Source organism: Heloderma suspectum, chromosome 6 (assembly GCF_057233095.1).
Source record: "Heloderma suspectum isolate Gila_16-S chromosome 6, 16-S_ref, whole genome shotgun sequence".
NCBI lineage: Eukaryota > Metazoa > Chordata > Lepidosauria > Squamata > Helodermatidae > Heloderma > Heloderma suspectum.
In genome coordinates this window covers 112,214,392-112,266,533 of record NC_139463.1, presented here as the reverse complement: position 1 = coordinate 112,266,533, position 52,142 = coordinate 112,214,392, and the positions used below count along the sequence as shown (strand labels likewise).

General features: G+C 43.8%; 2 protein-coding genes across 2 annotated transcripts; both read left to right on the top strand.

Moving 5' to 3' along the window:
* Positions 1-19,570: 19,570 nt before the first annotated feature.
* Positions 19,571-30,706, top strand: LOC146342552 (vomeronasal type-2 receptor 26-like). Its single transcript, XM_084807893.1, has 3 exons — positions 19,571-19,773; positions 23,488-23,779; positions 29,783-30,706. Exons 1-3 carry the CDS (start codon positions 19,571-19,573, stop codon positions 30,704-30,706), a joined length of 1,419 nt encoding a protein of 472 aa, XP_084664019.1.
* Positions 30,707-30,796: 90 nt separating this feature from the next.
* On the top strand, positions 30,797-45,436 carry LOC146342551 (vomeronasal type-2 receptor 26-like). The gene is made up of 6 exons (XM_084807892.1): positions 30,797-30,856; positions 32,490-32,714; positions 34,455-34,513; positions 36,255-36,291; positions 39,318-39,444; positions 44,502-45,436. The coding sequence occupies exons 1-6, from the start codon at positions 30,797-30,799 to the stop codon at positions 45,434-45,436; spliced, it is 1,443 nt and encodes a 480-aa protein (XP_084664018.1).
* Positions 45,437-52,142: the final 6,706 nt, after the last annotated feature.

The following is a 52,142-nucleotide window of genomic DNA, read 5'->3' as shown; positions in this document are numbered from 1 at the left end:
CAGATCCCCCAATGACCTCTCCCAGCGGCTTCATATAGATGTTAAACAACATTGGAGACAAGATGGTACCCTGTGGCACCCCATAGATCAATTGCCAAGGGGATGAGGAATAGTCACCCAATGTTACTCTCCGAAATTCACCCGATAGGTAGGACCAGAACCACTGTAGCACAGTGCCTCCAATACCCATCCCACGGAGTCCATCCAGCCAGGAGGCTACCGTGGCCAATGGCATCAAAAGCCAATGAGAGATCGAGCAGAATAAACAGGGTTGCACTCCCCCTGTCCCTCTCTCGATAAAGGTCATCCATCAGGGTGACCAAGGCTGATTCACTCCCATAACCAGGATGAAACCCAGTTTGAAATGGGTCTAGATAATCAGTATCCTCCAAGAGTGCCTGCAGCTGGTCCACAATTAGCCTCTCAAGCACCTTCCCTAGAAAAGGGGTATTTGTGACTGGGCGGTAGTTGTCTAATAATGTTGGGTCCACAGTGGGCTTCTTCAGGAGTGGCCGCACTACTGTGTCCTTAAGGACAGCAGGGACCACCCCTTCCCATAGGGAAGCATTTATCGCTCCCTGGACCCACCCAGTCATACCCCCTCAGCTAGCTTTTATTAGGCAGGAGGGACAGCGATCAAGAAGGCATGTGGTGGGTCACATTATTGCAAGCATTTTGTCCACATCATCAGACCATAACTACCTGAAATGATCCCACAAAATCGGTCAGATGGTGGCATCAGACTCCTCGACTGGAACTGAACTGACAACAGCATCAAGATCGCTACGAGACAAGCGAGTTTGTCCTCAAAGTGTGATGCAAAAAGGTCACAGCGGGTCCTCGATGGGGCCAGGGCCCAATTTACTGGGGAAGATGTTAACAACCGCTGGACCACCTGGAAGAGCTCTGCTGGATGGCTACTTGAAGATGCAAGGGAGGCAGCAAAATTTACCTTCTTTGCTGCCTGTGCTGCCATGATGCAGTAGGCACGATTATGCACTCTACAGCACACCCGGTCGTCTTTACTTCGGGTCTTGAGCCATTTGCTCTCTAGCTGATGTCCAGCCACAATTCCATGAATTAGAAAGAAAGAGGAAGTTTAAAAAGCAATTTAAAGGTCATAGAGAGAAGCAGAGAAGCACTCTCTACTGAGAGTGATAAAGCTTGATTATGTGAATGAAAGAGTGTCAAATATAAAATAATAAAAAGTATTGTATATAAAACAGTATCAAAGAAAATAGCCTAAAAGAATTCCACCATGCATAGGTGTACAGCACGTACAGTCCAGTCTCTCTACACACACGTCCATTCTGTGTCAATTTCAGTTTCCCGCAGTTTCTCATTTTCCAATCTTAAATTCAGGTTCTCCTAACTTTGAGATTTTTTTTAAGTTCACATGGAAATTTGTTTGCATTTTTGTGTGCCTGTCTCCTGTAGTGCGTTTGACACCGGAAGAACTGACGCTGAGTTAGAGGTATGAATTGACACATTGTCCCATCTGCTAGTTGAATGTATGGAGCCTGGTGTAGCTTCACATAGTAAGTAGATTTTTTCATGCTTTAGCTACCCAAAGGGGGCCTCTCACATGAGCTCTTTGGTATCAAGCAAGTGCAGCTCCATATGTCAACAACCCTTTCAGCTGCGAGGCCTATGCCAAGCTCCCTCCTCCTGAAGTTACAGGTGTCAGGCCTTGATTCTCACAGAGGAGCTCAGAACCTCCCCTTCCCATGCTGTAATGTTGGGGCACTGTTCTCAGTGTGAGGGTGACTGATTTCCCAGCCTGCAATGCTACGAGCATCTTCATGAAGCAGGGAGGGAACTATATCAGCCTGTGCTAAGAGCAGACCAGTGTGCTCTTGGGTTACCGGCCTCGAGAAACGTGTGGCTCTAAGAACAACTTCTCATCTCTCTTGGGACCTAGAGAGAAACCCAGCTATAACAGCTTCATCAGCTAATGAGAGGCAGAGCTTTCTTTTCGTAATTATTCTGTGTTTATTCTCTATCAATAAATGGTCATCCTTTTGCGCAAGGGGCTTTGTTTCATCTTGGCAATCGAAAGTAATGTATTTTGACTGACCCCTGACAGAATCAGGACCCCAGATCAATACATCTCCGAATGCATACGTTTTTGTATGCAATGTTGCCTAATATAATGTATTTTAATGTTACTTTCACTAATGTACACATTTTGGTTTGGATATTTTGATGGGAGAATTCCATTGCGAAATTCAGAGGAGTGAAAATTTCAAAGGAGAAGTGAGTTTTGCTTCATGTATGTGTTTGGAAGTCGAGAATTACATAAGTTCATATTAAAATGTGAACCAAATGAATGTCTCTCCCATCCCTAGTTCTAAGTTGTACAGGGAACCTGCATGAGTACATAAGGCTCCCTACTTCAGGGGTTATCCCTCTAAATTTTGGAGGCTGACTAGGACAATGACCAGGGGGTTGGAGCCAGCATGCTTGGCCTCTCTCACCCCCCCCCCAGTATGTTCATTAAAAACACCTGTAGAATGTCTGATTGTTGTTGTTGTTCTTGTTGTTGTTGATCACATTTATATCCCCCCCTTTTTCCTCCTTTAGGAACCCAAGGCGGCATACATGGTCCTTCTCCTCCTCTTCCTCCTCCATTTTATACTCACAACAACAAACCTTGTGAGGTGGGCTGGGCTGACAGTCTGTGACTGGCCCAAAGTCACCCAGTGAGCTTCCATGGATGAGTGGGGACTCAAACCCGGATCTCCCGACTCCCAGTCCAACACTCTAGCCACTATACCACACTGGCTCTCTATGAATACTATAGGGCTACTATTTATCTGTTCTGGAAGGGGAAGCCTGAATGGCAATTTTCAATCCCTGCTCTTCTTACAGAGGTTGGATCTCTATAGCAAGGATACTAGGTTTTGCAACTAGCCTACGAATAAAGATGTATAGGAATTCATGGCAGCAATTGAAAAGTTGTAAGTGTCTTCACAGGACCACCCACTAATATTGGGTTGCTTCCGGACTAAGTCAGTGACACTTATCCTGTTGAAAACTGTGGCACCACATCACAAACTTTCCAAATGGATTTCAATGTGACCTAAGTGTGACTGAGCCATAGGATTCAGTGAAGCCAAAGACTATAGCAGAAAGCAACATTTAATTATAAAGAATAATAAGGAAGGTGAAAAAGAACATATACTATGTAACCCAGCAGTACTGACAGATGCACAAAATGGTAGTTCATTATGGGAAAGTTCCCTATTTAAAAAAATACAATTCAACAAAAACTGGGCTATGTTTTGAGGCAGTGGGACTATTTCCCAGAGGCCTTTACCATGTGGTAAAATAATGTATTTATGATACAGCCCATTATGTACCAATTGCTCCCCAGAAGCAATGTCATTATGCCATGCCAACAATCACCCATTTTTTAAACATCAGGTTGACTAACAGGATGAATTCTGGTCAATTCCAGACACTCTTGAATGGAACGGATTGTCTGGATCAATTCTGAATGGGCTTCAGGTCTGGCTTTGTAATGCAAACTGCCTTGATCACTCTGTGGGATGACCTCTGCCGGGAGAGGGGCAGGGGGAGTGAGACCCTGCTGATTCTCTTGGACCTCTCAGTGGCTTAACATACCATCGACCATCCTTCTGGATAGGCCTTTGGAGCTGGGTTTTGGTAGTACTACATTGCTGTCATTCTACTCCTAGTTGGATAGCCGGTTCTAGAAAGCGGTGCTGGGGGTTATTATTCTGCCTCTTGGCTATTATGCTAAGGGATTCCATGGGACTTAATTTTATCTTGCAGGCCATTCAACAAGGCTGTTCAGCATCTACATGAAACTGTTCAGGGAGGTTTTCCAGAGAGACAGGTTGAAGTGTCACCAATACACAGATGACACCCAGCTCTCTCTCTCTCCTCTCCAAGTGAGGAAATGATTGTTCTGTACCAGTGCCTAGCAGCAGTAATGGACTGAGTGAGGCCCAAAACAGGGCAGCATGTTGCATACTCTGCCCTAGGCACTGAAGACAGGAAGATCCCTTTTTATGCCATATAAAGTAGTAAGGCTCAGTCACAATAGTCATGAATATTGGAGAGGGTGATAATGTGCATGGGAGACTAGAATACAGGAAAAGAAGACAATTTCAATGGTGGAACAGGGACACTCCAGTTGAGTTTTGAATGCCAATGCACTTTTACTACATCAGGAAGACATGTATATAGAGACTTTCAGGTTCTCCCATGAGTAATGCTGAAACCTCCCTCTTGTTTGTGGATGATGCTATTTTGGCTATGTAAGAATAGGCACTGGAGAATGAGTTCACTATCCGTATATATATATATATATTAAAAGAACCCGTTGCATATGAAGTGCTCTCTTGAATCAAGTGTATGATTTTGGGCCTTCAGCAACCCAGTTCTTAACTGTAGTTACCAGTTAGAAGCAAAATCTAAAATCACAACATTCTCCTCTTTCATATATTGACAGTCACGCCCTTGTTCTCTGTGCAATGACAATTGCCATTCTGGTTGTCGCAAGACCAAGAAGGAAGGGAAGCCATTTTGCTGCTATGATTGCCTTCCCTGTCCACATACTTGATATGGTGTTGTGCTACCTCTCTTACCTGTTTGATTTGAAATCTTCCCTTCTGGACAGGGAAGGCAATCATAGCAGCAAAATGGCTTCCCTTCCTTCTTGGTCTTGCGACAACCAGAATGGCAATTGTCATTGCACAGAGAACAAGGGCGTGACTGTCAATATATGAAAGAGGAGAATGTTGTGATTTTAGATTTTGCTTCTAACTGGTAACTACAGTATATATATATATATACGGATATATATATATATCCGTATATATATATATATTAAAAGAACCCGTTGCATATGAAGTGCTCTCTTGAATCAAGTGTATGATTTTGGGCCTTCAGCAACCCAGTTCTTAACTGTAGTTACCAGTTAGAAGCAAAATCTAAAATCACAACATTCTCCTCTTTCATATATTGACAGTCACGCCCTTGTTCTCTGTGCAATGACAATTGCCATTCTGGTTGTCGCAAGACCAAGAAGGAAGGGAAGCCATTTTGCTGCTATGATTGCCTTCCCTGTCCAGAAGGGAAGATTTCAAATCAAACAGGTAAGAGAGGTAGCACAACACCATATCAAGTATGTTAGTCATGCTCCCAAATGGACTGTGACATGTCTCATCAGGGTATGTAGGCACTAAGTTCCCCAACATTTTAAAGGTTTCTCTTCACAAGTGAGTGCTGGTAGAGGTTGGGATGATGGAGAAATCTGCAATGGAATCAAATGACTTCAGATTTCTATGAATCTGACCCACAGATACCATAGTGGCCCAGCTTTTCTCAAGACACACAGATTCTGCAGTCTTGCAGACAGTTTTTGTTAGTTTGTTTTGTTTTTAACTTTCTGGAATTTTACACAAATGTATTTGTAGAAAAGAACATCCATAATAAACCAGCTGAAAATGTGCATTTCCCCATAGGCCAAAGCATAATAAAGGGCATTTGGGGGAGGGGGGGGGATTCCGCATTTGCACAAGTGCAAAGTTTGGTGAATTGGAAAAAAATACAATTCCTTCAATGAGTGGAGAATGGAAGATGGGACCTGGCAATCCAGGAAATGCAGACAGAATGGATTTTACAAAATCTGTCCATCCCTAGAGGAAATTGCTGAATAGAAGACATGGTAATATGTCTTCTTCATGCGTACATAGCATATTAATTAACAAAGCAAATGAACAGACACAAGATGACAACATATTTCATAAGACTGCATAGAACCATGTCCCATGAAAATAATTGGAAGCAAATTGAGGATTTTTACAGTGCTACAATTCCCCACACACCCTGGCGTAGCTTGAATCTGCTTTTTCTATGGCTCTTTATAGTATTCACTGCCATGATCATCAATCCTACTGCTCTTCTTCTGTGTCATTGTTTCTTCTGCCTTCTTGTGTGATCCTAGCTAATTCAGGATCACATAATAAACAAGGTGATGCAACCCTGTTCTGTTACCAATCAGAACAGGCTACAAACCATAACGGCTGAGAACAAACAATGTCAACACAGGTTATTTTTTAAGAGGAGGGTTTCACACTGCCAAGTCAACTGTTGACTCTCTCCTATGCTGTGAAATCCCTATCCCATATAATTTGCTATTTCAGTGAAGAGACATCTGGAAAAGCTGCTGGTTATATGGGCAACAGAGGGATCCCTTTGAATATGAGCAAAGTACAATGGATGAACTTTGTTCATATTCAAAGAGAAGCTATATGTCAGGGGTAGACAGTGGGGTACCCTCAAGAAGTGGGGTGCCCTCAAGAACTCCCATAATCCCCTGCCAACATGGTCAGTAGTCAATAATTATTGTAGTTGTAGTCCAAAACACCACTTCATGGATCACTGCCTTGTTGTGGCGAAGGGGCTTGCATAACTCAGTGAAGCCATAAGCTATGCCGTGCAGGGCCACCCAAGATGGACAGGTCATGGCAGAGAGTTCTGCCAAAATGTGGTCCGCTGGAGAAGGAAATGGCAACCCACTCCAGTATTCTTGCCAAGAAACCCATGGAACGTATCACAAGGCCAAAAGATATGACTCCGGAAGATGAGCCCCTCAGCTCGGAAGGTGTCCAATATACTACTGGGGAAGAGCAGAGGGAATTTCCAAGTAGCGCCACAAAGAGTGAAGCGGCTGGGCCAAAGCCGAACGGACACTCAGCTGTGGATGTGTCTGGTGGTGAAAAGAAAATCTGATGCTGTAAAGAACAATAATGTTTAGGAACCTGGAATGTCAGATCAATGAATCAAGGTAAGCTGGAGGTGGTCAAACATGAGATGACAAGATTGAACATTGACATCTTGGGAATCAGCGAACTAAAATGGACAAGCATGGGCGAATTTAATTCAGGTGACCATCATATCTAATACTGTGGGCAAGAATCCCTTAGAAGAAATGGAATAGCACTCATAGTCAACAAAAGGGTTGGAAAACCAGTACTGGGGTACAACCTCAAAAATGATAGAATGATTTCAGTACGAATCCAAGGCAAACCATTCGACTTCACAGTATTCAAGCCTATGCCCCAACCACTGAAGCCAAACAAGCTGAGGTTGATTGGTTCTATGAGGACCTACAACACCTTCTAGAACTAACACACAAAAAAAGATGTCCTTTTCATCATAGGGGATTGGAATGCCAAAGTAGGAAGTCAAGAAATCACCAGGATAACAGGCAAGCATGGCCTTGGTGTACAAAATGAAGAAGGACATTGTTCAAGAGGCAGCAACTCAATCCATCCCAAAGAAAAAGAAATGCAAGAAAGCCAAGTGGCTGTCTGAGGAGGCTTTACAAATAGCTGAGGAAAGAAGGGAAGCAAAAAAGAAGGGAGAAAGGGGAAGATATACCCAACTGAATGCAGAGTTCCAGAGAATAGCAAGGAGAGACAAGAAGGCCTTCTTAAATGAACAATGCAAAGAAATCGAGGAAAACAACAGAATGGGAAAGACTAGAGATCTCTTCAAGAAAATTGGAGATCTCAAGGGAACGTTTTGTGCAAAGACGGGCATGATAAAGGACAAAGAAGGCAGGGACCTCACAGAAGCAGATGAGATTAAGAAGAGGTGGCAAGAATACACAGAAGAACTATACAGGAAAGATCTGAATGTCCCTGATAGCCATGATAGTGCGGTCACTGAACTTGAGCCGGACATCCTCGAGAGTGAAGTCAAGTGGGCCTTAGGAAGCATTAGTAACAACAAAGCTAGCGGAGATGACAGTATTCCAGCCGAGCTATTTAAAATCCTAAAAGATGATGCTGTTAAAGTGCTGCATTCAATATGCCAACAAATCTGGAACACTCAACAGTGGCCACAAGACTGGAAAAGGTCAGTTTACATTCCAATTCCAAAGAAGGGCAACGCCAAAGAGTGTTCAAACTACCGCACAATTGCGCTCATTTCACATGCCAGCAAGGTGATGCTCAAAATCCTACAAGCTAGGCTTCAGCAGCATGTGAACCGAGAACTACCGGAAGTACAAGCTGGGTTTAGAAGAGGCAGAGGAACTAGAGATCAAATCGACAACATTCGCTGCATCATGGAGAAAGCAAGAGAATTCCAGAAAAACGTCTATTTCTGCTTCATTGACTACACTAAAGCCTTTGATTGTGTGGATCACAACAAACAGTGGCAAATTCTTAAAGTGATGGGAGTACCAGACCACCTTACCTGTCTCCTGAGAAACCTGTATGAGGGTCAAGAAGCAACAGTAAGAACCAGACATGGAACAACCGATTGGTAAAAATTGGGAAAGGAGTACGACAAGGCTGCATATTGCTGCCCTGCTTATTTAACTTATATGCAGACAACATCATGAGAAATGCTGGATTGGATGAATCACAGGTTGGAATTAAGATTGCTGGGAGAATTATCAACAACCTCAGATACACAGACGATACCACCCTAATGGCAGAAAGTGAAGAGGATCTAAAGAGCCTCTTGTTGAGGGTGAAACTGGAGAGTGCAAATGCTGGTTGGAAATTCAACATTAAAAAAACTCAGATACTGGCATCTGGCCCCATCACTTCCTGGCATATAGAAGGGGAAGAAATTGAAGCAGAGACAGATTTTATTTTCTTGGGCTCCAAGGTCACCGTAGACGGTCACTGTAGTGATGAGATTAAGAGACGCTTGCTCCTTGGGAGGAAAGCTATGGCAAACCTAGACAGCATAGTAAGAAGCAGAGACATCACCTTTCCGACAAAGGTCCGTCTAATCAAAGCTATGGTTTTCCCAGGAGTAACGTATGGCTGTGAGAGCTGGATTATAAGGAAGGCTGAGCGTCGAAGAATGGATGCTTTCGAACTGTGGTGCTGGAGAAGACTCTTACGAGTCCCCTGGACTGCAAGGAGGTCAAATCAGTCCATCCTAAAGTAAGTCAACCCTGACTGCTCATTGGAAGGACAGATACTGAAGCTGAAGCTCCAATATTTTGGCCACCTAATGCGAAGAGAAAACTCCCTGGGAAAGACACCGATGCTGGGAAAGACTGAAGGCAAAAGGAGAAGGGGAGGGCAGAGGATGAGATGGCTAGATAGCATCACTGATGCAATGAATATGCACTTGAGCATGCTCCGGGAGAGTGAAGGACAGGAAGGCCTGGTGTGCTGTGGTCCATGGGGTCACGAAGAGTCGGACATGACTGAATGACTGAACAAGTCCAAAACATCTGGAGGGCATCATGTTGCCTATTCCATACTAGGGATGGGTGGATTCCCTGACTTCTGCTCTGTGGGGAATCCACTCAGGGGTTGAAGCAATCCATTCCTCCCCTCGGAATCCTCCGGAGCCAGCTCCTCTCTGTGCTGATTCCTTGGAGCCTCACTCTGGATCCATATCACTTGCTATATGGTGCTGGTGGCCAGCATTACCGTATCTGTTTGAGGAATGAATACAACCATAAATGGCGTAGTGGATGCAATTTGCGGCCATAAAACCCTTAGTTTAAATTAAATGCTGTTTTAAAATGCTGTTTTAATGTTTTAATATAATTTTAATTACAGTATTGTTTAATTTATATTTTAGCTTTTGTATATTTTCATATGTTTGAATTGTATATGTTTTAATTTTTGTAAGTCGCCTTGTGTCCCAGTACTGGGAAAAAGGCGGGGTATAAATATAATTATGATGATGATGATGATAACAACAACAATAACAACAACAACAACAGCAACAACAGCAACCATTTACCTCGTTTAGGTCCGCAAAGGAATTTTCCGCCATCCCAACCCCATACTAAGCATTAAAGACAGGGAAATCCAGTTTTATGCTAAACAAAGTATTATGGCTCAGTGATAATATTCAGACTAGTTGGAGATGGTGATGATTTGTGAGTGATTGTTTAATCCAGCAAAAGAATGCAATTTCAATGGTTGGGTAGTGATTCCCGTAATTGAATCTGGTCATAAATCTTAGGCTAATTATTGACCTTAAAGAGGATTAGTCCTTGAAAATCCAATGGTAGGGTAGTAAACATCTCTTTCCCCCAGATTTTGACATTTCTCTGTTTTGCAAGACTTTGACCTAATAGCTGTCACTAAAAGCTTCCTAATGAAAAAGTGTTGTTACTAGGCTGGGAAGATATGTATACATAAAACACATATTCTTTTCCAGATATGAATGACTGTTTCCAGTGCCCAGAAGACCAGTATCCAAATGAGCTTCAGGATGAATGTATTCCAAAGGGTCTGAGTTTTTTGTCTTATGAAGAACCATTGGGGATCAGTTTGGCCAGTTTTGCTCTTTGCTTTTGTTTCGGAACAACATGGGTGCTTTGGATCTTTATTAAGTACCGGGACACTCCCATAGTCAAAGCCAACAACCGGAACCTCACCTACATTCTCCTCATCTCCATCATGCTCGCCTTCCTCTGCATTTTGCTCTTCATAGGCCAGCCTGAGAAAGTCATCTGTCTCCTTAGACAAACTGCCTTTGGCGTCATCTTCTCAGTGGCCGTTTCTTGTGTGTTGGCCAAAACGGTCATTGTGGTTCTAGCTTTCATGGCCACAAAACCAGGTTCCAACATGAGGAAATGGGTAGGGAAACGAATGGCCAATTCATTAATTCTTTTCTGCTCCCTTATTCAAGCCACTATTTGTATTGTATGGCTGTCAACCTCTCCCCCATTCCCAGATGTCGACATGCATTCACTAACTGAAAAAATGGTCTTAGAATGTAATGAAGGGTCGGTCACCATGCTTTGCTGTTCTTTGGGCTTCATGGGTTTCCTGGCCATCATCAGCTTCACTGTGGCTTTCCAAGCCAGGAAACTGCCAGACAGTTTCAACGAAGCCAAGTTCATCACCTTCAGCATGCTGGTCTTTTGCAGTGTCTGGGTGTCCTTTGTTCCCACCTACCTGAGCACCAAGGGGAAATATACAGTTGCTGTGGAGATATTCTCCATCTTGGCCTCCACTGCTGGATTACTGGGCTGTATCTTCTTCCCCAAATGCTATATTATTTTGCTGAGACCTGAATTAAACAGCAGAGACCAGCTAATGGGGAAAAAAAAGAAATCAAACAAACTCAAACATATGCTAATCTCTTAAATCTAGATTTGGCTATGCCGAAGACCCAATGTAAATAATGACAATTCAGTTAGTAGTGATTACCTTGCTCCAGTTGTTTAAGTGAAAGATAGTGATGTAGCTTCTTTGGGATGTGTGCTTTCCACTGTAGTATACATTGCCTCATTAAGGAAATGTTTATGGAAACAGTGGATGTAATTCAGGAGTGAAACTTCATTAATACATTGTTGAATTACATAAATTTTTCTTCATTTCTTCTAAGAAATACATATTTTTTGAGACATAGTCCCAAGATGTTTATATTTAGAACCAAAAAGTGCTGAACCTTTAAGAACACTCCCTTGGAATGTTTGCAAAAGGCATGTGGGTGTTTGCAGTATACTTACACCTGCTGACTTGACCATCCCTTCACTTGCTTGACATGGACTACTTACTTTCAGTGTTGGAAAGGTGCCAAGGTTTGAAGTGACTGCCTTCTCTCTCTCTCCTGGGGTTTGGACTGGGAAGCACATTCACAGAGTCCCTCACACATATGATCCACCCAGTTTGCATGCCATAGTGGCAAATGGTGGGTTCATTAACACATAATGTGTGGGAATCCACAGTGTGTGAGAGCTGCTTCCACTTGTCATAAGCAAGTTATGAATGCCCCATTAGTAGTTTGTTATTGTGATGTCCAAAAACTGACTGTCTGGGGTATTGATGGTTTAAATAACCCAGAGTTAACCTAACAAGAAATCATAGGTTAACTCTGGGTTGTTTATTTGAATAGGGATGGGTGAACCCCACCCACCCCAGCATCTGGTCCATGAGAGCAGGCTGCCTCCTGGAAACCCAGGTCACTTGGTGTCCAATGGATTTCCCTAAACCCCTGGTGTGTCTGCTGGATTTCTCAGGGCAGCTCTCCAGCATTATAAGGCATGATAGGCTAATGGCAGCTGCCATTAGACTATGGTTGGAAAAAAATATGGCCATAATTGGCATATTTTGTTGCATTTGCAGCTGTGAAGCATTTACTTCTACATAAATTACAGCTGTTGCAATACTATATGCTCTTACCTGAGAGTAAGCTGCATTGGCTTCTGGACCTGCTTGTGTGTGTGTGTGTGTGTGTGTGTGTGGAGAGAGAGAGAGAGAGAGAGAGAGAGAGAGAGAGACTGTCAATGTGATGGAAAGTTTGCTTATCACCCAGTTAACGTATATCAAGAGCTATAGGTAAACTAAACAACCAGCTGAGGTGCCCAAATTTTTGGCGTACCTTAGCTATGCATATTGCCTGTCAGGAGAGCTGATGCTTGAATTTCTAAGGCACTGCCTAGGTACCTGTGGATAGTATAAAAGTAAGAGTACCTAGTCTTACCCCTGAATCAAAATTATACCTGTTTCTTGATCAGAGACCATTCTTGGTTCCACCATTAAGAGAGGCTCCGTTGTTGTGTACACAAGACAGACAGGGCCTTTTCGGTAGCAATACCCTGACTCTGGAACGTCTTCTTGAGAGGAGTCAATTTGCCTTCATCCCTACTGAGCTTTAGATGGTACTGTTTTGCTGGGGCTTTGCTAAATCTTAATATTGTTTTGTCTTGTTTAAAATGCAAATGTAGTAAATAAATGCTAACAAATGTTCTGTTTCTGTTTTTATTTCCTTGTGATTGTATTATATTGTTGCATAATTGCTTTAAACAATCACATGCCATGCCACCTTAAAAAGGAAAAGAGAAGAACACTGATTTAGGACTTCTCTTTCTTTACTTCTGAAATTAAGCTTTTATTAAAAAATAAAAGCTCTTTTCTATTCATTTCACAGATTGTAGGCCTTCTTTAATGTTTAAACATGCATAGGATTGTGCCCTTAAAGTCAGATGAGAGGTGTTGGGAGCAGGTACATGGGCTTAGAATTTCCCACTTGTTTCCCATAGCACTGTTTTGACTATTTTTTCAGTGCCTCTGATTTCTGCTCCCAGTTTACGGTGTCCATTTGGCACCACAGAACATAAAATAAGATCAAAGTCAAACCTCCAAATTTTACCAGTTTTATTTAGGGCACAATCCTATGCATGTTTCAGCAGAAAAAAGTCCTACATTTCCCACCATGGCTAGTTTGGGAATGCTGGGAGTTGTAGGACGTTTTTCCTGTCTAAGCATACATAGGATTGTGCCCTTCTTTACTGAAAATTATTGGTAAGCCTCCTTTAAGGGTTGAGTATTCTGCAGTGGGATACACAATAAAAACCACAAATTTCAGGCACAGCCCCTATGTAATTACTGCAAATATTATGAACTATAATGTACTGCTTTGGTGGGGGGGGGGGACTGTGGAGGCAGCAAAGACTTCCTTTAGCTAGGTCAGCAAAATACCTTAGGCAGTGCCCGAGGATATGCTAAAGCAGTTGGCCCTAATACAGGTGGCCTCTCATACAATGGATTTGGGTTGAATAAAGTTGTCTCTGTAACCTGTTATATCTTTCCCACATTTTTGGAGCTTCCTTTTTTCTTGTCTTGTCTTGTCTTTTCATTTCTTTTCTTGTTGTTTCTTAATCAGTATGTCTTGCGGCCAGTGTAACTGTTTTACTTTTATGATGATGAATAAAAACATTGTGGGCTTCTGAACTAACCAATATATAAAGAGAATACTTGGAATACTCAGTAGCAACTGAAGTTTACATTTGATTTTGAAGTATTTCAGTTATGAAAAAGATCTCTCTTGAGAATTTTATGCACCTTTAGAAACAGTAGATCCTATTTTGTTTTCAAAGGCCTCTTTTTTCTGCTTGCCTTTCCTAGTTGTCTGTCTCACTGAGAAGCAGAACAGTCCACTAGAGAAGTGTGTTAAATATGTTTTCTTCTAGTATGTCATAAAGAACCCCAAACTTGGAGTCGATGGTCATTTCCTCTGTAATTAGCATATTAGTCTGGCTTGCACCTCGCGCTGCTCCAAGTCCCTGGGGGTTCTGGTGGCCTCTAGCAACCCTCTGAACAAAGACTGAAGGGTATTACGCCTGTAGGGATGTACCAAAGGGACTTATTTTGTCCCGCAGCTTGCTTCGCGGTGGGGGGGAGGCGCTTTGCTTCTCCCCCCGAAATTCAGGCTGGGGGGGAGGCGCCCTGCCTCGCCCGGCCGAAATTCAGGCCGGGGAGAAGCGCCCTGTCTCCCCGGCCGCGAAACACAAAAGTAAAAAAAAAAAAAAAACATGATAGGCTACGTAACGATTTACGCAGCCTATCACGGCTAGATTTCCAAAGTCAGCCGTGATAGGCTATGTAAATTGTTACGTAGCCTATCACAGGTGACTTTGAAAAAAAAAAAAGCGCATACGCAAATGGCGGCTATTTGCGTTGCCCTTATTTTTGCCGTAGTCTACATAAATCTTTACGTAGACTACCCGGGACCAAATAAGGAACGCAAATGGCGGCGCCCATGGGCACCGACATTTGCGTACGCGCTTTTTTTTTTCTCAAAGTCACCCGTGATAGGCTACGTAATGATTTACGTAGCCTATCACGGCTGACTTTGGAAATCTAGCCATGATAGGCTGCGTAAATCGTTACATAGCCTATCCCGGGTGTTTGTTTGTTTTTTCACTGAATTTCGGGGGGAGAACCGAAGCGCCTCCCCCCCACCGCGAAGCAAGATGCGGGACCAGGTAAGTGACTTTCGTACATCACTAGATCATCCCAGTGTGTAGGACATGGAATCATGGGCTCATGTGACAGGAAGCCAGATTCCGGCTGAACATCAGGAGAAATGTCAATGGAACCAATTCCCTAGGGAGGTGGTGGGCTCTCCCACACTGGAGGCATTCAAGACAAGGCTGGACAGCCATCTGTCAGGGATGCTCTGACTTGGATTCCTGTATTGAGCAGGGGGTTGGACTTGATGGTCTTGTAGGCCCCTTCCCACCCTACTATTCTATGATTTGTGCCCCACAAAGTTACATAAAATCAATAGTGAGTAATCAGATATGTGCTGGAGAAACTGTGGCTTAAGTGAATCACATGAACATATGTGGATCTTCTGCCCAATCGTTCTGGAATGAAGTAATAGAGTGGCTGAGTAACATAACAAGTCAAACGGTAATTGCAAGTGAAACACTATTACGGTTCTCATTGTTTGCAGCAGGGGAGAATGGGGGACTGCATTATAAAGAATTGTTTGGCAATGCTTGTAGGAGATGTGAGGAGATGTGAGAACTGAGATTGTGAGAACTTGGGGAAAATGCTCAAGGTCTCTCATTCCAGAATATGCTCAGTTGCGCTGGTGGAGAAATTAACCAGCCATTTTCATGTAGCTGGAGGAGAAATAAAAGAAGACAACTTTGTACCAACTTGGTACCCATTTTTATTTTTTTCTGAAAACTGAATGTTGAAGATGAACCTTGAACGAATCATGTGGTAAATTCTAATCTGATATAGAAACGGACCAAACAATAAGAGATACAATATTTTAATTATGTTATTTACAGGTATATTGACAATTTCTGTATGTGACTATGGGATGTATGGTTATAATTATTTCTTAGTTTTTGGGATTGTGAGGGAGGGCTTGATGTACTTGTTACTGAAAATAATAATAATAATAATAATAATAATAATAATAATAATAATATTCAAGCCACAGTTTGTTATGTCATGCAAACATATTGTGTGTGGGTTTTTTTTAAAAAAGGACATTGATTGGAGGTCACGTCATGCAAAAAGATTGTTTGGACAAGAGTCCAAAGTATTCAGTAGCAAGGACCCAGAAGGTACTAGTCCTCCAGCTGTGATCAGAACCAAGCAAAAACTGCCACACCGAGTTCACAAAACTCAGAGGTGTTTTTCAGTTTACACAAATACTTTTGCATCACGGCTGTCATGATCAAAGCACAAAAAAGATGCAGGAAGATTCTCAAGTACTAAGGCTTTCTTCACATGGAGCTTTTATCCAGCGATTGATAGGGATGGCGGAGAATTCCGCCACGGATTTCAGTGTGGCCAAATGCACTGGCATTTGGCCCCCCGAAAACTGTGGTGGAACGGCCTCCCATCCCCGCCCCCCCCCACAGATTCTCCCCCGGGATGAAGCTTACCTGCAGCAGATGTTTCAGTGGCAGCAGCGGCTGGTCTTTTGACTGCCTGCCACGGCCACCATTTGCATCTGCTGTTTGCCGTGATAGGCTCCGTAAGTATTTACGTCGCCTATCATGGAAAGCCTGCCCCCCAAGAGCGTACGCAAATGGCGAGGGCTACGGCAGCTGCCATTTGTGTTCCCTTTTTTTCACCGTAATATCTTACATAAATATTTACGAAGGCTAAAATGGCAGGAAAAAAAGGAACGCAAATGGCGCCCACTATGCTATTTGCATTCCTCTCTTTTTTTTCGCCATAATAGCCTACGTAAATATTTATGTAGGATAAAACAGCGAAAAATAGGGAATGCAAATGGCAGCGGCCATAGCCGCCATTTAGGTACGCTGTTTTTTTTTGCTTGCCATCATAGGCTACATAAATACTAACGTAGCCTGTCACCGCAGCCTGGCTGGAGGCAAATGGCAGCCGCTATGGCGGTTGCCATTTGCGTCCACAGCAGCCCATCCGCGGCTGGAACTCCGGCTGTGGACGGCCCTGGCTAGCTGCTCCACAGAGCCGCTGTGGAGCGGAGTCAGCCAGGCCGGATTCCGGGGGGTAGGAACAGATCGCCTCCCCCCGTCGAGGATTCTAGGGGGAGGGACGGAGCACCTCCCCCCCACTGTGAATCACATCTGCGAAAAAGTAAGTGACTTTCATACATCCCTAACGATTGAGATGGCTCTCTCACAGAAGTTTGTGGGTTCTTCACATGACACTGTGAACCTCCAGAGCATCTCCTGCACTAAATGCCCTTTGTTGCTTTTTAAAAATAGATCACCGATAATGAGCGATGAAATTACCACATTGTGTTCTGCTTGAGTTCCCTCCATGAAAAGAGGAAATGTGGCAAGAAGAGGAGCGAGATCCATGAAAGATAATCAAAGACTCAGATATGGGAGAAGGAGGGGAAAAGTGGAGCGGGAAATGGAAGTGCATGAAAATGGCAGTCGTTATGATCATGCATTTAAAACGGAAGCAGAAAGCCCTGTTTTAAATGCAGGATTTTAGGCTGGTATAGAGATGCCCTAAGAATGGCTGCTCCTGACTGAAAACAGTGAGGTTTTTCAAACTATTCCCAGAACCATCAAAAATAGAAAAGCGTCTGTGACAGGCTCTCCATCATGAGCAGCTGTACCAGAGTCATTCCGAAACTTGTGACACTATTTGCAAATGACATCTCCTACTCTTATATTCCTTAATCAGCACGGGGAATCATGTCAGGGCTGGTTTCTTCCATGTTTGATTAATTTTACATTTTGCTGACCTGGAGGCTTTTTGAATATATGGAGCTTTGGTTGGTTTGGTGATGTCAGATTTAGCCTTGCGTACATGACCGGAAGCTGCTGAGTAACCTCCTTTGATAAAGTTTCCCACCTTTGGGCTAAAGTCAAACTTCTCTTAGGGCACAATGCGATGCATGTTTAGATAGAAAACAGGCCTACAACTCCCAGCATGCCCCATCCAGCATGGCTCACAGGGGCATGCGAGGAGTTGTAGGACTTCTTTTCTGTCTAAACAAGCATAGGATTGTGCCCTTAAGGGCATGGCTGCCAGTAACATGGAGGATGTAGGGTCTACTCTGCCATGAACAGCCTGTCAACAATTGTTTGTTTATTTAGCTGTAGGTACCTCATGTTGCATGCTTCTGTGTATCTGAATATGACCATGAAACCCTGGGGAAATGAACAGTAAACCAAAGCATATGACAAGAGTGACAAAAGTGATGGAAAGCACTTCAGATTAAAAATAAATAAATAAATAAATAAATAAAGTGGGGGAAGCTGAAACTGATAGTCATCCAAGTACACCAGAACCTGGAGTGATTAGCTCCAGATCCTCATCCAACTCCTTTAACAGATCCTCATCTTTAACAGATCCTCACCTTTAGCAGATCCTCATCCTCATCCTTTAACAGATCCTGATCTTTAACAGATCCTCATCCTCATACATTAATAGATCCTCATCTTTAACAGATCCTCATCTTTAACAGATCCTCATCTTTAACAGGATCCTCAGCCTCATGCTCATCATTAACACATCCTCATCCTTTAACAGATCCTCATCTAACTCCTTTCACAGATCCTCATCTTTAACAGATCCTTAACCTCATCCTTTAAAAGATCCTCATTATTAAGAGACCCTCATCTTTAACAAGATCCTCATCTTTAAAAGGTTCCGCATCCTCATCCTTCAACACATCCTCATCTTTAACAGCTACATGGCAGGCAGGTACAATATAGTTCTCTCCATTTACCTATTGAATTTGGCCAATGCGGATGGGTGAGAATTTTATTTTGGTTCTGTTTTGAAAGTAATTTACCAAAAATTCAGAAATTTCGTAATACTTGAAATGGAAATAACTTAAGATTTATTTATTTTTTTAAATGAATGAAGGAAGAAGCGAAATTGAGATATTAGTCCACCAACTCAGAGGGACTTTCTTCTTTAATCTTTGTTTTCATGCCACACTCCCCCATACATCCCCACACACCAGTAATTTGCGCATGGCTGCAGTTGGTGGATTTTAGGGTTTGAGTAAAAATTAAAGTCTGCCCACCCGTGGAATCAAGATGGAATAAACATAAGTTGGAAAAGAATGAGATACTGAGAGACAAACTGACATTGACTGATTCATCTGTCCATATTCATGATGAATATATTTGGACACTGGCATGGTGGAGCTGACTGAACAGAAAGGACAGAAGACTTCATGAGTCAGTATTATAAAATGGGAAAACTTTGACAACTCTCTGATAATTTACATTTTCCATGTGAATATCAAAGTATTCTTAATTTGAAAATTGGCTTAATTTGGAACGTGCAATTATTATTTTTTTATTCCACCTCTGTAAATACAGGCAGTGTAATCTGTTTGTTTTCTTGTACACTTCTCCCTAAAGACTTGTATGTGTTTTTTTGTCTGTTTTTTTCTGGTGGCCTAATTTTGCTGTGGGACATGCATGACAAACCAGAGTGCCTCTTGCTATCCCACTGAAGAAGACTTCTGCTACATTGTGAGCAACTTGTTATATTCTAAAATATTTTAGAGAACATGTAACTCAAAGTAGATGATTATCTCCCCCATAATTATCAAAATCACCATGATAATTCAACGCTTTCTTAAATTCCCTAAGTAGTCACACTGATCATGAGGAAAATTACAAACTCAGAGTAAAAAAGGCTATTAATATCCTGTGTACCATTGAGACCTGGGGACCAAGGCAGGCAGAGCTACTTATGCTGCTATTGTCTTTATTATTGTCTTTATTCAAGTCAGGGACACTCAGATGTCAATGTGGGAAAAGGCAACTTGGCGTAAAGAAGGAAGACTATCTTATGAGACAGTAATATCTGTGGTGGTGATGATGGTTGTCTTGGTGGTACTGCCTCAGTTGCAATGTAAGATTACTCGTGGTAAATGCACCATTCGTGAGCCTCTTCCTATTCTTCACAAGTATCATCAGGCAGGAGACGTCATCACTGGTGGCATTATTTCTCAGATCTACATGTTTTCCAGTCCAAGTACCTTTGAAAAGCAGCCCTCTCACGAACTCTTTGATGACCTTCTGTGAGTAGTTGATATTTTTTAATCATATAATGCATCAGTCCAGATAATATTCTCAGACAATTTGCCCCAAGTGGTTTTTGCTTCACTGGCCTGGGAAATATCTGACATTGCACCTCTTGAAGTATGTTGATATTATCTTAATATCATGTTTCTTCTTATCTTCTTATCTTTTGTTCATTTTATCTTTTGTTCACTGCTCTGGAATCTGATTTGATGAGGAGCAGTATGCAAATGTGGTAAATCAATAAAATCGTTACTATTGTTGTTATTTTTGATGATGATGATGATGATGATAATTGAACTGTTCAGTGTTACCAGCATGCACTCATGTATTCATGTCATGTCATGTCAGGGTCTGCTCTTCCACTCCTTCTTCTGAATGGAGTACCAAGTGTCATTTGCTTTTCCTGCCTATCAGACAGATCTGCCGAATAAGAACTTTCTGCACTGTCTCAGACATAAAGATTGGTGCATGTAGGGATGGGTGAGAATTCCATTTCATTTCAGTTTGATTAGTTCTCCACATTCAGGACATAAATAACTTGAGTTGTGTGTTTTTTAAAAAAAAATGAATGTGGGAGAAAGGGAAAGGGACAGATTTGTGCATGGAAGCTCAATGACACTCCAACAAATATTCCATTCAACGGGTAGCTACACCTCCCTGGTGCTGGTGTTTTCAAAGTATGAAGGGGGAGGGAGATACTTTTTTATGTTTTGTAGAAGATGGACTTCATGTGTACCAAATGTCAGCATTTTAAGTCATATGGAACTACCGCATCAATTGGATGCCCCTGTGCTTCCATTAGTGATGGCTGAGCGTATTATTGCTATGTGTGGCATGCAGGCCACTTTCCAAGCGGTCAGAAGTTCCAGGTGTTCCGTCACTCACTCACGGTTCAGTTCCCTGAGAGATGTGTCACTGCTGGGTTACGGAGTTTCTGTGATATAAAATTTATTAAAACCCTATTCAGGTGTCATGATTCAATGAGTCCATGAGTAAGAGGGAAAGGACCACATGAACTGGCCCATGCCCAATATCCTCAAATGTCCCACCCCCTCCATCCTCAATCTTCCCATGGTGAAGAGGAAAATCTGCAGAATTTAACATGACTTTGTGTGATCAGGAAACCTAATAAACCAAAGTTTCTGCTCCCATGGAAACTCCTACTTGCATTCCAGTGAACACAGGTAAAAGCCCCAGAAATACATCCCTGCTCAACATGGGAAGTTCAAGGGCATGGGGGGTGGGCCTGGCATCCCTCTTCCTGTTGTGCACATATCACTTTCAGGCACAACACCTGGGCCCTGTTTCCACAACAATGGAAGGAGAAGGAAAGAGTGGCTTACTCACATTTTTCTAGGACCTGCTTTTGTCCAGGCAGGGCTCCAGAGGAGTGTGCATTGCCCCATTTTAAGTTGCTTCTCCTAACATACTTCCAGGTGGGGGGGGGTGTATGAGGCGAACGTCATTTGAGTGGCAGGGGCTGCTCTCCCCCTCCAGGCTTTTCCCTCCTTTCTCCAAAATTCTCCCTAACGAAGGTGCAAATTAGAAGTAATTACTTCAAATGTGTGCAGGAGAAGCCTCCTAATGAACCCCAATCTTTCTAAACTGTTGCTGTGCTAGACCCCTGTGTTGGGGAAGAAGAATTCCTTCCGATGTGCACAACTGACAGAGCAGCCTCCAAATGAGCCCCAGTCTTTCCATCCTCTTGCTGCCCTTGAGCGCTGTAATGGGGGTGGTGAAAATGATTTGCTTCCTTTGTGGGCATTTGGGAGACAAGCCTCATTGAGCACAATGTTGCTTGTGAGCAAAGGGATGGATGCACCTGATCTCGTCTGATCTCAGAATCTAAGCAGGATCAGCCCTGGTCAGTCCTTGGATGGGAGACCACCTGGCAATCAGGCTTCCTGCATTGAGCAGGGGTTTGGACGCAATGGTCTTGTTGGCCCCTTCCAACCCTACAATTCTATGATTCTATGAGTAGATACTAACTGGTTTGTGCTGGGAATCACAGGGATTGTTGTTCAGTCCTTCAGTCGTGTCCGACTCTTCGTGACCCCATGGATCATAGCACGCCAGGCCTTCCTGTCCTGCGCTCTCTCCCGGAGTGTGCTCAAGTTCATATTCATTACATCGGTGATGCTATCTAGCCATCTCATCCTCTGCCATCCCCTTCTCCTTTTGCCTTCAGTCTTTCCCAGCATCAGGGTCTTTTCCAGAGAGTTTTCTCTTCACATTAGGTGGCCAAAATATTTGAGCTTCAGCTTCAGTATCTGTCCTTCCAATGAGCACTCAGGGTTGATTTCCTTTAGGATGGACTGATTTCACCTCCTTGCAGTCCAGGGGACTCGTAAGAGTCTTCTCCAGCACCACAGTTCGAAAGCATCAATTCTTCGGCGCTCAGCCTTCCTTATAGTCCAGCTCTCACAGCCATACATTACTACTGGGAAAACCATAGCTTTGATTAGACAGACCTTTGTCGGCAAGGTGATGTCTCTGCTTCTTACTAAGCTGTCTAGGTTTGCCATAGCTAATCACAGGGATAGGAGACAGGAAACACGCATTGACTGAGGTCATGGTGCAAGGCACAGCATACATAGAGCTTGTGTGGCAGCTTTCATAGCTGAGGTCAAAGCGGGTGTGGGGCACACAGGAACTATATCAGGGAGTACTCGACTGGAGGAAAAGAATCGGACTTCAGATGTCCCAGGAAATCTGTTCCCCCACTCCCAATAAGGTTCGGGGTGGCTGCTGGATGGCCACAATGTCATCTTTCCTAATGGCCTCAACATGCAGCCAGCTTGGAGTAAATTGCTTGTGGAAACACTGCCCTGAATAGGGCTAAACACACACACACACACACACACACACACACACACACACAGGCTGAGCAAAAGATGGAGAATCAAGGTATTAAGACTCCAACAGATTCCTCCTCTTCTTCAACAGATTCCTAGGGGAACCTATAGTGCCATAGGATTTCCTGAATAGAGGAAAGCTAGCAATCTGCCTCCTTTTCAGACCTGGTTACAGCACAGACCAATTTCCCCCTACACACACAGACCTCACTCACCCCCTCGACTTGTCTAGTGGGGAGAAGATAGATGAGTTATCTCCACATCCTAGTTCCCATGTTAGCAGCCGTCAGCTGTATTTTGCCATCTCTTGGAAGGCATTTCTTCAGAAACCCATACTGATAGCTGCACTGCCAAAAGTCAAGAAATACAGAGTAGCAAGGGATCATGCAACGTCCTCTTGGCCTCCCATAACATTGGTATACAAAAAGTTGGATCCAGAGAAGCTTCCTCTGTTGGAAGAACATGCTTTCTCTCACGGAAAATGCCTTCTTCAAAAGAAGAATGCACCTTCCTCTGATGGGGTAAGCTCATGTGTTGAAGGAAAATTTGCTGGATCCAACCCAGAATGCTTTTGTCTGCACCAGATATAGCTTACATATTCCTAAATCCAAGACTTTTAGTTTGACACACAAGGTTTTGAACGTTGTGAATCATGGTTCTGAGCATGCTATCTCATATTTATCAAATGCACTTCCAGCCAGGTATGTTTGCCAATGTTTCTTCACAATTCACAGTTAGCAAAACAGATATTATCTGCCTACACTGAGTAGTATGGAAGTCTGGCTCCAACATCTAGAGTATGCCATATATTCCAAAGCAAAGTCTCCATGACACGCCTTTTAACTTTCACTCTAGGGTATTGACTCACAACTACCAGCATGTCCTGGCCTTGGCCTTTGCAGTAAAGGAGATCAATGAAAATCCACAGATCTTGCCCAACATCACTTTGGGCTTCAACATCTATAATAGCCTTTTCCTTGCAAGCTGGACTATTCTTGCCTCAATGGAACTTCTTTCCACATGGAACAGATTCATCCCTAACTACAAATGTGACATCCACAGCAATCTAGTAGGACTCATTGGGGGACCTCACTCAGAAGTCTGCCTTCACATGGCAACCACCCTGGGCATCTACAAGATTCCACAGGTAAGTTGTATGAATGGACGTGGAAGTTGAGCAAACCACATTTCTCTGGCCTTTTACATGTGGTCATGTGGATTGAAGACAGAAAGTGGCAAGCCTGTTTACAACTCTCTATGATATGTTGCTTATGAAGAACTTAACAAATATATATTTTTTTTTAAGTTGATGTCTCTGTATAACAAGTATGAATTCAGGCTAAGTGATATATTTGTAATACAAGGGTTAAATGGCCTGTGGAAATGTTGAGATGCTGTCCATTCATCAATTCTTGATCCAAGTGAGGCAAGAAACTATTCTTACTACTATTTAATTTTTTTTTTTTTTTTAAAAACACTTTTAATTTAATGTGTAGTGTTAAGGGCTTTCCATGTTCACCCCTTCTCCAGAATGCTGGGAAATGGTTATTTGGGCAATATACATATGGTATGCTATGCTATGCTGTAGTTTGTTCCAGCTTCAACACTGCCTTGGATGACAGTCAGTGGCAGAGTGGTGGACAAATCTCTTCCTGATTTGTCTGTCCACTGGATTAAAGACATGGAGTCTCAGCAGCTGAAGCTACTGTCCCATGTCACAAGCATGCAGCTGGCATGAGCTCCTTTTCAAACACAGTAAAAGGGCAGACTGAAGAATGCAAGTAGCTCCAATGATTCAAAATCACCATGTATACTTGTGAAAAAGTCCCATTGGACTCAATGGGATTTATGTCTAAGTAAACAGGGTTTGTGTGGCAGATTTAGGTCCTTAGCACAAAATTCATTAACAGAAATGTGAAAGGGAAAGAGTTCCTTGATCCATATTTGATCTAAAATAGTTATTGCCTAAGTATGGATTTTGGAATGTTACTTATGGCCCACACAGCTACCTTTGCTTTTAATACCATGCAGCAGGGAGTTCTGTGACACCTTAAAGAGTAAGAGATTTATTACGGCATAAAGCTTTCAGACACAGTCCATGTCATCAGAAGATCTTTTTAGAGTCAAAAGCATTCCTGAATCACGCCATACCCAAATGAGTGACCTGGTTCACACATAACTTGCCAGTTACTTGTAAAATGGAAGAGTAGCTTCAGTTGCATGATAGCTTCAGTTAAATAGACTTCCTGAGTCTATTCCAGTGAACAGACAAATTTGGGACTTGGGACCACCGTGTGGATGTGAGTGTGACAGCCATCCAGCTCTAAGGGCAGTGATTCAGCTGGAACTAACCAAAGCAGAGGATTCTATGTTGTGTTCAGTCGTTCAGTCATGTCCGACTCTTCGTGACGCCATGGACCACAGCACGCCAGGCCTTCCTGTCCTCCGCTCTCTCCCGGAGTGTGCTCAGCTCAAGTCCATTTTCATTGCATTGGTGATGCTATCTAGCCATCTCATCCTCTGCTGTCCCCTTCTCCTTTTGCCTTCAATCTTTCCCAGCATCAGGGTGTATTCCAGTGACTTTTCTCTTCGCATTAGGTGGTGAAAATATTTCAGCTTCAGTTTCAGGATCTGTCCTTCCAATGAGCAGTCAGGGTTGATTTCCTTTAGGATGGACTGATTTGACCTCCTTGCAGTCCATGGGACTCGTAAGAGTCTTCTCCAGCACCACAGTTTGAAAGCATCGATTCTTCAGCGGCGGCACTCAGCCTTCCTCATAGTCCAGCTCTCACAGCCATATGTTGCTACCGGGAAAACCATACCTTTGATTAGACGGACCTTTGTTGGCAAGGTGATGTCTCTGCTTCTTACTATGATGTCTAGGTTTTCCATAGCTTTCCTCCCAAGGAGCAAGCGTAGGGATGTAAAAAACACCTCCCTGGCTCTGCGCCGGGCACCTCAGGATTTGTCTAACCCCCTTTTAAAGCCATCCAAGTGGCAGCCATCACTATGTCTCATGGTGGCAAACTCCATAGTTTAAGGATGTGCTTTCACTGCTTTGTGAAGAAGTTCTTCCTTCTATCTGTCCTGAATCTCCCACCAATCAGCTTCATGGGATGACCTCGGGTTCTAGTATTCTGAGAAAGGGAGAACAAAGTCTCCCTATCCACATTCTCCTCACCATGCATAACTGCTGTACACCTATATCGTGTCTCCCCTCACCCTCCATTAAAATGGAGGGGAGGGAGTCCAGTGGTGATATGTTCCCTAAAGGTGGGTTATTCCTTAAAATAAAATGTGTCTCTAGTAGGGATGGATGGATGCGACCCCCCCATCCGGGTCCTCCGGGTGCCCACCAAGCCACTGCCCCCATTTGTGCGCCCCCCAGACCAACTCACATGGCCCCTTATGCTTTCCGAGCCGTGTTCATGGGCCCTGAGCCATCCGAGAGTGGTCCATTTCCACCGGTAAAATGGTCCATTTAAGCCTGTAATATAATGTAGATGGTGCCTTTATGGCTGCTGTGTGCACAATATTGGATTTATGGAACCTCCCAAGGTGCCATTTTTTCGCAAAATGGTGACTACGGGAACAACGGGAGCTGGAGGACAGCTCAGGGTAGGTAAGGGTGGCTCAGCAAGAGTGGGGGGGGGAGCGGGGGGAACAGCTCAGTGAGCACAGCCAGGAGGCATGAGCGGGGGGCGTCCACTGGACTCCTGGACTGAGTTGTCCCCCCACCATCCCTAGTCTGTAGCTGTGCAGTCCAGGACTTGGAAGTAATTGGAGGCCTCAGTTACTGAGAGTTGGTTGTCAAACATCACCTTCCTTTTCAATATCTGTCTGCTGCTCTCTCTTTACCATCCCCTCAGAAAGAATCTCCCTTTTGTGACTCATCAGGGTCAGAAAGGCTTGAGATTCTGCCATTTCATCAGAGGCTGCATTCCTACTCCATTCTATTCCCACTCCCATCCTTCACATACAACCTCATGAAATGCAACCATAAGCTAAAATGGGATGAAAGATGCACTTTAAAAACAAACAAACAAACAAACAAACCAATAAACAACAAATACCTCATAATTCTTTGGAAGGTACAGCGCAAACTGCACCTTCTTCCTGTTCTAATATGACAAACTGTTTTCCAAAAGACACTGTACAAATACGGACATGTGACTACAAAGTGCATCCCATGTAAGTGTATTGCAAAAATTACAGCCACACCCTCTCAAACTGTTCGTGGGTACTCTTCAAATTTTACACTTAAATACATAAGCCATTACTTGTCCTTTCTCCTTCAATATAGGCATGGACCATCCTCAAACCCTCCTCTCTTGCACTCCCATGTTTCACATCAATTTGTGGGGACATTTTCTCAGTATAACCCATAGAACCTACCCTCCCCCCCTGATTTCTGGTTATAATGGCATAACTGGACTAATCCAACTGACCTTTAACATAGGGCCACAACTGTTCCCCTATAATATGCCTATATCATGCCCCCTCATTTGTCTTTTTTTTTTTCCTAATTAAATTTCTATGGATTTTGTAACCTCTATGGGGACATTAACAGAACAGTGCACAGTATTCCAAGTGTGGGCACACCATAGATTTGTATAAAGGTATTACAATATTGGCATTTTTATTTTTGATCCCTTTCCTATTGATCCATAACATAGAATCTGCAATTTTACACACACTCTCTCTATCTTTCACACATACACACACACACACACACAGTTGCCACACTACAGGTCATTTTCATTGTGCTATCAGCCTAAGACTCCAAAATTACTTTCCCGATCAATCATCACCAGCTAAAGCCCAATTTGTGCATATGTGTCATTAATAATGTTTGCCTACAGTATATTACTTTACACAAACATTGAACTGCATTTCACCATTTTAATGCCCTTTCACTCAGTTTGTAGAGATACATCTCAAGTTTTTGCTGTTGCTGTTCTTTAACCACCCTGAGTAATTTGGTCTCATCCATAAACCTGGCCAGCTCACAGCTCACCTCAAACTTCACACAATTAGGACAGATGTGTATAAAGATTTTTGGGGAACCCCAGTTCTTATATCCCTCCTTTGTGAGAACGGTTAATTTATTCCTTTTCTGTGCTTCCTGTTCTTTAATCAGTTACCAATCTGTAAGAACTAGGGATGTTGTGCTGGCCTGAGAGGAGGGTGGAGTCTAGGAGACTCCTTCCCAGATCCCATTTGCTGAGCTGCTGCACACTTACTGGACCCAGGCACCGAGTGCTGTGTGCCCCACGAATGCCTGGCGGTCTCCTGTCCCCTTAGCAAGCTGCCATTTTGTGTAAAAATGGCAATTCAGGGGTTTCCAGAAATGTAATGTTATTTAAATGGCGGCTGTAAAGGGGCCATTATGCAACATTACAGGCATGAATGGTCCACTTGTGCATGTAATGCTGCATAAATGGCCCCTTTATGGCCGCTATGTGTGCACCATTACATTTCTGGAAAATGCCAAGCCACCGTTTTTACACAAAATCGGGTTTCACTAAGGGGATGGGTGGCCCTGTGGCATTTGCCATGTGCTCCCTGGGCAGTCCAGCAGCTCGCATGGTGTGGCAAGCAGGGATGGGCAGCAGAGGCAGTTTGGAAAGCACCCAGCAAGTGCGAAGGGAGGTGAGGCCATCCATCTCTAAGAAGAACCCACCTTTTTATTCCATGTCTACTAAGTTTGCTACTTGGTGAAGGACTTTGTCAAAAGCTTTTGAAATTCCAAGCACACATCCACTATGCTCCATTGTAATGCCCGTGTCTGAATGATACTGTCTTGATATACTGTCATTCCAGGTATTTGGGGAGGGGGTGATGTAAAGGTCCCCTCTGTGAGCCCCCCAAATTGCTTCAGGTAAGGTTGGATGAATCTGTGATTTTAGGTTTCTCTGCTTCTCTCTCTCTCTCTCTCTCTCTCTCTCTCTCTTCCACCCCCCAAGTTTGTGTTTAGTTTGTCCCACACTTTGAAAATTTTGCATAAGTTCCCAAGAAAAGTAGTACACATTTGTGCATTTTTAAATAATTTTTTCCTTACACATTTTTGCAAGCATTTGTGAATGTTACTTCACCTAACATATGCATTATTGTGCATCTTTCCCTAATATGTTCATCACTGAATCCATGTTTAATGGCTGAGCTCCACCGCAAAATTCATAGGGATATCAGAGAATTCCACCACGGATTCCAGTGAGGCAGGATTCTTTAGAATTCTTTAGAATCTGGCCACCCGGAATCCGTGGCGGAATGGCCTCCTGCCTCCTGTCACCGCATGGAATCCTCCAGGGACAGAACTTACCTGAGGAGGATGCGGCAGCGGCAGCTCCGGTGGCGGCTCCTACAGTGGAGCCTCTGGCTGGTCTCCCGGCTAGCCACAGCAGGGCAGCAGCGGCCACCATTTGCGTTCTTGTGGCTGTGATAGGCTACGTAAGTATTTACATAGCCTATCACGGCAAAGAGCAGGGGCACAAATGGCGTAGCGGCCACCATTTGCGTGGCTGCTTTTACTGTGTTAGGCTACGTAAATACTTACGTAGCCTATCACGGCTGCTTGCAAGGACGCTAATGGCAGCCGCTACGATGGCCGCCATTTGCAGCAGCAGCTGCCTGGCTACGGCCACAACTCCGGCTGTGGCTGGCCCTGGCCGGTGGCTCCCTGGAGCCACTGCAGAGCAGAGACAGCTGGGGAGAATTTGGGGGGGGGGATGAAGTGCCGCTCCCCCACCGCGGATGCCCAGGCGCGGAGCCAGGAAAGGGATTCGTACATCCCTAAAAATTCAAGAGAACTGTGAATTTCAAAGGATAACTGAGTTTTGGTTTGCATATTGGTTTGAAAGTGAGAAATTAGGTAAGTTCACATTCAAATCAAATATGAAACAAATGAATTTCTCCTCCATCCCTAGCTGTAAGTCTCCTCTTGCATCCTGGCTGGTATCTTGAACAACAGTCTTGTTAGGCAGTAAGAATATTCTGGAAATGTTGGCTGCACATGCCCACTTGCCAACATAATTTTTAAACGAGACGCAAACTTCAAGATATAGACAGGATGAAGAGTAAAACTGTGCCACTGGGCAACCTTTTCAGGAAGTATGTCTCTTACGTTTTCTCATTCCTTTTTTTGCTTAAGTTCATATATGGCTCTGCTCCAGTGATGAAGGACAACACTCAAGCAGTTTTCTTCCACCAGATGTTCCCAGATGGGACCAGTCAGAATATGGGGATTCTCAAGCTGCTGCTGCATTTCAGATGGATCTGGATTGGGGTGATTTTCTTTGATGATGATAATGGAGAGACGTTTGTGCAGAATGTGCTTCCTATATTTTCACAGCATGGTATTTGCTTTGAGTTCCTGGAAGGAATGCCCAAGTTATCATTTTCTGGTAACACCGCTAATGCAGCAGGAGAATGGTTTCAAACATCTAATGCTGTCATGGGAAGCACTACCAATGTTTTGGTCATTCAGGGTGAAATTCAGACCATTAGTGTTTTAAGAGCGTTGTTCCACTTTTCAGAATTTGAGGATATACCAATCAAGACCAAAGTCTGGATAATGACAGCTCAGATGGATTTCACATCCCTTGCCTTTCAAAGAGGTTGGGACTTAAACTTCATCCATGGTGCCATATCCTTTGCCATTGACTCAAAGGAGGTTTGGGGATTCCAGAGATTCCTTCAGATAAGGAACCCCACCTCAGCGAAAGAAGATGGATTTCTAAGGATCTTCTGGGAAGAGGCATTTGACTGTTCTTTCCCGAACCCCCCTTTAGACAAGAAAGCTGGGGAAACCTGCACTGGGGAGGAGAAACTGGAGACTCTTCCTGGGTCTGTTTTTGAGATGAGCATGACTGGCCACAGTTACAGCATCTACAATGCTGTCTATGCTGTGTCCCATGTGCTGCAGGACATATATTCATCAGAGTCAAAACGGAGAGCAAAGATGGAAGGAGTGAGAAGGAATCTCATGTCTAAACAGCCATGGCAGGTATGTCTATGGGTTCAACTCCTCACTCAGGCTGGGGTGGGATCTAATTGCTATGTTAGTCATCCCTGATGGAGCTGCAAAAGGCACACAAAGGAGGCAACTGACTTGGACGGCTCCTCCTGATGTAATCCCAGTCCTTTTCAAAGTGCTGAGATAGTGATGGAGTTCGATGCCTCTCTCAGCATGGAGAAAGGTAAAATGGATGGGGCTTGGGTCATGGTATCACTGGGTGTGACCATTCCCACTGACAACCTCTAGCCTATGCAGGGCCCAGTTGTGTGCAATCCCCCGGCACCTCCACATTGAAGCAGTTGCCCACATCTGGAGAACTGCAAAGCATTATCCCGGGGGGGGGTAGGATTCCAGCCCAAGAACCAAATTGGCTCTGGACAACTACACTGGGGGCTGCATGGGAGCAATCAGAGGGACCACAGTCCAAACTTTGTGGGCCCCAGCAAAGTTAGAAGGTGCCCCAGCATGTTTGTGTCTCCCCCATTACACTTATTCTCACTGATGGACTCACACATACTGTATGCATACACACATACACACATGCAGGCACTCACACACCCCACTACACACATGCACACACGCACACACACGCACACACACACACACACACACATGGGACTCAGCTGGCACCTTAAGGAGTTGCACACTGGCTTTTCTCCATCTCATCCTTCCCTGATTAGAGAAAGGGAGAGAAACACATCCAACTGAGCCAAGGCTTCCAGAAGTGTCCCTTGAGGCTGCAGCTCAGATTCTCTCTTGAGTCTTCTACCTTCTCTCAGGGGGCAGGGGGCTTTGGACAAGTGCAAGATCCCTTCCTGATACCTCCGTGGTCAGATGGGATTCCCCAACCCTGCATCATACATATGGCTGCCTCTTGACACTCTTTGACAAGTGAGTGGTGGTGAATTAAAGTACTTGAGGGAGTGTATTCCAGAGTTCGGGATTAAAACAGGAGAAAGATATTTCACGTGTGCCCTGCAAACACGGCTCTATGGGTAACGGTCAGGAGAAGCTGTCCTGCAAATCTTAATACCAGGGCAAGTTCATAATGAGCCAGGTGGTCCCTTACCTACCTAGGCATTAAGCCATTTAGGGCTTTAAAGTTTAAACCCAATGCCTTGAACTGAGCCCAGAAACAAACTGACAACCAGTGCAGGTCTTTCGGGATCGGTATTATATGGTCCTGACACCACGCATGGGTTAGCAGCCTAGTTGCTGCATTTTGCACATGGATCTGGCCATTCCGATAGGGCTCTGAGACCATACTTTGTGTCCTACCTGTGCTATCTGAAGTGAGGGGTGGTGACCACAGACAAGGCCTTTTTAGTTGTGGTGCTCCAGCTTTGGAATTTCCTCCCCAGGGAGGTTCACTTGGTGCTGAGTCAATTCTCTGTTCAGCTACAGATCATCTCCCCCACCCGGTCTTTAGCCATGCCAGCATACACTGTCACTGTGTCTTGCTGTTTAGGAGGAGGAGGAGGAGGACGATGATAATTTAAATTTTTGTAAATGACACTGAAAACTTCAACTGAAGAACTGCTAAGCAGTGCTTAAAATTAGCAAATAGATGGTGATGGTGATGGTGGTGGTGGTGACAACAATCATACTAATACTACCTTCTAGCATTAATAGTGCTTAACTCTTGTCAGCCTCGATACAGCTTTTAAGGATGCAATCTATACCCATTGACCTGGGAGTAAGCTCAATTGAACTCACTGGGACTTAGGTATCGGTAGACAAAAATCGGACTGTGTTGTAGGACTATTAACCACCATTCTCAAGTGTGAACGATTACCAGACAGGATATATAATGATGAGGTTTCCCTCCACCCCCATTTAGATCCACCAGTTTCTGAGAAGTACCTCCTTCATCAACAATGCTGGGGAAAATGTTTCCTTTGATGAAAATGGGAACATAATAGCTGGGTTTGATATTATCAACTGGGTCACATTCCCAAACCAGACCTTTCGGAAAGTAAAAGTTGGAAAGATAGACCCAAAGCCTTCCTCAGCCAAAGTGTTCCTTCGTGAGGATGCCATTGTATGGCCCAGCAGATTTAATCAGGTAGAGTATGTCTACGTTTGGGGGCATTCCAAGCCATTTCCTCAGGGCTCAAGAAGTGGTGAGCTGATGAGATACTTCAATAGGCTGAAGAGTTTGGCGTCTCATGAGGTGGAGATAGGACACACACAACCAGTGGAGGAGAAAGAAAAAGGGATTTGTTGAAAATAAAGATACAAATAACAGCTGAGCATCCCCAGAGCTGTAAAGTATCTGAGGCTTCAAAGGCAGTACATCTATTAGTTACACACTGAGTTACAAGTACCTCAACAAGGAACTACACCCTCCTTGGGCACAACGCAGTTTCCCAAAGGTGGTGCATTAAATAGCTACATATACATTTAGTCCCTGCTTGTTACGCAGCCTCCCCGCAGCCAAGCTCAAGCCGGACTCTGCTGACTGTGTAACAGTCACACCGTTTCAGCCAGGTTCATGCCAGAACCTGCTGTCCGCATGAAAACCTCCAAAGCAGTGAGTATGACAGTGCAAGGATCACTGAGCCTTCTCTATGCCCTGGACGGTGAAATCCTATTCCCTGAATTCTGCCCAACACGTACTCACCACGTGCTCCAAGTCCTTGGCCAGAGCAATTGACACGTGTACCGTGGATCAGGGGTACTGATGGTATGTGCACATACAAGGATCCAGATGCAACCACACCCCTCCTGGACACTGCCAGACTCCGGGGTTTATACTCCTTTTCTTTGCTGGGCCCTATGGCATCCAAGAGGGGTTCAATGTGTTCCTTGCTGATAAGACACCATGTCCCTTATTCCAAGATGGATGGTTGTTACTGACAGATTAACACATTCTTCTAGCTTGCCAACACCTCTCCAGGTTGTTCCCGTGGTCGTAAAGTGCTGCCCTTTGTTATTAACACATCTGCTGATGCCCCTCTTCATTGGCCCATGTCCATCTTTTGTAACTGCGGTGGTGCTTTATTCAGCACATGCTAAAGCGCCCCCATTTGGCCTTCCTGCAATGAAACCATTCAGTCTCCATTCACACTCCCTCCTTTCCTGACCTGGGCTAGAATGTCTCATATGGATATGGCACAGAATTGTTGACACAGCAACATTTTTCGCGATTTATTTATTTATTTATTTATTTTATTGATCTACAAAATTTATATAATGCTCCACATCAGAAGATTTTGGAGCAGTGAACAACACTGCAAAAGAGTAAAACAGCAGGTTTACAAAGTTAAAATATGTTTTAAAAGACAAACTGAAAAAAGTGGAATTTTTTCCACAGCCCGTCATGCAAAGAAGGCCTCTTGAAATAAAAACCTCTTCGGTGGGCACCGGAAAGAACACAATGATGGTGCCTGCCTGACCTCGAAAGGCAGGGAATTCCTGGGATGGGGGCCACCACACTGAAGGCTCTTTTCCTGGTGGACTCCAAGTCGGCCATAGGTCTATGTGGAACCACCAGGAACATGCCCTCTGATGACCTCAGTGACTCAGCAGGTTGGTAAAGGAGGAGGTGCTCTCTCAGGTATCCTGGTCCCAAGTTGTCTAGGGCTTTGTACACTAGCACTAATACTTTAAACCTGGCTTGGTAGCGAACAGGCAGCCAGTACAGTTCCCTCAGTAGAGGAGTTACACGCTGAAAAGGGGCAGCTCCCGACAACAGCCAAGCTGCTGCATTCTGCATTAGCTCTAGCTTCCGGACCAGCCTTAAGGGCAGCCCCACATAGAGTGCATTGCAGTAATCCAGTCTTGAGGTTACTGGTGCCTGTAGCACTGTGGTCAAGCTATCCCTGTCCAGGAGAGGCCGCAGCTGGAGAACCACCAAAGCTGGTAAAAGGCTCTCCGAGCCACTGTGACCCCTTGGGCCTCCAGTGACAATGATGGATCTAGGAGTACCCCCAGACTACGGACCTGATCTTTCAGAGGGAGTGCAACCCTGTCCAGAACAAGCAATTAGCCTATCTCCCAGACCCGGGAACCACTCACCCACAGGGCTTCCATCTTGCCAGAATTCAGCTTCAGTGTATTGGCCCTCATCCAGCCCATTACTGAGTCTAGGCACTCAGCCTCTCCTGATTCAGATGTCACAGGGAGACAGAGCTGTGTGTCATCAGCATACTGATGGCATTTAGTTCCAGATCCCCCAATGACCTCTCCCAGCGGCTTCATATAGATGTTAAACAACATTGGAGACAAGATGGTACCCTGTGGCACCCCATAGATCAATTGCCAAGGGGATGAGGAATAGTCACCCAATGTTACTCTCTGAAATTCACCCGATAGGTAGGACCAGAACCACTGTAGCACAGTGCCTCCAATACCCATCCCACGGAGTCCATCCAGCCAGGAGGCTACCGTGGCCAATGGCATCAAAAGCCAATGAGAGATCGAGCAGAATAAACAGGGTTGCACTCCCCCTGTCCCTCTCTCGATAAAGGTCATCCATCAGGGTGACCAAGGCTGATTCACTCCCATAACCAGGATGAAACCCAGTTTGAAATGGGTCTAGATAATCAGTATCCTCCAAGAGTGCCTGCAGCTGGTCCACAATTAGCCTCTCAAGCACCTTCCCTAGAAAAGGGGTATTTGTGACTGGGCGGTAGTTGTCTAATAATGTTGGGTCCAGAGTGGGCTTCTTCAGGAGTGGCCGCACTACTGTGTCCTTAAGGACAGCAGGGACCACCCCTTCCCATAGGGAAGCATTTATCGCTCCCTGGACCCACCCAGTCATACCCCCTCAGCTAGCTTTTATTAGGCAGGAGGGACAGGGATCAAGAAGGCATGTGGTGGGTCACATTATTGCAAGCATTTTGTCCACATCATCAGACCATAACTACCTGAACTGATCCCACAAAATCGGTCAGATGGTGGCATCAGACTCCTCGACTGGAACTGAACTGACAACAGCATCAAGGTCGCTACGAGACAAGCGAGTTTGTCCTCAAAGTGTGATGCAAAAAGGTCACAGTGGTCCTCGATGGGGCCAGGGCCCCATTTACTGGGGAAGATGTTAACGACCGCTGGACCACCTGGAAGAGCTCTGCTGGATGGCTACTTGAAGATGCAAGGGAGGCAGCAAAATTTACCTTCTTTGCTGCCTGTGCTGCCATGATGCAGTAGGCACGATTATGCACTCTACAGCACACCCGGTCGTCTTCACTTCGGGTCTTGAGCCATTTGCTCTCTAGCTGATGTCCAGCCACAATTCCATGAATTAGAAAGAAAGAGGAAGTTTAAAAAGCAATTTAAAGGTCATAGAGAGAAGCAGAGAAGCACTCTCTACTGCGAGTGATAAAGCTTGATTATGTGAATGAAAGAGTGTAAAATATAAAATAATAAAAAGTATTGTATATAAAACAGTATCAAAGAAAATAGCCTAAAAGAATTCCACCATGCATAGGTGTACAGCACGTACAGTCCAGTCTCTCTACACACACGTCCATTCTGTGTCAATTTCAGTTTCCCGCAGTTTCTCATTTTCCAATCTTAAATTCAGGTTCTCCTAACTTTGAGATTTTTTTTAAGTTCACATGGAAATTTGTTTGCATTTTTGTGTGCCTGTCTCCTGTAGTGCGTTTGACACCGGAAGAACTGACGCTGAGTTAGAGGTATGAATTGACACATTGTCCCATCTGCTAGTTGAATGTATGGAGCCTGGTGTAGCTTCACATAGTAAGTAGATTTTTTCATGCTTTAGCTACCCAAAGGGGGCCTCTCACATGAGCTCTTTGGTATCAAGCAAGTGCAGCTCCATATGTCAACAACCCTTTCAGCTGCGAGGCCTATGCCAAGCTCCCTCCTCCTGAAGTTACAGGTGTCAGGCCTTGATTCTCACGGAGGAGCTGAGAACCTCCCCTTCCCATGCTGTAATGTTGGGGCACTGTTCTCAGTGTGAGGGTGACTGATTTCCCAGCCTGCAATCCTATGAGCATCGTCATGAAGCAGGGAGGGAACTATATCAGCCTGTGCTAAGAGCAGACAAGTGTGCTCTTGGGTTACCGGCCTTGAGAAACGTGTGGCTCTAAGAACAACTTCTCATCTCTCTTGGGACCTAGAGAGAAACCCAGCTATAACAGCTTCATCAGCTGATGAGAGGCGGAGCTTTCTTTTCGTATTTATTCTGTGTTTATTCTCTATCAATAAATGGTCTTCCTTTTGCGCAAGGGGCTTTGTTTCATCTTGGCAATCGAAAGTAATGTATTTTGACTGACCCCTGACAGAATCAGGACCCCAGATCAATACATCTCCGAATGCATACGTTTTTGTATGCAATGTTGCCTAATATAATGTATTTTAATGTTACTTTCACTAATGTACACATTTTGGTTTGGATATTTTGATGGGAGAATTCCATTGCGAAATTCAGAGGAGTGAAAATTTCAAAGAAGTGAGTTTTGCTTCATGTATGTGTTTGGAAGTCGAGAATTACATAAGTTCATATTAAAATGTGAACCAAATGAATGTCTCTCCCATCCCGAGTTCTAAGTCGTACAGGGAACCTGCATGAGTACATAAGGCTCCCCACTTCAGGGGTTATCCCTCTAAATTTTGGAGGCTGACTAGGACAATGACCAGGGGGTTGGAGCCAGCATGCTTGGCCTCTCTCACCCCCCCCCCCAGTATGTTCATTAAAAACACCTGTAGAATGTCTGATTGTTGTTGTTGTTCTTGTTGTTGTTGATCACATTTATATCCCCCCCTTTTTCCTCCTTTAGGAACCCAAGGCGGCATACATGGTCCTTCTCCTCCTCTTCCTCCTCCATTTTATACTCACAACAACAAACCTTGTGAGGTGGGCTGGGCTGACAGTCTGTGACTGGCCCAAAGTCACCCAGTGAGCTTCCATGGATGAGTGGGGACTCGAACCCAGATCTCCCGACTCCCAGTCCAACACTCTAGCCACTACACCACACTGGCTCTCTATGAATACTATAGGGCTACTATTTATCTGTTCTGGAAGGGGAAGCCTGAATGGCAATTTTCAATCCCTGCTCTTCTTACAGAGGTTGGATCTCTATAGCAAGGATACTAGGTTTTGCAACTAGCCTACGAATAAAGATGTATAGGAATTCATGGCAGCAATTGAAAAGTTGTAAGTGTCTTCACAGGACCACCCACTAATATTGGGTTGCTTCCGGACTAAGTCAGTGACACTTATCCTGTTGAAAACTGTGGCACCACATGACAAACTTTCCAAATGGATTTCAATGTGACCTAAGTGTGACTGAGCCATAGGATTCAGTGAAGCCAAAGACTATAGCAGAAAGCAACATTTAATTATAAAGAATAATAAGGAAGGTGAAAAAGAACATACACTATGTAACCCAGCAGTACTGACAGATGCACAAAATGGTAGTTCATTATGGGAAAGTTCCCTATTTAAAAAAATACAATTCAACAAAAACTGGGCTATGTTTTGAGGCAGTGGGACTATTTCCCAGAGGCCTTTACCATGTGGTAAAATAATGTATTTATGATACAGCCCATTATGTACCAATTGCTCCCCAGAAGCAATGTCATTATGCCATGCCAACAATCACCCATTTTTTAAACATCAGGTTGACTAACAGGATGAATTCTGGTCAACTCCAGACACTTTTGAATGGAATGGATTGTCTGGATCAATGTCGAATGGGCTTCAGGTCTGGCTTTGTAATGCAAACTGCCTTGATCACTCTGTGGGATGACCTCTGCCGGGAGAGGGGCAGGGGGAGTGAGACCCTGCTGATTCTCTTGGACCTCTCAGTGGCTTAACATACCATCGACCATCCTTCTGGATAGGCCTTTGGAGCTGGGTTTTGGTAGTACTACATTGCTGTCATTCTACTCCTAGTTGGATAGCCGGTTCTAGAAAGCGGTGCTGGGGGTTATTATTCTGCCTCTTGGCTATTATGCTAACGGATTCCATGGGACTTAATTTTATCTTGCAGGCCATTCAACAAGGCTGTTCAGCATCTACATGAAACTGTTCAGGGAGGTTTTCCAGAGAGACAGGTTGAAGTGTCACCAATACGCAGATGACACCCAGCTCTCTCTCTCTCCTCTCCAAGTGAGGAAATGATTGTTCTGCCTAGCAGCAGTAATGGACTGAGTGAGGCCCAAAACAGGGCAGCATGTTGCATACTCTGCCCTAGGCACTGAAGACAGGAAGATCCCTTTTTATGCCATATAAAGTAGTAAGGCTCAGTCACAATAGTCATGAATATTGGAGAGGGTGATAATGTGCATGGGAGACTAGAATACAGGAAAAGAAGACAATTTCAATGGTGGAACAGGGACACTCCAGTTGAGTTTTTAATGCCATTGCACTTTTACTACATCAGGAAGACATGTATATAGAGACTTTCAGGTTCTCCCATGAGTAATGCTGAAACCTCCCTCTTGTTTGTGGATGATGCTATTTTGGCTATGTAAGAATAGGCACTGGAGAATGAGTTCACTATCCGTATATATATATATATATATATATATATATATATATATATATATATATTAAAAGAACCCGTTGCATATGAAGTGCTCTCTTGAATCAAGTGTATGATTTTGGGCCTTCAGCAACCCAGTTCTTAACTGTAGTTACCAGTTAGAAGCAAAATCTAAAATCACAACATTCTCCTCTTTCATATATTGACAGTCACGCCCTTGTTCTCTGTGCAATGACAATTGCCATTCTGGTTGTCGCAAGACCAAGAAGGAAGGGAAGCCATTTTGCTGCTATGATTGCCTTCCCTGTCCAGAAGGGAAGATTTCAAATCAAACAGGTAAGAGGTGTAGCACATACACCATATCAAGTTTTTTAGTCATGCTCCCAAATTGACTATGACATGTCTCATCAGGGTATGTAGGCACTAAGTGCCCTAACATTTTAAAGGTTTCTTCACAAGTGAGTGCTGGTAGAGGTTGGGATGATGGAGAAATATGCAATGCAATGGAATCAAATGACTTCAGATTTCTATGAATCTGACCTGCAGATACCATAGTGGCCCAGCTTTTCTCAAGACACACGGATTCTCCAGTCTTGCAGACAGTTTTTGTTTGTTTGTTCTGTTGTTAACTTTCTGGAGTTTTACACAAACGTATTTGTAGAAAAGAACATCCATAATAAACCAGCTGAAAATGTGCATTTCCCCATAGGCCAAAGCATAATAAAGGGCATTTGGGGGAGGGGGGGGATTCCGCATTTGCACAAGTGCAAAGTTTGGGGAATTGGAAAAAAATACAATTCCTTCAATGAGTGGAGAATGGAAGATGGGACCTGGCAATCCAGGAAATGCAGACAGAATGGATTTTACAAAATCTGTCCATCCCTAGAGGAAATTGCTGAATAGAAGACATGGTAATATGTCTTCTTCATGCGTACATAGCATATTAATTAACAAAGCAAATGAACAGACACAAAATGACAACATATTTCATAAGACTGCATAGAACCATGTCCCATGAAAATAATTGGAAGCAAATTGAGGATTTTTACAGTGCTACAATTCCCCACACACCCTGGCGTAGCTTGAATCTGCTTTTTCTATGGCTCTTTATAGTATTCACTGCCATGATCATCAATCCTACTGCTCTTCTTCTGTGTCATTGTTTCTTCTGCCTTCTTGTGTGATCCTAGCTAATTCAGGATCACATAATAAACAAGGTGATGCAACGCTGTTCTGTTACCAATCAGAACAGGCTACAAACCATAACGGCTGAGAACAAACAATGTCAACACAGGTTATTTTTTGAGAGGAGGGTTTCACACTGCCAAGTCAACTGATGACTCCCTCCTATGCTGTGAAATCCCTATCCCATATAATTTGCTATTTCAGTGAAGAGACATCTGGAAAAGCTGCTGGTTATATGGGCAACAGAGGGATCCCTTTGAATATGAGCAAAGTACAATGGATGAACTTTGTTCATATTCAAAGAGAAGCTATATGTCAGGGGTAGACAGTGGGGTACCCTCAAGAAGTGGGGTGCCCTCAAGAACTCCCATAATCCCCTGCCAACATGGTCAGTAGTCAATAATTATTGTAGTTGTAGTCCAAAACACCACTTCATGGATCACTGCCTTGTTGTGGCGAAGGGGCTTGCATAACTCAGTGAAGCCATAAGCTATGCCGTGCAGGGCCACCCAAGATGGACAGGTCATGGCAGAGAGTTCTGCCAAAATGTGGTCCACTGGAGAAGGAAATGGCAACCCACTCCAGTATTCTTGCCAAGAAACCCATGGAACGTATCACAAGGCCAAAAGATATGACTCCGGAAGATGAGCCCCTCAGCTCGGAAGGTGTCCAATATACTACTGGGGAAGAGCAGAGGGAATTTCCAAGTAGCGCCACAAAGAGTGAAGCGGCTGGGCCAAAGCCAAACGGACACTCAGCTGTGGATGTGTCTGGTGGTGAAAAGAAAATCCGATGCTGTAAAGAACAATAATGTTTAGGAACCTGGAATGTCAGATCAATGAATCAAGGTAAGCTGGAGGTGGTCAAACATGAGATGACAAGATTGAACATTGACATCTTGGGAATCAGCGAACTAAAATGGACAAGCATGGGCGAATTTAATTCAGGTGACCATCATATCTAATACTGTGGGCAAGAATCCCTTAGAAGAAATGGAATAGCACTCATAGTCAACAAAAGGGTTGGAAAACCAGTACTGGGGTACAACCTCAAAAATGATAGAATGATTTCAGTACGAATCCAAGGCAAACCATTCGACTTCACAGTATTCAAGCCTATGCCCCAACCACTGAAGCCAAACAAGCTGAGGTTGATTGGTTCTATGAGGACCTACAACACCTTCTAGAACTAACACACAAAAAAAGATGTCCTTTTCATCATAGGGGATTGGAATGCCAAAGTAGGAAGTCAAGAAATCACCAGGATAACAGGCAAGCATGGCCTTGGTGTACAAAATGAAGCAGGACATTGTTCAAGAGGCAGCAACTCAATCCATCCCAAAGAAAAAGAAATGCAAGAAAGCCAAGGGGCTGTCTGAGGAGGCTTTACAAATAGCTGAGGAAAGAAGGGAAGCAAAAAAGAAGGGAGAAAGGGGAAGATATACCCAACTGAATGCAGAGATCCAGAGAATAGCAAGGAGAGACAAGAAGGCCTTCTTAAATGAACAATGCAAAGAAATCGAGGAAAACAACAGAATGGGAAAGACTAGAGACCTTGTCAAGAAAATTGGAGATCTCAAGGGAACGTTTTGTGCAAAGATGGGCATGATAAAGGACAAAGAAGGCAGGGACCTAACAGAAGCAGATGATATTAAGAAGAGGTGGAAAGAATACGCAGATACCTATACAGGAAAGATCTTAATGTCCCTGATAGCCATGATAGTGCGGTCACTGAACTTGAGCCAGACATCCTCGAGAGTGAAGTCAAGTGGGCCTTAGGAAGCATTACTAACAACAAAACTAGAGGAGATGACAGTATTCCAGCTGAGCTATTTAAAATCCTAAAAGGTGATGCTGTTTAAGTGCTGCACTGAATATGCTAGCAAATGTCAAACACTCAACAGTGGCCACAAGACTGGAAAAGGTCAGTTTACATTCCAATTCCGAAGAAGGGCAACGCCAAAGAGTGTTCGAACTACCGTACAATTGCACTCATTTCACATGACAGCAAGGTTATGCTCAAAATTCTACAATCTAGGCTTCAGTAGCATGTGAACCGAGAATGACTGGAAGTACAAGCTGGGTTTCGAAGAGACAGAAGAACTAGAGATCAAATCACCAACATTCACTGGATCATGGAGAAAGCAAGAGAATTCCAGAAAAATGTCTATTTCTGCTTCATTGACTACACTAAAGCCTTTGATTGTGTGGATCACAACAAACAGTGGCAAATTCTTAAAGTGATGGGAGTACCAGACCACCTTACCTGTCTCCTGAGAAACCTGTATGAGGGTCAAGAAGCAACAGTAAGAACCAGACATGGAAAAACCGATTGGTAAAAATTGGGAAAGGAGTACGACAAGGCTGCATATTGCTGCCCTGCTTATTTAACTTATATGCAGACAACATCATGAGAAATGCTGGATTGGATGAATCACAGGTTGGAATTAAGATTGCTGGGAGAATTATCAACAACCTCAGATACACAGACGATACCACCCTAATGGCAGAAAGTGAAGAGGATCTAAAGAGCCTCTTGTTGAGGGTGAAACTGGAGAGTGCAAATGCTGGTTGGAAATTCAACATTAAAAAAACTCAGATACTGGCATCTGGCCCCATCACTTCCTGGCATATAGAAGGGGAAGAAATTGAAGCAGAGACAGATTTTATTTTCTTGGGCTCCAAGGTCACCGTAGACGGTCACTGTAGTGATGAGATTAAGAGACGCTTGCTCCTTGGGAGGAAAGCTATGGCAAACCTAGACAGCATAGTAAGAAGCAGAGACATCACCTTTCCGACAAAGGTCCGTCTAATCAAAGCTATGGTTTTCCCAGGAGTAACGTATGGGTGTGAGAGCTGGATTATAAGGAAGGCTGAGCGTCGAAGAATGGATGCTTTCGAACTGTGGTGCTGGAGAAGACTCTTACGAGTCCCCTGGACTGCAAGGAGGTCAAATCAGTCCATCCTAAAGTAAGTCAACCCTGACTGCTCATTGGAAGGACAGATACTGAAGCTGAAGCTCCAATATTTTGGCCACCTAATGCGAAGAGAAAACTCCCTGGGAAAGACACCGATGCTGGGAAAGACTGAAGGCAAAAGGAGAAGGGGAGGGCAGAGGATGAGATGGCTAGATAGCATCACTGATGCAATGAATATGCACTTGAGCATGCTCCGGGAGAGTGAAGGACAGGAAGGCCTGGTGTGCTGTGGTCCATGGGGTCACGAAGAGTCGGACATGACTGAATGACTGAACAAGTCCAAAACATCTGGAGGGCATCATGTTGCCTATTCCATACTAGGGATGGGTGGATTCCCTGACTTCTGCTCTGTGGGGAATCCACTCAGGGGTTGAAGCAATCCGTTCCTCCCCTCGGAATCCTCCGGAGCCAGCTCCTCTCTGTGCTGATTCCTTGGAGCCTCACTCTGGATCCATATCACTTGCTATATGGTGCTGGTGGCCAGGATTACCGTATCTGTTTGAGGAATGAATACAACCATAAATGGCGTAGTGGATGCAATTTGCGGCCATAAAACCCTTAGTTTAAATTAAATGCTGTTTTAAAATGCTGTTTTAATGTTTTAATATAATTTTAATTACAGTATTGTTTAATTTATATTTTAGCTTTTGTATATTTTATATGTTTGAATTCTATATGTTTTAATTTTTGTAAGTCGCCTTGTGTCCCAGTACTGGGAAAAAGGCGGGGTATAAATATAATTATGATGATGATGATGATAACAACAACAATAACAACAACAACAACAGCAACAACAGCAACCATTTACCTCGTTTAGGTCCGCAAAGGAATTTTCCGCCATCCCAACCCCATACTAAGCATTAAAGACAGGGAAATCCAGTTTTATGCTAAACAAAGTATTATGGCTCAGTGATAATATTCAGACTAGTTGGAGATGGTGATGATTTGTGAGTGATTGTTTAATCCAGCAAAAGAATGCAATTTCAATGGTTGGGTAGTGATTCCCGTAATTGAATCTGGTCATAAATCTTAGGCTAATTATTGACCTTAAAGAGGATTAGTCCTTGAAAATCCAATGGTAGGGTAGTAAACATCTCTTTCCCCCAGATTTTGACATTTCTCTGTTTTGCAAGACTTTGACCTAATAGCTGTCACTAAAAGCTTCCTAATGAAAAAGTGTTGTTACTAGGCTGGGAAGATATGTATACATAAAACACATATTCTTTTCCAGATATGAATGACTGTTTCCAGTGCCCAGAAGACCAGTATCCAAATGAGCTTCAGGATGAATGTATTCCAAAGGGTCTGAGTTTTTTGTCTTATGAAGAACCATTGGGGATCAGTTTGGCCAGTTTTGCTCTTTGCTTTTGTTTCGGAACAACATGGGTGCTTTGGATCTTTATTAAGTACCGGGACACTCCCATAGTCAAAGCCAACAACCGGAACCTCACCTACATTCTCCTCATCTCCATCATGCTCGCCTTCCTCTGCATTTTGCTCTTCATAGGCCAGCCTGAGAAAGTCATCTGTCTCCTTAGACAAACTGCCTTTGGCGTCATCTTCTCAGTGGCCGTTTCTTGTGTGTTGGCCAAAACGGTCATTGTGGTTCTAGCTTTCATGGCCACAAAACCAGGTTCCAACATGAGGAAATGGGTAGGGAAACGAATGGCCAATTCATTAATTCTTTTCTGCTCCCTTATTCAAGCCACTATTTGTATTGTATGGCTGTCAACCTCTCCCCCATTCCCAGATGTCGACATGCATTCACTAACTGAAAAAATGGTCTTAGAATGTAATGAAGGGTCGGTCACCATGCTTTGCTGTTCTTTGGGCTTCATGGGTTTCCTGGCCATCATCAGCTTCACTGTGGCTTTCCAAGCCAGGAAACTGCCAGACAGTTTCAACGAAGCCAAGTTCATCACCTTCAGCATGCTGGTCTTTTGCAGTGTCTGGGTGTCCTTTGTTCCCACCTACCTGAGCACCAAGGGGAAATATACAGTCGCTGTGGAGATATTCTCCATCTTGGCCTCCACTGCTGGATTACTGGGCTGCATCTTCTTCCCCAAATGCTATATTATTTTGCTGAGACCTGAATTAAACAGCAGAGACCAGCTAATGGGGAAAAAAAAGAAATCAAACAAACTCAAACATATGCTAATCTCTTAAATCTAGATTTGGCTATGCCGAAGACCCAATGTAAATAATGACAATTCAGTTAGTAGTGATTACCTTGCTCCAGTTGTTTAAGTGAAAGATAGCAATGTAGCTTCTTTGGGATGTGTGCTTTCCACTGTAGTATACATTGCCTCATTAAGGAAATGTTTATGGAAACAGTGGATGTAATTCAGGAGTGAAACTTCATTAATCCATTGTTGAATTACATAAATTTTTCTTCATTTCTTCTAAGAAATACATATTTTTTGAGACATAGTCCCAAGATGTTTATATTTAGAACCAAAAAGTGCTGAACCTTTAAGAACACTCCCTTGGAATGTTTGCAAAAGGCATGTGGGTGTTTGCAGTATACTTACACCTGCCGACTTGACCATCCCTTCACTTGCTTGACATGGACTACTTACTTTCAGTGTTGGAAAGGTGCCAAGGTTTGAAGTGACTGCCTTCTCTCTCTCTCCTGGGGTTTGGACTGGGAAGCACATTCACAGAGTCCCTCACACATATGATCCACCCAGTTTGCATGCCATAGTGGCAAATGGTGGGTTCATTAACACATAATGTGTGGGAATCCACAGTGTGTGAGAGCTGCTTCCACTTGTCATAAGCAAGTTATGAATGCCCCATTAGTAGTTTGTTATTGTGATGTCCAAAAACTGACTGTCTGGGGTATTGATGGTTTAAATAACCCAGAGTTAACCTAACAAGAAATCATAGGTTAACTCTGGGTTGTTTATTTGAATAGGGATGGGTGAACCCCACCCACCCCAGCATCTGGTCCATGAGAGCAGGCTGCCTCCTGGAAACCCAGGTCACTTGGTGTCCAATGGATTTCCCTAAACCCCTGGTGTGTCTGCTGGATTTCTCAGGGCAGCTCTCCAGCATTATAAGGCATGATAGGCTAATGGCAGCTGCCATTAGACTATGGTTGGAAAAAAATATGGCCATAATTGGCATATTTTGTTGCATTTGCAGCTGTGAAGCATTTACTTCTACATAAATTACAGCTGTTGCAATACTATATGCTCTTACCTGAGAGTAAGCTGCATTGGCTTCTGGACCTGCTTGTGTGTGTGTGTGTGTGTGTGTGTGGCGAGAGAGAGAGAGAGAGAGAGAGAGAGAGAGAGAGAGACTGTCAATGTGATGGAAAGTTTGCTTATCACCCAGTTAACGTATATCAAGAGCTATAGGTAAACTAAACAACCAGCTGAGGTGCCCAAATTTTTGGCGTACCTTAGCTATGCATATTGCCTGTCAGGAGAGCTGATGCTTGAATTTCTAAGGCACTGCCTAGGTACCTGTGGATAGTATAAAAGTAAGAGTACCTAGTCTTACCCCTGAATCAAAATTATACCTGTTTCTTGATCAGAGACCATTCTTGGTTCCACCATTAAGAGAGGCTCCGTTGTTGTGTACACAAGACAGACAGGGCCTTTTCGGTAGCAATACCCTGACTCTGGAACTTCTTCTTGAGAGGAGTCAATTTGCCTTCATCCCTACTGAGCTTTAGATGGTACTGTTTTGCTGGGGCTTTGCTAAATCTTAATATTGTTTTGTCTTGTTTAAAATGCAAATGTAGTAAATAAATGCTAACAAATGTTCTGTTTCTGTTTTTATTTCCTTGTGATTGTATTATATTGTTGCATAATTGCTTTAAACAATCACATACCATGCCACCTTAAAAAGGAAAAGAGAAGAACACTGATTTAGGACTTCTCTTTCTTTACTTCTGAAATTAAGCTTTTATTAAAAAATAAAAGCTCTTTTCTATTCATTTCACAGATTGTAGGCCTTCTTTAATGTTTAAACATGCATAGGATTGTGCCCTTAAAGTCAGATGAGAGGTGTTGGGAGCAGGTACATGGGCTTAGAATTTCCCACTTGTTTCCCATAGCACTGTTTTGACTATTTTTTCAGTGCCTCTGATTTCTGCTCCCAGTTTACGGTGTCCATTTGGCACCACAGAACATAAAATAAGATCAAAGTCAAACCTCCAAATTTTACCAGTTTTATTTAGGGCACAATCCTATGCATGTTTCAGCAGAAAAAAGTCCTACATTTCCCACCATGGCTAGTTTGGGAATGCTGGGAGTTGTAGGACGTTTTTCCTGTCTAAGCATACATAGGATTGTGCCCTTCTTTACTGAAAATTATTGGTAAGCCTCCTTTAAGGGTTGAGTACTCTGCAGTGGGATACACAATAAAAACCACAAATTTCAGGCACAGCCCCTATGTAATTACTGCAAATATTATGAACTATAATGTACTGGTTTGGTGGGGGGGGGGGACTGTGGAGGCAGCAAAGACTTCCTTTAGCTAGGTCAGCAAAATACCTTAGGCAGTGCCCGAGGATATGCTAAAGCAGTTGGCCCTAATACAGGTGGCCTCTCATACAATGGATTTGGGTTGAATAAAGTTGTCTCTGTAACCTGTTATATCTTTCCCACATTTTTGGAGCTTCCTTTTTTCTTGTCTTGTCTTGTCTTTTCGTTTCTTTTCTTGTTGTTTCTTAATCAGTATGTCTTGCGGCCAGTGTAACTGTTTTACTTTTATGATGATGAATAAAAACATTGTGGGCTTCTGAACTAACCAATATATAAAGAGAATACTTGGAATACTCAGTAGCAACTGAAGTTTACATTTGATTTTGAAGTATTTCAGTTATGAAAAAGGTCTCTCTTGAGAATTTTATGCACCTTTAGAAACAGTAGATCCTATTTTGTTTTCAAAGGCCTCTTTTTTCTGCTTGCCTTTCCTAGTTGTCTGTCTCACTGAGAAGCAGAACAGTCCACTAGAGAAGTGTGTTAAATATGTTTTCTTCTAGTATGTCATAAAGAACCCCAAACTTGGAGTCGATGGTCATTTCCTCTGTAATTAGCATATTAGTCTGGCTTGCACCTCGCGCTGCTCCAAGTCCCTGGGGGGTTCTGGTGGCCTCTAGCAACCCTCTGAACAAAGACTGAAGGGTATTACGCCTGTAGGGATGTACCAAAGGGACTTATTTTGTCCCGCAGCTTGCTTCGCGGTGGGGGGAGGCGCTTTGCTTCTCCCCCCGAAATTCAGGCTGGGGGGGAGGCGCCCTGCCTCGCCCGGCCGAAATTCAGGCCGGGGAGAAGCGCCCTGTCTCCCCGGCCGTGAAACACAAAAGTAAAAAAAAAAAAAAAACATGATAGGCTACGTAACGATTTACGCAGCCTATCACGGCTAGATTTCCAAAGTCAGCCGTGATAGGCTATGTAAATTGTTACGTAGCCTATCACAGGTGACTTTGAAAAAAAAAAAAGCGCATACGCAAATGGCGGCTATTTGCGTTGCCCTTATTTTTGCCGTAGTCTACATAAATCTTTACGTAGACTACCCGGGACCAAATAAGGAACGCAAATGGCGGCGCCCATGGGCACCGACATTTGCGTACGCGCTTTTTTTTTTCTCAAAGTCACCCGTGATAGGCTACGTAATGATTTACGTAGCCTATCACGGCTGACTTTGGAAATCTAGCCATGATAGGCTGCGTAAATCGTTACATAGCCTATCCCGGGTGTTTGTTTGTTTGTTTTTTCACTGAATTTCGGGGGGAGAACCGAAGCGCCTCCCCCCCACCGCGAAGCAAGATGCAGGACCAGGTAAGTGACTTTCGTACATCACTAGTTCATCCCAGTGTGTAGGACATGGAATCATGGGCTCATGTGACAGGAAGCCAGATTCCGGCTGAACATCAGGAGAAATGTCAATGGAACCAATTCCCTAGGGAGGTGGTGGGCTCTCCCACACTGGAGGCATTCAAGACAAGGCTGGACAGCCATCTGTCAGGGATGCTCTGACTTGGATTCCTGTATTGAGCAGGGGGTTGGACTTGATGGTCTTGTAGGCCCCTTCCCACCCTACTATTCTATGATTTGTGCCCCACAAAGTTACATAAAATCAATAGTGAGTAATCAGATATGTGCTGGAGAAACTGTGGCTTAAGTGAATCACATGAACATATGTGGATCTTCTGCCCAATCGTTCTGGAATGAAGTAATAGAGTGGCTGAGTAACATAACAAGTCAAACGGTAATTGCAAGTGAAACACTATTACGGTTCTCATTGTTTGCAGCAGGGGAGAATGGGGGACTGCATTATAAAGAATTGTTTGGCAATGCTTGTAGGAGATGTGAGGAGATGTGAGAACTGAGATTGTGAGAACTTGGGGAAAATGCTCAAGGTCTCTCATTCCAGAATATGCTCAGTTGCGCTGGTGGAGAAATTAACCAGCCATTTTCATGTAGCTGGAGGAGAAATAAAAGAAGACAACTTTGTACCAACTTGGTACCCATTTTTATTTTTTTCTGAAAACTGAATGTTGAAGATGAACCTTGAACGAATCATGTGGTAAATTCTAATCTGATATAGAAACGGACCAAACAATAAGAGATACAATATTTTAATTATGTTATTTACAGGTATATTGACAATTTCTGTATGTGACTATGGGATGTATGGTTATAATTATTTCTTAGTTTTTGGGATTGTGAGGGAGGGCTTGATGTACTTGTTACTGAAAATAATAATAATAATAATAATAATAATAATAATAATATTCAAGCCACAGTTTGTTATGTCATGCAAACATATTGTGTGTGGGTTTTTTTTAAAAAAGGACATTGATTGGAGGTCACGTCATGCAAAAAGATTGTTTGGACAAGAGTCCAAAGTATTCAGTAGCAAGGACCCAGAAGGTACTAGTCCTCCAGCTGTGATCAGAACCAAGCAAAAACTGCCACACCGAGTTCACAAAACTCAGAGGTGTTTTTCAGTTTACACAAATACTTTTGCATCACGGCTGTCATGATCAAAGCACAAAAAAGATGCAGGAAGATTCTCAAGTACTAAGGCTTTCTTCACATGGAGCTTTTATCCAGCGATTGATAGGGATGGCGGAGAATTCCGCCACGGATTTCAGTGTGGCCAAATGCACTGGCATTTGGCCCCCCGAAAACTGTGGTGGAACGGCCTCCCATCCCCGCCCCCCCCCCACAGATTCTCCCCCGGGACGAAGCTTACCTGCAGCAGATGTTTCAGTGGCAGCAGCGGCTGGTCTTTTGACTGCCTGCCACGGCCACCATTTGCATCTGCTGTTTGCCGTGATAGGCTCCGTAAGTATTTACGTCGCCTATCATGGAAAGCCTGCCCCCCAAGAGCGTACGCAAATGGCGAGGGCTACGGCAGCTGCCATTTGTGTTCCCTTTTTTTCACCGTAATATCTTACATAAATATTTACGAAGGCTAAAATGGCAGGAAAAAAAGGAACGCAAATGGCGCCCACTATGCTATTTGCATTCCTCTCTTTTTTTTCGCCATAATAGCCTACGTAAATATTTATGTAGGATAAAACAGCGAAAAATAGGGAATGCAAATGGCGGCGGCCATAGCCGCCATTTAGGTACGCTGTTTTTTTTGCTTGCCATCATAGGCTACATAAATACTAACGTAGCCTGTCACCGCAGCCTGGCTGGAGGCAAATGGCAGCCGCTATGGCGGTTGCCATTTGCGTCCGCAGCAGCCCATCCGCGGCTGGAACTCCGGCTGTGGACGGCCCTGGCTAGCTGCTCCACAGAGCCGCTGTGGAGTGGAGTCAGCCAGGCCGGATTCCGGGGGGTAGGAACAGATCGCCTCCCCCCGTCGAGGATTCTAGGGGGAGGGACGGAGCACCTCCCCCCCACCGTGAATCACATCTGCGAAAAAGTAAGTGACTTTCATACATCCCTAACGATTGAGATGGCTCTCTCACAGAAGTTTGTGGGTTCTTCACATGACACTGTGAACCTCCAGAGCATCTCCTGCACTAAATGCCCTTTGTTGCTTTTTAAAAATAGATCACCGATAATGAGCGATGAAATTACCACATTGTGTTCTGCTTGAGTTCCCTCCATGAAAAGAGGAAATGTGGCAAGAAGAGGAGCGAGATCCATGAAAGATAATCAAAGACTCAGATATGGGAGAAGGAGGGGAAAAGTGGAGCGGGAAATGGAAGTGCATGAAAATGGCAGTCGTTATGATCATGCATTTAAAACGGAAGCAGAAAGCCCTGTTTTAAATGCAGGATTTTAGGCTGGTATAGAGATGCCCTAAGAATGGCTGCTCCTGACTGAAAACAGTGAGGTTTTTCAAACTATTCCCAGAACCATCAAAAATAGAAAAGCGTCTGTGACAGGCTCTCCATCATGAGCAGCTGTACCAGAGTCATTCCGAAACTTGTGACACTATTTGCAAATGACATCTCCTACTCTTATATTCCTTAATCAGCACGGGGAATCATGTCAGGGCTGGTTTCTTCCATGTTTGATTAATTTTACATTTTGCTGACCTGGAGGCTTTTTGAATATATGGAGCTTTGGTTGGTTTGGTGATGTCAGATTTAGCCTTGCGTACATGACCGGAAGCTGCTGAGTAACCTCCTTTGATAAAGTTTCCCACCTTTGGGCTAAAGTCAAACTTCTCTTAGGGCACAATGCGATGCATGTTTAGATAGAAAACAGGCCTACAACTCCCAGCATGCCCCATCCAGCATGGCTCACAGGGGCATGCGAGGAGTTGTAGGACTTCTTTTCTGTCTAAACAAGCATAGGATTGTGCCCTTAAGGGCATGGCTGCCAGTAACATGGAGGATGTAGGGTCTACTCTGCCATGAACAGCCTGTCAACAATTGTTTGTTTATTTA

Bases quoted from the DNA above. Each gene is read 5' to 3' on its own strand.
- LOC146342552 (XM_084807893.1), top strand. From the start codon at position 19,571: ATGGTTGTCTTGGTGGTACTGCCTCAGTTGCAATGTAAGATTACTCGT. The intron at 19,774-23,487 runs GTGAGTAGTTGA...CTTTCACTCTAG, and splicing joins GAACTCTTTGATGACCTTCT to GGTATTGACTCACAACTACC. The intron at 23,780-29,782 runs GTAAGTTGTATG...TTTTTGCTTAAG, and splicing joins GCATCTACAAGATTCCACAG to TTCATATATGGCTCTGCTCC.
- LOC146342551 (XM_084807892.1), top strand. From the start codon at position 30,797: ATGGAGTTCGATGCCTCTCTCAGCATGGAGAAAGGTAAAATGGATGGG. The intron at 30,857-32,489 runs GTATCACTGGGT...ACCCCCATTTAG, and splicing joins TGGATGGGGCTTGGGTCATG to ATCCACCAGTTTCTGAGAAG. The intron at 36,292-39,317 runs GTATGAATTGAC...ATATATTGACAG, and splicing joins GAACTGACGCTGAGTTAGAG to TCACGCCCTTGTTCTCTGTG.